We start from the raw sequence: 72,089 nt of genomic DNA, 5'->3' as shown, positions 1-72,089 counted from the left end.
ATGTACCCTCCTCTCTATTTATTGTAGCAATTCCACATGGTTGAAGTAGAATTCTACTTGAACTTCAATTCCTTGATCAAATTTGAATGGGCTTTAGCCAACTTGGTTCATATAGGATTCTGAACCTAGCTTTATTATCACTTAGATTCAACCCTTGATTCTTGGCATCTTTTCCTATTTGGAGCATAACTAGCCTTTGAGGATTCCTTATTATACTAGGACTTGGCCACTCACCCTTAACCAAATGAAACCATTTCCTAATAGGACTCGGCCTAATCTTATTGGGTCGGGCCCTTGGTGAGAATACTCTGAAATACCTGACACCTTTTTTATTGGACCGAGTGTGATTATGCGCTCGGCCCAAAAATGTTATTTTGGGTCCAAAGAATAATGAATAGTCGTATTCAAGTTAATCCTCTATATCAAACAAGGCCTAAATCTCTTAAGGCAAATGAGGTTGCACTGCCCGACCAAAATGTTACATTGGGTAAGCTTTATAAATAAAAATAAAAAATAAAAAATATAAACAGCTTACCCATAACATCTTTTGTGGAGCAAAAGTTATTTAATATTAAAAACATAATAATGTAATTTGTTTTAAATTATGTTTAATTTTAATCAATTAACTTTTATCATTTTAATCCCACAAGATATCACAATAATTTGTTTTTATTGTTAAAACCAAAATGTTCTTGCAATTATATTAAAACTGAAAAAAAAAATTATTCACTTTCACTCCAACCATTTCACTCGTAAAGACGTCCATCTCTAGGAATTATAAACTCTAAAAATAATCGTAGAGCCAGTGCCACTCGTCCATTCTATGCTCAAAACTATATGGAGTGGGTATGAGCTTCATAATGAGTTTCTAAAGTCCTATAGTGGCTACACAGCTCATACTTCCACTTTCTTAAGGAATTGGCATGTGTAAACCTTTTAAGTTGTAACGTTGTTAGTTCTCTTTGGAATTATATGAAACTCATGGGATTTTGTGGAAGTATACTCACTTGATCTTAATGTACTCTTTGGGTTAAAGTTGGAAGGACCATTGCTACAATTGGTTAAAGTTGGAAGGACCATTGCTACAATTGGTTAAAGTTGAGGGACCACTACTCCAATTGTGTTAAAGTTGAGGGACCCTTTCTCTAATTGGGTTAAAGTTGAGGGAACATTGCTACAATTCTTTTCATTTGGTTTTCTATATTTGCCCTTGATTCACTCTCACGTGCGTGACATGTAACTCTTTTTGGCAGAAGTTTTAACGGAGTTGACGAAAATGACCATAGTTATATGTTTTGATAAGTTAAGGGACCAATAGTCATGGATTTTTAGTTGAGGGACCATTGCTCCAATTGAGTTAAAGTTGAGGGGCCATTGCTACAATTTCCTCTTTCCTATTGGTGACACATCATTTGGTTTGCAAATTTGGTTTAAAAATTTGGTTTTCCTAGCATTATCCTTATTTATCTCCTTGCACATATGATCTAAAAGTTTTAGGGTTAATTATAATTTGCATCCTTAAGGTTGGGTGCAATTGCAAACTCATGCCTCATATTCAAAAGGGAAATGCAAGGGAAACCAATATTTTAAACTAAATGATGTGGTTGTTGATGATTGGATTTTTAATTGGATTATTAATTTAGTTTGCAAATTTGGTTTAAAAATTGGGAAACCCTAGAGAGGCCAAAATTTTAAACTAAACATGTGTTACCGATGAGAAACAAGCATGTTAATTGACACTTAATTAATAATCAATTAACAACCACATCATTTGGTTAAAAAAATTGGTCTCTTAGCATTACCCTTAAAAATTTGATCTCCCTAACATTATCTTATTTAAAATATGAAGAATGCTAGCTATTTTCTATCTTGCCTTTTCCACTTGCCTTTCCCACTTGCCATTCCTATTCATTTCTTGCCATGTAAACTCCACTATTACTTTAAACTCTATATTTAATGTGTTGAAATTTTAGATATTTAACTTCCTCATATACCCTTGATTTTTTTTTAATTCCCGCCGTTTTTATTGATCAAATACTTTTTATTATTATTTTACTTTTATTGTCACATCCCAGCCCAAAGCGGACAATATTGTGCTATGGTGGTGGAGTGAGCTCCGGAAGTGATCCACCCCGGGCAATTGTTGAGATATTTGAATTGATAATTGATGCATATATATGTGAATTGATGCGGTGGACGCACAGGTGAGTCTTTACATTATTCAGACGATTTATTTATGTGAATTGCATTGAAAGCTCATAACCTGCACCCCAGGTGTTAGTGCTTATATTATTCACCACACCGCACGCTCACCTTGGATCCAAGTAGGTGGATGTCGTACAGACCACTAGAGGTGGTTCCAACATGCCAGTCGTACAGACCATTAGAGGGGTTCCGACTGGTGGGTGACCTTAGATTATGTGCGCCGATGATTGATGAGAAGCACTAGAGCGTATTATTTCACCATCTTAGTCGTACAGACTACTATACGTAGTTCCGACTTATGTTCAGTGTAGTGCCGTACATGTCACAGTTGGTGACTCCGGCAGGGTCGTACAGGTCACAGTTGGTGACTCCGGCTGGATGGGATATTGAGCTATAGAATCAACCGTACAAGACCACTATAGGGTCTCCGGTTGATTTATTATTTCACCTGATTTATATCGATGCATTCATATTATATTTTGGCATATGACATGGCATGACATATTCTTTCTAAAAAGTGTTGAAGAATTGTGATTTGAGCTTTTGATGATATATATATATGTTTATATACTATTTTTCTGGGAAAGTATACAGGTTTTACGGTGAGGGGTTAGAAATGTTTTAATTGAAATGTTTTGGAAAATCTTTGGTTTTACTGACCCACTCAATTTTGTTTTGTGCCCCTCCAGGTTTTAGATAGCAGAGCTTTGGTGGCCACGAGGAATCCATCGGTGTTCTGATAGAATTCACAAAAGTAGGACTCACCCTCGGGTGTTTCATCTTAGTAATTGTATTTTTAAAGCTTCCGAACTGTGTAAATGGTTACGTCACTCTCACGTGACGGCCAGCATGCCCTCCTTCGGGACGGGGTGTGTCATTTATGTTTTTGTTTTGAAGTACTAAAAACCCACCACTAAGCACTACCACCCAGCCGTTTGGTACTACTCCATGTTCCTCTACCCATCTATGACCAACCAATTCATGGGATACGACGCCTCCAACCTCGTAGTCCCACCCTTGATCTTTCCTCTCCCCATCCCTTGATTTGCCCCCATCTACCCTTCCTTCCCTTCTGAATGGCAGATACATAGAGGAGACGAACTCTCAATGACGATCAGGCACACTTTTTTTTTATTTTTTATAACAAGTCTGAGTTTTTAGTGTGATTAGTGTGATTCGAGTGAGTAGATTGTTTGATTTTGAGAAGGAAAAAATGAGTTTCAAGATTGGTTTCATTTTTTGCAACTTTTTTTAACAATCCATCAGTGGAAGGACATGGACATGAGAAGAAGAAAAAAGAGAAGAGGAAGTGGAAGGACTAAAGTAACTAGGGTTGGGAAGAATGCTGGTAGATTAATTAGGGGTGTACTTGGAAATTAAATATGTAGAATTTCAACACATTAATTATATAGTTTAAAATGATAATGGACTCTGTTGATGCATAAAATTAGTGAGGACTTTGGTACAACAGAAAGTGTTAAGTTTGTGACCTTTGCTAGATTGCTCTAGTCACTAGTGTGGATAAGTAAGTAAATGGATAGGGACAGGGAAGCAAACACAAGATGGACGTGGTTCACAGATTGGCTACGTCCACGAAGTAGAGGAGTTATCATTAATGTGAAGGGTTTACATAAGTACATAGGTTCAAGCTCTCCTTCAGTGAGTACTAGTGAATGATTTAGTACAAATGACGTTAGGAAATATTGTGAGAGAATGATCTCTATTTATAGAAGAGAGTTTCTAGTTTCATTCTGACATTGACACGTGTTGTGCTATGATTGGCTTCTGATGTCGACACATGTCGCGCTATGATTGGCCTCCTAGTTGGAGGGAAACTCTTTTGGGTCCTTGACGGTGTAACGTTGACTGGTGCTCAGTAGTTTCGGGATTGGTCAAGTATGGTACAAATAGTGCTCCCCTAAGTTCCTGAGTGAATGAAGCTCCTCGGTTGGGGACTTGTAAGATCCAAACCGCTGAGTAATCACGAAACTTATAAGTACCGAAGTGTGGTATCGTCTTCACTTGCCTTATCTGTCTCATAGGTAGATGTGACATCTTCTCTGGAAGTACTTTTCCTCCATCCAGGGGTGGTATCTTTAACCGGTGGAGATGCATAAGGTAATGTATCAATTTGACTTGAAGCTTACTTGTAGTTTCAGGCTTGGTCAAGCACGATACAAACCATGTAGTAGGAGTCCCCTAAGTTACCAAGCTAGGAGATTTTCCAAAGGAGGTAATAGACAAGGTAAGCAATCAGACTTCCAAGCAAGCAACCTGGATCGGAGGTTCGACTTCGGCTTCAGGTTGATTGTTCTCCTTCTCCTTGTGTCGTAAATAGCAACAAGGATAAGGAAAAACAAATGGAGAAGAGATGATATGAGATACTTTTTCTTTTGAAGAAGTAAGTTTCCACAGGCTTATTCTTGAACTTGGCTGGAGGGTTTTCTGGTTTCCTCCAGATTATAAGGCCGACTCAAGAATTTGAGGGTCAAAACAAGTCCATCAAATCTAGAGTATGTTCGACCCTGATGATATGTGATACTTTTGTTGTTGACAAAGTAGTGGATGTATCAGCACGTGTTGTGTTACGATTATCTCCATATGCTTCCTTGTATCCTTCTCACTTGCCCTATATGTTCCTCAGGCAGATATGGTATCTTCTCTTGAAGCATAAGATGTCGAAGATGAGTACTTGATAGCAATGCCAGGTAGGTAATCAGGCAAAGGGTTCCAGGCAGTCAGTTCCTGACTGGAAGCTTGATTCCAAGTGCTGACTGATTGCTCTATTTCTCTTTGTCTTGCAGGTAAGAACAAGGCCAAAGGAAAAGACAGGGAAAAAACATGATATGGGATACTCTTGCTTTTAACCCTGATGATATGAGATACTCTTGCTCTGGTGTGGCTTGTTTGCAGAGGTATTATCGAGAGGAAAATAAGCTGAGTATTTCGAGAGACTCTGCTGAGAGTGCCCTCTCGGATGTGAAAAAAAGTTGAGCATTTTTATTTATTTGCAGGTCTGCCTGGCTGTGGAGGATGGAGGTCGACATATATAGGAGTCTCCCTAACAACAAGTAGTTGTGCTATTCATTTACCCTTCTTGGTCATAGCAATGTAGTGGGAGCTACAAGCTTCACGTGTTTTAACTTTGTCAGAGAATTTTGAAAAAGTGGTCTATGTTATCTGGAAAGCTGATGTTGCGTGTGAAGATTGCAGACAAGCTTTATCCAAGGAAATCTGGCTCTCGAAATTCGGAGAGCAGCGCCTCTTCAGTTTTCGAACAAACAATCCTGTCGGGGATTTGACTCTCGAGATTCAGAGAACGGTGTCTCTTTAATTTTTGAGAAAGCAATCCTGTTGGGAGTCTGACTCTTGAGATTTGGAGAGCAGTGTCACTTCGATTTTTGAGAAACTAATCTTGTTAGGAGTCTGGCTCTCGAGATTCAGAGGGCGGTGTCTCTTCGATTTTTGAGCATGTAATCCTGTTGGGAGTCTGGCTCTCGAGATTCATAAAGCGGTGCCTCTTCGATTTTTGAGAAAGCAATCCTGTTGGGAGTCTGACTCTTGAGATTCGGAGAGCAGTGTTTCTTCGATTTTCTAGAAAGTAATCCTGTTGGGAGTCTGGCTCTCGAGATTCGGAGGGCGGTGCCTCTTCAATTTTTGAGCAATCAATCTTGTTGGGAGTGTTTTCTCGAATGTGAGTAAAGATTGGGCATTTTTGCCAGTTTGCCTTGCCACGGAGCACGGAGGTTGACCCACATTGGGACTTTCTAGTTATCAAGCAATGGTGCTGTTCCTTTACCCTTGTGGGTAATAGTAGGGTAGTTGGACCTTCAAGATTTATGTGTGTAAACTTTGTCAGAGATTTTTGGCAAAGTTATCTGGGGTACCCGAGAAGCTGATGTTGCGTGTGGAAAGTGATGCCTCTTCGGAATCCGGAGAGTGGTGCCTCTTCGATTTTTGAACTAACGGCCTTGTTGCCCTTTCTTTTATAAGGGCACCAATTGTGTGCAAGAAGTACATTCAGAGAGTTATTGCTTGTAGGATTCCCCTTACTTCAGAGATTTATTGCACCTCATTTCTCCTTCATCATTTTTGAGAATGTTTGGCCCATTCGACCGTCATTTTGACTTGAACTTTGGTGAAAAGGTAGCCATGCCTTCTCAAGATAACATATGGCGCCCATCATTCTTATCCCCTACTGGTCATCTTACCGTTGAGGACTCTGTGATGAAGAATGATATGACTGCTACGGTGGTGGCTAGGAATCTTCTCACTCCCAAAGATAACATACTACTTTCCAAACGGTCTGATGAGTTGGCTGTTAAGGATTCTCTGGCTCTCTGTGTCTAATATGGCCCAACACCTATTTGCTCGAACCCGCCAAGTTGAATCATTGGCGGCTGAAGTGATAAGTCTGAAACAGGAGATCAGAGGGCTCAAGCATGAGAATAAACAGTTGTATAGGCTCGCACATGACTATGCTACAAACATGAAGAGGAAGCTCGACCAACTGCAGGAATCTGATGGTCAGATTTTACTTGATTATCAGAGGTTTGTGGGTTTGTTCCAAAGGCATTTATTGCCTTCGTCTTCTGGGGCTGTACCGCGTAATGAAGCTCCCAATGATCAACCTTTGGTGCCTTCTCCTTCTGGGGTTCTGCCTAGTACTGAGGCTCTGAATAATCACCCTCTGGTGCCTCATCTTTCTAGGGCTCTGCCAACTGCTGAGACTTCTCTTGAGCAACCTTTGTGAAAGCTCCCTCTTGTTTGTTTATTTTGATTCATGTATATGCACATATTTGTAACTTATCGGAGATATCAATAAACAAGCTTTACTTCATTTCAACGTATTGTGTTAAATACACCAAGGCCTTCTTCACTAAGTTCTTTGAATTTTTCCTTTTGTTGAATCTTGTATGTTGAAGCTTTGTGAGTGAAGCATGTAGGTTGAAGTAGTGCTCCTTTAATTTCCCGAGTGAGGAAAACTTCTCGGTTGGAGACTTGAAAAAATCCCCCAAGTCTTCGGCCGAGGGAGTTGATGAATGAGGTGTCTTGCTAGTAGCCAAGTTTCCAAAATAACAAAACTTCACCATTTTCCTTTCTAAGTGGTAGCCCAAAACTCCTCCTTCATATATATATTTGTTATGAAAGTTGTTAGGCCCAAAGAAGAGGAGACCTAGCCTTTTTTTTTTCGATTTTTATTTTATTTTATTTTATTTTTGAATTTTTGAATTTTTGAATTTTTGAATTTTTGAATTTTTGAATTTTTGAATTTTTGAATTTTCAAATTTCCGAATATATATATATATATATATTTTAAGCTTTATAGGTGAAACTTGAAGCTTTGTAGGTGAAGCTTTGAGGTTGAAGCTTTGTTGGGTACCATGAATTGATTTTGCTTCACACTATCTTGATCAAGATAGTGTGAAGCTTTTGTAGGTGAAACTTTTGTGTTGAAGCTTTGTAGGTGAAGCTTTTGTCATGGGTGAAGCTTTTGTGGGTGAAGCTATTGTTGGTGAAGCTTTTGTTGGTGAAGCTTTTGTTGTGGGTGAAGCTTTTGTAGGTGGGTGAAGCTTTTGTGGGTGAAGCTTTTGTAGGCGAAGCTTTTGTGGTGGGTGAAGCTTTTGTAGGTGAAGCTTTTGTGGTGGGTGAAGCTTTTATAGGTGAAGCTATTGTGGGTGAAGCTTTTGTGGGTGAAGCTTTTGTGGTGGGTGAAGCTTTTGTGGGTGAAGCTTTTGTTGGTGAAATTTTGGAGTTGAAGCTTTGAAGTTGAAGCTTTGGAGTTGAAGCTTTTGTGGTGGGGGAAGTTTTTGTGGGTAAAGCTTTTATGGGTGAAGCTTTGGGGTTGAAGCTTTTGTGGTGGGGGAAGCTTTTGTGGTGGGGGAAGCTTTTGTGGGTGAAGCTTTTGTGGTGGGGGAAGCTTTTGTGGGTGAAGCTATTGTTGGTAAGCTTTTATGGGTGAAGCTTTTTAGGTGAAACTTTTGTGGTTGGTGAAGCTTTTTTGGTGGGTGAAACTTTTGTTGGTGAAGCTTTATGGGTAAAGCTTTTGTAGGTGAAGCTATTGGGTGAAGCTTTTGTAGGTGGGTGAAGCTTTTGTGGGTGAAGCTTTTATGGTGGGTGAAGCTTTTGTGGGTGAAGCTTTTGTTGGTGAAGTTTTGGAGTTGAAGCTTTGTAGGTGAAGCTTTGAAGTTGAGGCTTTGTAGGTGAAGCTTTGGAGTTGAAGCTTTTGTGGTGGGGGAAGCTTTTGTGGGTGTAGCTTTTGTGGTAGGGGAAGCTTTTGTTGGTGAAGCTTTTGTGGTGGGGGAAACTTTTGTGGGTGAAGCTATTGTGGGGGAAGCTTTTGTGGGGGAAGCTTTTGTGGTGGGGGAAGCTTTTGTGGGTGAAGCTATTGTTGGTGAAGCTTTTATGGGTGAAGCTTTTGTAGGTGAAGCTATTGTGGGTAAAGCTTTTGTAGGTGGGTGAAGCTTTTGTTGGTGAAGCTTTTGTAGGTGAAGCTTTTGTGGTGGGTGAAGCTTTTACCGGTGAAGCTTTTATAGGTGAAGCTTTTATAGGTGAAGCTATTGTGGGTGAAGCTTTTGTAGGTGGGTGAAGCTTTTGTAGGTGGGTGAAGCTTTTGTTGGTGAAGCTTTGGAGTTGAAGCTTTGTAGGTGAAGCTTTGAAGTTGAAGCTTTGTAGGTGAAGCTTTGGAGTTGAAGCTTTTGTTGGTGAAGCTTTTGTGGGTGAAGCTTTTGTGGTGGGGGAAGCTTTTGTGGGGGAAGCTTTTGTGGGTGAAGCTTTTGTGGTGGGGGAAGCTTTTGTGGGTGAAGCTATTGTTGGTGAAGCTTTTATGGGTGAAGCTTTTGTAGGTGAAGCTTTTGTTGGTGAAGCTTATATGGGTAAAGCTTTTGTAGGTAAAGCTATTGTGGGTGAAACTTTTGTGGTGGGTGAAGCTTTTGTAGGTGAAGCTATTGTGGGTGAAGCTTTTGTAGGTGAAGCTTTGGAGTTGAAGCTTTGTAGGTGAAGCTTTGGAGTTGAAGCTTTTGTTGGGTACCATGAATTGATTTTGCTTCACACTATCTTGATCAAGATACTGTGAAGCTTTTGAGAATTTGTAGTTGTCCTCCATTGATGAAGCTATTTTGGGTACCACGAATTGATTTTGCTTCACACTATCTTGATCAAGATAGTGTGAAGCTTTTGAGAATTTGTAGTTGTCCTCCATTGATGAAGCTTTGTTGAATTTCCTTTTTTTTTTTGTTAGGAAAATAGAAATTTGAAAATGTGGGAGAGAAAACATATAAAAATTTTGCTTCCACACTGTTGAGCAAGAGATTGTGATGCAAGCCACACCTTATAGTAGTCGAAGAGAATTGTTGTTGCCCTCCATTGATGAAGCTCTTGTTGGCACCATAAATTGGTTTTGCTTCACACTGTCTTGATCAAGAATGTGTGAAGCTTTTGAGAATTGTGGTTGTCTTCCATTGATGAAGCTTTTGTTGGCACCATAAATTGGTTTTGCTTCACATTGTCTTGATCAAGAATGTGTAAAGCTTTTGAGAATTGTGGTTGCCCTCCATTGATGAAGCTCTTGTTGGCACTATAAATTGGTTTTGCTTCACACTATCTTGATCAAGAGTGTGTGAAGCTTTTAAAAATTATGGTTGAACTCCTTTGATGAAACTCTTGTTGGCACCATAAATTGGTTTTGCTTCACACTGTCTTGATCAAGAGTGTGTGAAGCTTTTGAGAATTATTGTTGCCCTCCATTGATGAAGCTCTTGTTGGCACCATAAATTGGTTTTGCTTCACACTGCCTTGATCAAGAGTGTATGAAGCTTTTAAGAATTGTGGTTGCCCTCCATTGATAAAGCTCTTGTTGGCACATTGATGAAGCTCTTGTTGGCACCATGAATTGGTTTTGCTTCACACTGTCTTGATCAAGAGTGTGTGAAGTTTTTAAGAATTGTGGTTGCCCTCCATTGATGAATCTCTTGTTAGCACTATAAATTGGTTTTACTTCACACTGTCTTGATCAAGAGTGTGTGAAGTTTTTAAGAATTGTGGTTGCCCTCCATTGATGAATCTCTTGTTGGCACTATAAATTGGTTTTACTTCACACTGTCTTGATCAAGAGTGTGTGAAGCTTTTGAGAATTGTGGTTGAACTTCTTTGATGAAGCTCTTGTTGGCAACATAAATTGGTTTTGCTTCATACTGTTTTGATCAAGAGTGTGAAGCTTTCTACGAGTTGTAGTGTTTACATTGTTACAGAGAGGAAATGTCTGAAGCAGATGCAAGAGGGCTGAATAGCTTGATCTTTGTATGCCATGCACTAAAGTTGTTGTCGGCTTGCAAGACTTTATTGGTGACTATAACTCTTGTTGGGCATAAGTGCTCCCCTAGTTGAGTTGTCAAGCTTGAGGGTTTTTGATTATTTGTGAATGCTAGGAGTTCACATGTACAAGTTCTACCACTCGTCTTTTGGTAGGTGGAGTGAATGGTGAGTTGCTTTCATCACTTGGTTGGTGGTACGAAGGTGAGTTCCTTCATCACCTTTCATCACATTTCATCACTTGGTTGGTGGAACGAGGAGGAGTTCTTTCTTCACCTGGTTGGTGGCATGAAGGAGAGTACGGGTTGTACATTTCATCACCTGGTTGGTGGCATGAAGATGAGTTCTTTCTTCACATTTCATCACCTGGTTGGTGAGAATAAGGGCAAGGTGTCGAGGCACATTGTAGCAAGTGTCGAAGAAACAAAGTATGTTGAACCCTTTCGAAGCACAGTTGGCTTATGTATGGATGTGTTGGAATGTATGATGTTTATGTATGGATGTGTTGGAATGTATGATGTTTATGTATGAATGTGTTGGAATGTATGTTGTTTATGTATGAATGTTTTGGAATGTATAATGTTTATGTTGATTGATATGAGTGATGCTTATGAATGTTTTGCTATGCATGAAGGGATCTATGCTTTTGATATGTGAACCATGTTGGTTGTAACACTTAGTATCACATACTTTGTGTCAAAGTACACATGTTGAAGCTCTGAGTTGGAGTATAAGGGTAGGTTAGCGTAGACCAAGTGTTCCAGTGCTAGGAACGCTAAAGACTCAGAAGAAATTGTCTTTATTCCATATTCTTTACATATTTGCCGAATGGCTTGTGTGACTAAAGATCTCAAGTGGTTGAGAGTCAAAACATTTGTAATGTGTATGCCTTCTTATAATAGCATTTCCTTCAGTACCTAGTCCTCCACTTTGAAGAGTGAGGCTTGGCCTTATAGTCATAATAATCGATAGGGGTTAACCATATGGGGGTTCCTTTGGTATGTCCTTGCTTCGGTGAATGCGTGGTTGTAAGCCTATGCCATCACCTCAGAGTAAGTCTTCCAAGTGCTGACATTGATCATGTACTTGAAGAAACAATCACGTAGGCCTGCCGTGAAGGCCTTGAGGGTGGTCTTGTCATCTGCCTCAGCGCAGCGAGAATACTTATGGTTGAAGCGACCGGCATACTCTCGTAGCGACTTGTCCGGCTTCTGGCGAATAGTGTATAAGTTATCTGTAGAATGCAAGTGATCGGTCTGAAAGATGTGTTGAGAGAGAAACAGTTTCCTCAATTCCTCAAATGAGTTTACTGTCTCAGGTGGAAGACGGCAATACCAGTTTAGAGTTTCGCCTGAGAGGGTGAAGGGGAAGAGAAGACATCGCTATTCGTCGGTGTGTATCTGATATGCCATGGTGGACTCAAAGAGGTTAATGTCTTCAATTGGGTCCTCCCTTCCAGTATAGAGTTGTAAACCAAGCTTTTGTTTTCTCTTCACTTGAAGGGGGCGTCGATGATCCTTCTTATGAGAGGGCCAGGCCTGGGTTGGTTCCAGTCAGGTATCTCGGCCTGACGTTTGGCCTTCAACTTGTTTACTTCCTCAAGGAGCTGTAAGACAAGGGGGTCCTGAGTGGAGTTATGTACCACTGGAATTTTCTTTCTTAAGTCTCCATCGCCTCTTGGAAGTAGGAAAGTTTGAGCAAGGGCGTGTGGTTTTTTCTTGGACTCGCCGTACTGACTTCTAGGGTGAGTTTGTCGGAATACCTTAGAGTCCCCCGTACCTTCATGTTCCTTTGGGACCTGTCGTTCCTTCCCTAGATTGGTAGCTGGCCTGGGTCGTGGGAGGGGATCGAGTCTTTCAGAAACCCTTGGGTCATTGATCTTTGAGCATATATGGAGGGGATTCTCTGGACGTTGCTTTTGGAAATCTCGGCAGTCACGATAAACGACTTTCGATCCTTCCAACCCTTCTGTAAGGAGGTGTCTTCTTCCACTTCTTCTACTTCGGGTCGAAGCATCTGGGTTGAGAGAAGTCTCATGTTGATATGTTTTGATGATTAGCTTGTTCCTCATCAGGGATACCTATGTCGAAGGGAGGTGACCCTCCATGTTGGGGGGCACACAGATGATGGTTGATGTCCACAGGGGAAACGAGCTCGCGTGTTTGAGTACGCCTAGTTTCGTGGAGCGCCTCAAAGAGCTTCTCATATTGCTCATGGAGGACCTCATTCTTCATTGCTATCTTGTTGTTCTGAGCTTCTAGCTCATTGACTTTAGCTTGAAGAGCAACCTTTTTTCCTTCCTTCTTTCGTTGCTTCGCACTAGGTGCAAGAAGGGTGTCATTCTGTGTGTTGTGGCTTCCTTCGCTCCCCATGTTGGAGATGGATGCCTGGTCAAAAGAGAGTGTACGAATGGTGGAAACCAGCTTGGCAAAGATGAAGAGACTGAGAATAAGTGTCGTTCCCACAGACGGCGCCAAATGTTGATGCACAAAATCAGTGAGGACTTTGGTACAACAGAAAGTGTTAAGTTTGTGACCTTCGCTAGATTGCTCCAGTCACTAGTGTGGATAAGTAAGTAAATGGATAGGGACAGGGAAGCAACCACAAGATGTACGTGGTTCACCCAGATTGGCTACGTCCACGGAGTAGAAAAGTTCTCATTATGTGAAGGGTTTACACAAGTACATAGGTTCAAGCTCTCCTTTAGCGAGTACTAGTGAATGATTTAGTACAATTAGGAAATATTGTGAGAGAATGATCTCTATTTATAGAAGAGAGTTTCTAGTTTCATTCTGACATTGACATGTGTCGCACTATGATTGGCTTCTGATGTCGACACGTGTCGCGCTATGATTGGCCTCTTAGTTGGAGGGAAACTCTTCTGGGTCCTTGACGGTATAACGTTGATTGGTGCTCAGTAGTTTCGGGATTGGTCAAGTATGGTACAAACAGACTCCACATGACAAGAAATGAATAAGAAAAGGCAAGTAGGGAAAGGTAAGAAGGAAAGGTAGCTAGCATCCCTCTTAAAATATTGCAATGTCATACATTACTTACATAATCTGTTAAATTGACCGTTAAGTGATGGTGTGATAATTGTGGGTTCTAGATTTTATCTATCCACTTGTCATACTCTAATTGATTCTTAGTTATGAAATTCTTTGGTGTTACAAAGTAAGTGAGGTTTTTCACTAAAGTACTAAGTTTGTGTTGTGAAATTGGGGACATGAGCACAATAGAATATAAAGTAAATACGTCCTCAAGGCAACAATAGTACCTTTTTTTTTTTTTTTTTTTTTTTTTAAAATTTGAAATGATAGGAGTAAAAAGATATCTCTCACTATTGTTTTTTTTTTTTCTAGCCTTAGAGCATTTCCACCCCTAAAAAGCACCTTGGGCAATAGGCAGTTCAATCCCCCCAAGTGAATAGTAATTGCCTTTAGTGAATAGTCATTGGCTAAGTACATCTTCACCCCTACACTGAATAGCTTAGGTAATTTGTACTAACATATTATTAATTTTTTTAATAAAATAATAAAAGATAATTCTATTTTTATAATAAAAGATAAATTTACTTTTAATTTCGAATGATAATAAAAGATTGGTTGAAAATATTTGAAAATATTGAAATGTAGTGTAAGGTGGAAGAACATGGTTAGGTATTTATAGAGAAAAATTATTATTTTTTATATTTTTGTATTTTTAACTATTTTTTATAATTGTTTTATAATTTTTTGTATTTTGAACTAATTTTTTATAATTTTATAATTAATTTTTAATTATAGCTGACGTTAGTCCTGCGGCACATGGCCTAGGGGCTAGGATAGTCGATTTTAACCTAGATGAGCAACTAGGCTCCCCCAGAGCCTAGTGGATTGGAATGGGATGAAGGAGTTTTGGTAGGAGGCAGGTGATTTAATGCACTGTCCCTTAAGGGATTTGAGAGGAGTGGAAGTGCCCTTATAGCTTAAAGATATATTTCTCTTCTACATCTTCTGCTACTTCTTCTCCTCTTGGTTTTATAGGTAGATGGTCAACCATATTTTCTTCATTCCACCTCGCTGTTTCATTAGTCAATCATATTGAATACAAAAGTTAGGTGATGAGCCTACCAACCACAACTTGATGTCCAAAGTCTTCAAGTGGGTATTGCTTTTATAGAGTTCACATTGTTTTTACAACACTCCCCCTTAGATGCTCATACGTCAATATTGGTTGCCACATTAAAACTTTGCAAACAAAAACTTCGTGGGAAACATCCTAGTTTGAGGAAAAAGAGTACAACACAGATATGTCTTGGATGCTCCCCATGATGAGTAGCTTCATCTGGTGAGCATCTTCTCCTGATTCTGCATTCTTCAATCTAACTGATTACTAAATCGATGTAATCCGATATTATGTACCAACTTCTGGAATGTACACTTTGGTAGAGATCTGGTGAAGAGGTCTGCCAGATTATCATTGGAACAGATATGTCTAACTTCAATAACTTTAGCCTTCTGAAGCTCATGTGTATTAGAAAACTTTGAAGATATGTATTTCTTAGAGATATGAATATGTAGTAACAAATGTTTGCTTCGTTGAGTGTTGTAGGATTAATTTATTTCCATATGAAAATACAAATCCTTTCTATAAACGATATGTACGCAAGCTAGAGAGATATTTAGATTTTGCTTGCCTAACAAGACCATGACTATTCAATTCCCAAAGTGAATGGTATTTGCCTTTAGTGAACAGTTACTGCCCAAGTGCATCTCAACCTCTAAACTGAATAGCCTAGACAATTCGTATTAAAATACTAGTAATTTTTGTAATATAAAATAATAGAAGATAATTTTATTTTTAATTTCGGATGGTAATAAAAGATTAGGTGAAAATATTTGAAAATATTGAAATGTGGTGCAAGGTGGAAGAACATGGTTAGGTATTTATAGAAAAAGAAAATTATTATTTTTCATATTTTTAATTAATTTTTATATATTTTTATAATTTTTGTATTTTAGTTGATTTTCAATTATTTTTTCAATTGTAGCTGACATTAGCCTTGCATCACATAGCTTAGGGCCTAGACTAGTCGATTTTAGCCTAAGTGAGCAACTAGGCTCCCCCAAAGCCCATTGGATTGGAGTGGTGTGGAGGAGTTTTGGGGGGAGGGAGGGGATTTAATCCACTATCCCCTTGGGAATTTAAGACGAGTGGAAATGCTCTTATAGCTTACTGATATATTTCTCTTCTACGTCCTCTGCTACTTCTTATTCTCTTGGTTTTATTGACAGCTGGTCAACCATCTTTTCTTCATTCCACCTCACATTTCCATTAGTCATCATATTGAATACAAAAGTTAGGTGATAAACCTACCAACCATGACTTGACGGTCCAAAGTCTTCAAGCAGTTATTACTGTTATAGAGGGCATTACACTGCTTTTACAACACTCTTTTTGGATGCCCATACATCAATATCAATTGCCAGATTAAAACTTTGTTAGGAAAAACTTAGTAGGAAAAATCGTAGTTGGAGGCTTATACGCCAATATCAGTTGCCACGCATGTGTCTTGGATGCTCCCCATAGTGAGTATGTCTTCCTGATTTTGCATTCTTCAATCTAATTGATTACTAAATCGATGTAAAATAGATATTATGTACCAACTTTTGGAATGTACACTTTGGTAGAGAATTGGTGAAAAGGTCTGCCAGATTATCGTTGGAATGAATTCGTCTGACTTTAATAACTTTAGCCTTCTGATGCTCATGTGTATTGAAAACTTTGAAGATATGTATTTATGAGAGATATGAAGATGTAGCAACAAATGTTTGCTTCATTGAGCATTGTAGGATTAATCTATTTCCATATGAAAAGACAAACCCTTTTTGTAAGCGATCTGTATGGAGGCTAGAAAGATATTTAGATTTTGCTTACCCAATAAGACCATGACAATTAGTGAGTTTTTTTTTGGAATAGAATAAGCACATGTATAGAATTTCTCGAAAATATCAATAGATAAGTTTCACTTCATTCCAATACCCATATGTTGGTATTGTGCCTCACATGAAATGCTTCATCTGATTCAGTGTATTATGCTAAAAATAAGGTACATACTTAACTAAGATATGGTACTTCTAAACCTTAATTCATCATTTGCCTCACAAGGATGAATGATCTTTCTTAGTGTCTAAATATTGGTTAATCATTTGAGTGTTCAACTCATAATCTTCAATTCATATGGTTCTTTAATACCATAATTGATGGATAAAAATTGCGTTGGTTTATTGTTCGATCTATAGCGTGAGACAATATTTCTTTCAACACTTTATATTTTTTCTAGACTCTTCAGGAGTCCCAATCTATTATCAACTTTTGCAACAGAGTTAGCATGTTACAACAATATCATAATGAAAGTTCTCACTAAGGCAATTGATACCATCCATTGGTATTGAGTACATAATTTGTGCTTTATTCTTCCAAGGCTAGAGGTTTTCTACACTTTATAACACATTATCCTTTGGAATTTATACGGAGCAATTTTCTTTTATGTATATTTGGGGGATTTACTTATGGAGATATGCTTCGAGCATTTCCTAAGCCTTCGTATAATATAATTCTCCACTAAAATGAACAAACTTAACAATGTGAAATTACGTTTATAGGAGTATATCACAATTTTAGGTTTCAATTAGGAACCATGTGCCATATCATGTGAGTGTATTTTACTGTATTACAAATGCCCATATGTAACTTTCTAGGTTCAACATCATTCAGCGATTTGTACTATAGGTCCATTTTCCATGTTCTTAATAAATTGTAATAGAATTGCTATCTCCATTTTGACCAATAATTTTCTTTTTGTCAATGAACAAAAGAACATGGCTCAATATGAACATAGATCATTGATGAATCTACTAGCTACTGTAAAACCAAAATTAACGTTGGTTATCATCAATTCATGATCCCATAATTCTCATATGCATGGGGATGCATAGTTTATAAGCATTTCATTACTTTGGATATACTTGCCTCTTAAGGTACTTTACATTATCTCTTCTAGGACAGTCATCTCTTACTAGATGAATTGTTTAGAGAACTTGGATCATAACCTCCTTTAGAGCATTATAGAGCTTGGACTTTTAATCTCCACTTCTGGAGAGTTAAATCATTGAAATCTATACGTTTATCATGCTTCAGACATGATGTATATTAAAATTACCTTGTTCATGGATTGTCTTTGGGACTTGGATCCATGCGGTGATTGTCATGCTTCAAGCATGCAACAATTTAGTAGTGCCAAGTCCATGGATAGTCATATTGAGACTTCAAATCATGTGGCATCTTTGTAACTTGTTAATGCATTTGGTAGTTTATTAGTAATCGTGATGATTGTGTTACCTTTTATACAACTGTAGACATCAAAATTTCGGTGAAATAAATGTTAACAAATGCATTAAAATTTCAACGTTCACGTGTCACATAAATTTTACACGTGTCGTATGACTCAACAAAAAATCGAAAAAAATCAGAAAAGTCATCAAATGGGACACATGTCAACACCTGGCAATAATGATTTATTTTATTTGAATATTATATTAAAAAATTAGGCCTTGAAAAATTCTATAAATACAAGGCCATTTCATCCATTTCAAAGGACCAATTCACATATACATTTCTCTACTCCTAAATTGGAAGAGAAATCCCCAAACCCTTGAAGTTATGATACTCTAAAGCTTTCAAGCATCCAACCTCCCAAATTCCCAAGAATCCCGAAGGATCAAGAAAGCTCTCTTTATTCTTCATCAAATCCTTGAAGAAATCCACACAACTATTCATCAAGATCAAGCCCCGAAGGCCCTTGAAGATCCGTTCACCCTCGTTCATCAAGATCAAGTCCAAAGGCCCTTGAAGATCTGTTCATCAAGATCAAGCCCAAAGGCCCTTGAAGATTGATCCATCCTCGTTCATCAAGATCAAGCCCAATGGCCCTTGAAGAAATTCACACATCTTTCATCAAGATCAAGCCCCGAAGGCCCTTGAAGATCTGTTCATATTCGTTCATCAAGATCAAGCCCAATGACCTTTGAAGAAATCCACATAACTGTTCATCAAGATAAAGCCCTGAAGGCCCTTGAAGATCCGTTCATCCCAAGATTAAGCCCCGACGACCCTTTGGATCAACAGCTCATTCACAGATCTAACACCTTACGAAGATAGAATCAGAGGATCAAATTGTAAAAGAGATTGTAACCCCAAAATTAATACAAAATATTATTTTGTTCACGTGTTCTTATCTCATTCTTCGTAGGAATATTCGTGTTTACAAATTTGGCACACCCAGTGGGACCATCTCTACTTTTCATCTCTTTCTTCATTCAAGAAATCCAAAGCACACCTCAAAGTTAATGGCATCAAAGAAGGGACAAGCCGTCCTTGCAACCAAGGGAAAGAGCCTAAACACTCCTGCTTTAAGTGGAGAATTCATTGGTGTCACAACCCGGAGCAAAGCAAAGGCGATCGCCACTGTTCAACATGCCATTCCAAAGTTGGTGCCGCTAAAGGAGCAAGGGGAGCATCAAAAGCACGAGCCCGTGATCACCCTAGCCTCGCTACTTGCACCAAGGGAAGAAAGTTCGAAGAAGTACTCCGAGTCCCTGCTTTCCGATGTTGACTCAAGCAGCAACTTAGCTATGCAAGTCATGACCACATGAGTGACTTCAATCGAGGAGCAGCTAGCTCAAATGAATGAAGCGATTAGAAAACTCACACGAACTATGGATGAGAAAGACTTGCAAATTGCTGCACTCGCCAACCAATTGGAGGCACAACAAGATGTGAATGTCAACCTAAAGGTTGATCCACTAAAAAAAGGAGCCAACGAAGAAGATGAGCCTCCGGTGGAGAAAGTAAATGAGAAGCTGGAGCTAGACCAAGCAGCGACGCTCATGGGATCTCTCTCTATCCAACAGCTACAGGAGATGATCACAAACACTATCAAGGTGCAGTATGAAGAGAGCTCACATACCTCGGTGTTGTATTCAAAGCCATACTCCAAGAAGATCGATGCCCTGAAGATGCCGATGGGTTATCAACCACCAAAATTCATGCAGTTTGATGGAAAGGGAAACCCAAAGTAGCACTTCGCCCATTTCGTTGAAACTTGCAACAATGTAGGGGCACAATGAGACTACCTCGTGAAGCAGTTTATCCTTTATCTGAAGAGGAATGCATTTGACTGGTACACAGACCTAGAGCCTAAATCCATCAACAGCTGGGACCAATTGGAGCGAGAGTTCCTCAACCGTTTCTATAGTACATGCTACACTATGAGCATGTTAGAGCTGAAAACCATGAAGTAGTGGAAGGACGAGCTTGTCGTGGACTACATCAATAGATGGCGCATTTTAAGCCTCGACTGCAAAGACAGGCTCTCAGAGATCTCCTCGATCGAGGTGTGCGTCCAAGGCATACAATGGGGGTTACACTACATGCTTCAAGTCATCAAACCATGGACCTTCGAAGAGTTAGCCACTTGCGCCCACGACATGGAGTTGAGCATCGCCTATCATGGAAAAAATGAGCCAATCTCTGACTTCAAGAAGGATAAGGTATTTGCTTTGAAAGTAGACAATCATGGGAGGAAGCCCGCCAATGAAGCTTTTACTATTAACATTACCCTCATTAAAATGCACTTGTTAAGATCTCCTCCAAGAACAAAGCAAAGGAGATAAAGAGAGATAAGCCTTCTCGCACCCAAGACAGGTACAAAAACACCTTGAGGGAGCTAGACCAAAAGACGTACCCTTTTCCTGACTCAGATATGGCTGAAATGTTAGATGACTTGTTGGAAAAGAAGGTGATCGAGTTACTGGAATGCAAGCACCCCGAAGAGATGAATCGATTTAACGATCCCAGGTACTACAAGTATCATTGTATCGTAAGTTATCTCGTTGGTAAGTGTTTCACCCTCAAAGAGCTCATTATGAAGCTGTCATAACAAGGGCGAATCGAACTTGACCTAGAAGACATGGCCGCAACACACACCACTAAGATCGTGTTTGGATCATTTGATCCCCGTTCCTTTCCAAATGATGCATGACCATTCCCGTCAATGCTCAAGCTACACGACACCTTCTGCACAACCATCACTGGGGGTAAGTGACCAAAAGGTACTTACCAACGACGAAGAAGGATGGACATTGGCGACCTATAAAATGATAAGGAAGCCAAAACCACAAGTTACATAGCCAAAGGGGAAATAAGGAAGAAATTACCGCCGCCACAACAACATCAAGCCTAAAGGAAATTTAAGAGTTGCTAAGCCAACATACAGTGGGGAACCTATGGAGTAAAAGCCAAGCATTCCTGTCTCCTTGCAAATGTATTTCCCGAAGAACTTCTTCCAACAGTGCATTACCGTCTCTTGTCACATGGTTAAAGTAGAGATGGTAGAGCCCTCAAAAGGCAAAGCTATTGCCACTAAGGAAGAAAAGACTCTCACACCCAAAGAAGGTTTGCCAACACACTTTAGCATTGAGGAAGCGCTACGATTGCCAAGGAAGATGCAAAGAGCACTAGCAGCAGTCTTGGCAAGTCCCAACGACCACGAAGTGCAAGAAAGCAAGGACGAAAGCTTGAAACTTCGACCGCATGAGTATGCCACATGTTGTGCTGTCCAGGACGTAATCCATTTCACCAACAAAGATTTGCTGCTAGGATCCAAGCCTCACAACTGTCCTCTCTTTGTCTCTAGGTAGGTAAGGGAGCACAAAGTCAACCAGATGCTTGTGGATGGTGGATCGGCCATAAACATCATGCCAAAGTCAACAATGACCACAATCGGCATCAAGGTGGATGAACTATCCCTAAGCCGTCTACTAATCCAAGGTTTTAATCAAGGAGGAGAAAGAGCAATGGGCATGATCCGAGTGGAGATGACCATTGGTGAACTCAAATAAATCACAATATTCCACGTGATGGATGCAAGAACTTCCTATAGCTTGCTCTTAGGAAAGCCTTGGATCCACGAGAATGGAGTAATGCCATCCACCTTCCACCAATGCTTAAAATTCTACCGATGGGGAGTGAAGGTGATCTAAGGCGATATCAAGCCATTCACCGAAGCCAAATCACACTTTGCAGATGCCAAGTTCTACATGGAGGAAAACACGGTGCCCTAAGCTCTTTAAAAAGAAATTAAATCCACGGGCAAAGCAACACCTAAAAATCGGGACTGGCAAGCCCTGCCCAAGAAGCAAGAAGGAGAAGCCGTGCCATTTTCAAGCAAAAATGATGATGAACCTGTTAAACCTGTAACAACCAAAGGGAATAAGACGCCCTCAAAAGGATTGAACACACCCGTCTGTTGATACATCCCGATGTTGAGAAGAAAGAATGGTCAATCCCCGTTTGAAACTGGAGCAAGCAAAGCCGACATACAGTGGCATAAGGATAATGTGAAGTTGCTTAAGACGAATGTAGTTTTGCCTCTGACACAGCTAGGCGACGTTAAGGTTGCAAGACTACCACAAGGCTTCATAAAAGCTCTGCCAAAGGGGGTGGAACCAAGCTGTCTTTCAACCAAAAGGACCGAAGAAGGTTTTGATCCAAACGCCTACAAACTCATGTCAAGGCTGAGTATAACTTCGCTTCCTCTTCCAATCTTGCAAAGAAGGATTCAAACACCATGAACGACAAAGAACGTGACCTTACAAGGACTCAAAAGAAGTTGAAAGACCATTTGAGTTGACAACAACAAAGCTGGAGTTAGCTTTACACCAAATGCACCCGTGATGATTTTAAGCAAAGTAAAAAACGCTAGCGCTCAACACATTAGTGTGAGTATTGAACAAGATTAAGAGAGGCTTAAACCCGCCCCTCGAAGGTCAGTTTTCAATAGGATGAATTGTTCAAGACCCAGAATTTCAGCGCTTAATCACATTGGTGGTCAAGATCGAACTTCCATCTTCAAGAGGCTTAACGTGCCAACATTCCAAAGCTCTGTTTTCGAAAGGTTGTCAAAACCTAAGAAACAAAGCAACATGGCTAGCTCTCCTTCATGACGGTCAGCTTTGGAAAGACTTGAAGACAATGAAAAGCCTTCTAGAAAAGACGGTGACAACACCAAAGGAAGAAAAGCTCGACAGGTTAGCAGAAAAAGGCCACGTTCGAAGCTTGAATCCTTCGAGGATGAAGCACCAATCAATCTTGGAGGTTGACACAAATGTACCACTGAAAGTAAGAAGGCGCACCATTATCCATATTGAACAATCTTCATGCCAACAAGCTCGAAAGGACAACACTGAAGAAGAGGTCCAAGATGTCTTCTACATCATGATTTAAGAAGGCAAAGAAGACGAAATCCTCGAGGAAGATGTTACTGCTGCACCACCACAACTTGAAGATAGGGGGCAAGCCACAGTTGATGATCTCAAGGAACTCAACTTAGGCACAAACGAGGAATCAAAGTCTATCTTCGTAAGTGCACTGTTAAATGCGGACGAGATAGATGAGTATCACCAGCTGCTATTATTGTATAAAGACGTCTTTGCTTGGACCTACAAAGAAATACTCGGCCTTGACCCTATCATCGATGTGCATCATCTTGCAGTCAAGCCTGGAAGGCGACCGATAAAGCAAACTTAAAGACGCTATCAATCTGAGCTCATCCCACAAATTAAGGCTGAGATTGACAAGCTAATCGAAGCAGGCTTCATTCGAGAAATGCAATACCCCAAATGGATCTCCAACATCGCCATTGTCCTTAAGAAATTTAGACAAATATGTGTTTGCATAGACTTTTGGGACCTTAACGATGCTTGCCTAAAGGACGACTTCCCTTTGCTAATCATCGAAATCATGGTGGACACAACCACTGGCCACGAGGCATTGTCATTCATGGACGACTCTTCTAGATACAATCAAATTCTCATGGTTCTCAAAGACGAGAAACTAACAACCTTTCACACTCTAAAAGTTATCTACTGCTACAAGGTGATGCCCTTTGGTCTGAAGAACGCTGGAGCTACATATCAACGTGCAATGCAAAAAGTCTTCAATGACATGCTACACAAAAACTTAGAATGTTACGTAGATGATGTGGTGGTCAAGACAAAGAAAATATCAGATCACTTGAAGGATTTACGAATAGTGTTCGAAAGGCTGCGAAAATACAACCTCAAGATGAACCCGTTAAAGTGTGCATTTGGCGTCATCTTAGGAAACTTCCTTGGTTTCATTGTTAAGCACCGTGGCATTGAAGTGGACCAATCAAAGATCAAGGCCATTCAAAGCATGCCTGAGCCAAGAAACTTGTACAAGCTGAAAAGTCTACAATGATGACTAGCTTTCATCAGACGCTTCATCTCTAACCTTGCATGGCGTTGTCAACTGTTTAGCCAACCCATGAAGAAAGATGTTTCGTTCATATAGGATGAAGCATGGTACAATGCTTTTGAAAGCATAAAAAAGTATTTATCAAGTCCACCTATCCTCGGGGCACCTATGCCCGGGAAGCCGCTCATATTGTACATTGCCGCTAAGGAAAGTTCAGTTGGAGCACTCTTGGCATAAGAAAATGAATCCCAAAAAGAATGAGCGCTTTACTAGCTCAGTCGAACTCTCATCGGCGTTGAGTTGAACTACTCCCCAATAGAAAAGATGTGCCTTGCCTTGGTGTTCGCCATCTAGAAGCTCAAGCATTACATGCATACTTACACCATCTACCTGGTTGCTAAAGTTGAACTGGTCAAATACATCATGTCCAAACTAGTCTTGATAGGGTAACTCGCTAAATGGGCGCTGCTTCTTAATCAGTATGAGATCATCTACGTCCCAGCTAAAGCCATCAAGGGACAAGCGCTAGCAGACTTCTTTGCCGATCATCCAATCCTAGCTGATTGGAAAATCTTAGACAACTTACCTGCTGATGAGGTGTTCTACATCGACATTTTCCCAACATGGATGATGTTCTTTACCGGATCTGCACGAGCAGACGGAGCGGGGGCAAAAGTAGTATTCATGTTGCCATAAAGGCAAATACTACCTTATTCCTTCCAACTAAGTTAATTGTGCTCCAACAACGTCGTTGAGTACCAAGCACTGATCATCGGGCTCCAAATGGCGATCAACATGGAAATCACAACCTTTGAGGTCTATGGCGACTCCAAGCTCATAATCAATCAACTCTTAACTGAATATGAGGTGAAGAAAGATGATATCATCCCATACTTTAGGCTGGCAACTCAATTGTTGCAAAAGTTTCTAGGCCGTGACACTAGAGCATGTGCCTAGAAAAGAAAATCAAATGGTAGACGCACTTGCCAACCTAGCCTCACGTATGACACTAGGAGAAGACGAAGCTGCAGACGTGCGAGTTTGCCAAAGATGGGTAATCCTGCTTGTCACCAAAATGCTACCAGATGATGCAAACGTCATCTCAGTACTCCCGGTCGACGCTGAAGAGTGGAGACGACCGCTGATCGACTACTTGGAGCATGGAAGGCTTCAAGATGATCCTAGACACCGCTCTGAAATACATCGATGAACACCTCGCTTTCTCTACTACAAAGGAACACTCTACCGATGCTCTTTTGAAGGAGTACTTCTGAGATGCTTAGGTGAGGAAGAAGCTAATCAAGCTATGAAAGAAGCACACTCAGGTGTATGCGGGGCCATCAGTCCTGACCAAAGCTACATTTCTAGCTTAAAAGAATGGGTTACTATTAGCCAAGCATGGTGAAAGACTGTCTGGAACATGCCAAAAGGTGCCAGCCTGCCAATTCCACGCTAACTTCATACATTAACTGCCTGAACCATTACACTCTACAACTGCTTCATGGTCGTTCGATGCATGGGGATTGGACGTCGTATGACCAATTATGCCAAAGTCATTTGTTGGAGAAGCTTACATCCTAGTTGCAACAGATTACTTCTCTAAGTGGGCTAAATCCATACCCCTAAAGGACGTCAAGAAGGAAACTGTTATCCATTTCATCAAGGAGCATATCATCCACCGATATGGTGTGCCTCTATTACACTTCTTAGATTTCTATTTATCCTATGATTTCCTTTTCTTTCATCATTTCCAAAAATGGCTTGCCTATTTGACCGTTGTTTTGATTTGAATATTGTAAAAGATGAAGACATGCCTCTTGAAGACAATATCTAGCATCTATCTTTCCTATCCTCTAATGGTCATTTTACGGCTGTGATGAAGGATGATATGACTGCTGCAGTAGTAGCTAAGAACCTTTTCACTCCCAAAGGTAGAAGAGTATTTTCAAAAAGGTACGATGAACTGGTTGTTCAAGACTCTTTGGCTTTCAGTGTTAAATGTGCAAATTCTGTATCCAATATGGGCCAACGCCTACTTACATGAACTCGCCAAGTTGAATAATTAATGGCTGAGGTGGAAAATCTTAAACAAGAAATTAGAGGTCTTAAACACAAGAATAAAGAGTTGCAAAAAATTGCAAAAAATTACTCAACGAGCATGAAGAGAAAGCTCGACCAGCTGTAGGACTCCGAAAGTTGGATTCAATATTACCACCAGAGGTTTGTGACTTTATTTGGAAGGCACCAATTGCCTCCACCGTCTGGTAATTTACTAATTACTGAGGGTTCAAATGATCAACTTCTGGTGCCTCGTCCTTCTGGGGTTTTGCCAAGTACTGAAGGTTAATATCTTTGTGAAAGCTCATCTTTTTTTTTTTTTCGGTTATATATATAGAAAAATTCTATCTATTTTGGTTTTATACATGCCCGAAACTTCTGGTTCAGTTTGTTAGATATAGGAATCTATGGAAACTTTTGGTTCCATGAATAAGAATCATGAGTTTTTAAGCAAAGATGTTTCCTAATATTATATACTTCCATATGAGTTCTCAGGAACCATGGATTCATGCAAGTTTTCTTTACTGAGATGTCGATGGTAACAAAATCGAGTTTTGCTAAGTTCACCATTTTCTTGTTACAGAAAGGAAGAAATTTAGGTGTGACAGAACTTGCGATAATTAATTCATACCATATAAACACATGTCTACAAAAAAATGTTAGAACTCAAGTTCTTAACATTATTTATTCTTGATATTGACATTATTAGAACCTTTAGGTTCATATTTTTTAGAATTCATGTTTATACTTACTCTGTACATGGATTAAGGAACTTATGGTCCTTATTTACATGAATCAAGGAACTTCTAGTCCTATCATTTTATATGATGGAATTTTAGTTCCAATCTTTTTATATGATGAGGATCACAGAACTTTAGGTTCGATCTTTTTATATGATGGAACTTCAGATTCAATCTTTTTATATGATGAGAATAAAAAAACTTCATGTTCTAAATTTGATCAAGGAACTTTAGGTCCTGTATATACTCATCATAACAAAATGTAGTACAATAAGTAAATTAAAGCAGAAGGCGGTAATTCTAGCCACTATAAATAAATTACTTTAAATATATAAAGATTGTGACAAGGGCTTTAATTCAGCGCCATTCACATAAATATCAAAACATAAAAATAATAATTGTTATTATAAGAAGGGCGACAGTGCCGCACCAATCACATGAATAACAAAGTTAATAATAATAAGGAAAAAGTAAATCTTAACTTACTATACTTCCCTTTTCCTTTCTAACCGTGGTCATGTATCAACGGTAGTGTATGAGAATTATAGGACAACCAAACCATTTGGATCTGACCCAAATTTTAGTATGGCATGGATAAGAGAATAATGAACAACTTCAATGAAGAAAGCATTTGCATCCGAGGTCAATAAGTTGAATTCTAAAAGCCGTTAACATGGCTGCTGGTTGTTCAGTGCATTTCGGGTCTATTGTAGTATTTCTAAGATCTGGAATGAATTAACCGTTGATCTTTCTAGAATTTTGATATGTTATGGAAGAGAAGATAAGAAACAACTTCTATGAACGAAAAACTTCTGTTTGAGCACATGAAGTCAGAGTTTCAAAACTCGTATCAAGACTGTTGATTTTTTTTTTGCGAATTTCAAGTTTGTACCTTTTCTATGAGATTCCAATCGACAGAGGTGGGAGGTAGGTAGTGTTGGAAATGTGCCCTAAAACCAATCATATGATGATACTTTATGGACATTTTGCATGTTAAACTAATCTAGTTTAATCCAAAGGGCAAAGATTATTGTTTTAAGCCGTCTTATATAAATGTTATATGCTTAAACAATAAGTCCAAGGAATATGCAATTGGGAGAATGTGATCTAAAGAAGTTAGATTCATGAGACCATTCTCTTTCGTATACATATCCTAAACGTTCCTGATCATAGGATTTCCAATTGGGCATTAACAATCCGTTAAGATCAGTACGTGCTATGTCTTCTCTTAGGGAGAGTGATTGGTCTCAAGTCATTGGTGTGACTGACACCAAGATAAGCATGTAGGTGCTCGATAAAGAATGAGTCAACTGAACACGATCAACAAGGAGTTCTCATACTCATGGCACATGAGAACTCATGGTTGGGATAATGCAAAGTAGTCATTTGACCTGAGGCATCATAGTTGTCTTGTGGTTAGGTCATTGATCTTTGACTATATCAAAGTCACTTCGTCAGAGGGTGTCCATGACATAGTTGGGGTTAAGCAACTTAGCCATGGAGGCAAGTGAATGCACAATAAGGGATCTTTAACCTTTAAACCGTTTAAGGGAGAATACTCTATAACATGATTAAGAATCTCTGGTCAGAGTATGAATGAGATTTAGGAAGTCGTTCCAAATCACATTCAAGGTAATCGTATAAGTAAAAGAATCACATTGGATAGTGGACATGAATAAACTATCAAACCAAACAATGTGGTCAAGAGTATTGTATTAGAGAAAGACCATATTGCATTGTGATCCTAAACTGAATAGGTTCCCTACCTCTTCTGATTAGCTTAGGTAGCCATGACATACTGCTAGGCACTCATGGTTTTTGGAAGCCCCGGTGATCTTCATCAAAGGGAGAATTGAAATGTTGTTTCAATTCACAATCGATCGTTAAGAGTAACAATCGCCCACTGCCTCGCTAAAAGGAACCTAATGGATCGTACACCATGTAAGGTAGAGATTAAAGAAACAACGGAGTTCAGTAAGAACAATTAAATGGTTTAATTGTTTATGGATAGGATTAATTAATATGTTAATTAATCAAACGGATAAGTTCGTTTTAGACCTCGGGTTAGTTTTAGGCCTGAAGGCCCAATGGGCTTCGAATGTTAAGCCCATTGACTTAAGTTGTATGACAACTTAATGAATAAAGATTCAAGAGGGCCCAAACAGCCCAAAGACCATAGAAGGTCGGCCATATTGATGAAATAGGGTTTTGGTTCTTTTTGTGACTTAAGTGAAGTGACTATATAAAGAACTTTATAGCCAAAATTCATAAAGGGTTTCTTTTGGATAAAAGATGAGAACACAAGGCTCTCTTTTCTCTCTAAGTTGCCGGCCACCCTAGAGGAAATTAGCTAGCAATCTTACTTCCTCTAGGTCACTCATCTCTTCATCAATGATCTCCTTGGTGTGGAGACTTAGAGGTTCTCTATTTTGGGAACTTGGAGAATCCATTCTACCATCCTCATCCAAGAAATCCATGAAGCTAAGAAGTAAGGAATGAAGGCCCTATCTCTTGGGTGATTAACCTTTGCTTATGCAAAGAGGAATCAACAAAGGTATAATATTTCTCAACTCACTTTGTTCTTGAGTTGAGTCTTGATTCACCACATTCACTAGGCCTTGAATTTCATGGGTAAAGTTTTGTTTTTGAGTGTATACAAGCATGATTCCGCCTTTTAATTGTTAATTGCATGCATAGATGTTGCTCAAATGAACTAGTTTTCACAAATATTTCCTTCAGGTAGTGCTTCACCAGATTTATGGCATTGTGTTTTCCACTGACATGAGAGATTCTCGTGCTAATAACATGTTATGAAATTGAGGATATGCAGACAATGGAATATAAAGTAAATAAGATACAATATTTACAAGGTTCGGCAAGTGTGCCTACGTCCTCGGGGCAGTAGTAGTACTTTCTTTTTTTCATTTGAAATAATAGGAGTACAAATATATCTCTCATTAATTTTCTTTCTCTCTAGCCTTATAGCTTACTGATATATTTCTCTTCTACATCCTCTGCTACTTCTTCTCTTGGTTTTATCGTCAGATAGCCAACCATATTTTCTTCATTCCACCTCACATTTCATTAGTCAAAAATATTGAAAACAAAAGTTAGGTGATGAACCTCCAACCATGACTTAATGTCCAGAGTCTTCAAATGGGTATTGCTTTTATAAAGGACATTCACACTTCTTTTACAATACTTTGATCAACTTTAAAGTGCTTTTGTTTAAAGTGTGTCAAACTTATATGTGAAAAACTGCTTTTTTTTTTTTTTTTTCACTCTTTGAGGGGCAGTAATTGTTCAAAATTTGACTTAATTGCGAGGTGAAATTGGATATACAGGAAATGAAATTTGGGTGGAAAATTGTGGTGGGTACAAAAATTGGATTCCTAGGGTCTGCTTTTCGGTTGGGATTGTAGGTGGAGTTGGTGGGGGTGGAATTTTTGTTCCAGTGCTCACTTTGATCACTGGATTTGATCAGAAATCGTCAACAGCAATACCAAAGTGTAAGTTCTTGCTTCTTCCTCACCATTTTCCTGTACTCTTCAGCTTTCACCTGCAACATAATCCTCAAACTTTTGCACCATTTATAATTAATTAAGTTAGGCACACACGATCATGCCAGTATCTTAGAAATTTACTTTTATACTAATACAATGTTCATGCAGGAACCAAATCTATTATCCCTCAAGTTAAGTTGCTTGGAAATCAGTCAATCAACAATGTATATGAAGTTAAAACCCTCTCTGATGTGCACACCATCTTGCATGTGAGAGTCGATGACAAATGGAAACATGTTGGTTCTCTAATATGATGGTAGCAACAACTATTAAACACCAAAAGCTTCAGATGTCAACACCAATCTAAGATTTCAATTAGATTCATTGTATCATTTTACCAAATGATGTGTGTGGAATATCCTTATGCACTTCTAATCCCTAGACTTTGTGGATATGACAGTTTTCTACCTCTTTCACCTTTCTAATGTAACTGAATGAAATTTTGAGTGCTTGTTGGTTTGGTCAAGTATGATCACAGATACTGCAATTGCATCTGTGTTTACAATCTAAGGCTAAGGCATCCAACACTTAACCTCCCCTTCATCGACTACGACTTGGCGATTCTTTCCCAACCAATGCTTGTGCTTGGGATCAGTATCAGAGTTGCTTTCAATGTCATATATGCTAACTGGATGATCACAATGTTAGTAATCATTACTTTCTTAGGTAAGAATTATAGAAAATTATGAAATTAAGAATTCATTATTTTCATCAATTCGACACTCCTCAGTTACGTCGAATCCTTATGAAAATGAATCCAAAACGAAATCACGCTAAAGCTAGGGTGTCACCCGTAAGTGGCACGCTGTGTGGCCCGAGCACAGTGATAAGTGAGCAATGGTCGCTGTATCTCTATCGGCACCCGGATGCAGTGTTAAATGAGCAAGGGGGCCATAGAAACTTCTTTTCGAACGACTCCACTCAAAATTGTTTGGGAGCATATGCTCCTATCAACTTTACACAAGACAAAAAAAAAAGTACTTTGATCCTATTGGATGGGGGAGGGTGAAGAAGCTAGGACAGAAGGGTAGAGTTCAAGAGAGTAGAATGCGTTTAGGAACGTGGAATATAGGAACCTTAACGGGAAAATCTATGGAAGTAGTGGAAGTTATGGTGAGGAGAAGGATAAATATTATGTGCCTACAAGAAACTAAGTGGGTTGGTCTTAAGGCAAAGGATCTAGAAAACTCAGGGTTTAAACTTTGGTATTCGAGCACAAATAGAACGAGAAACGGTGTTGGCATCATCGTGGACAAAACCTTGACACAAGATGTTGTAGATGTCAAGAGGGTAGGAGATAGAATCATGGCAATCAAGATTGTAATAGGACAAGAACTCATCAATGTGATTAGTGCGTATGCACCTCAAGTAGGGTTGGATACGAGTTCGAAGGAGAAATTTTGGGAAGACCTTGGAAACTTAGTGCAAGGAATTGCCCAGACAGATAAGTTATTTATAGGAGGAGATTTAAATGGACACGTGGGCAGGGAGACAGGCAACTATGGAGGTTTTCATGATGGCCATGGTTTTGGGGAAAGAAATGAGGATGGGGAAGCTATCTTGGATTTTGCAATGGCATATGATCTCTTCTTAGCCAACACCTTCTTTAAAAAAAGAGTAGAACATGTGATCACCTACAAGAATGGGTCGTCAAAAACACAAATAGATTTTCTTCTAATGAGGAAAGGGGATCGTATAACTTGTAAGGATTGCAAAGTTATACCGGGAGAGAGCTTGGCTAATCAACATCGCTTGTTGGTGATGGATGTACATATCAAAAGAGTGAGAAAAAAGAACAAGCCTTGGAAGTGCCCAAGGACTAGATGGTGGAATCTAAAAGGAGAAAAACAAGCCATAAAGTAATCACCCAGTGTGTGTGGGATAGAAAGGGGGAAGCTAGCCAAAGGTGGGATTCCATGGCTAGTTGTATCCGAAAAGTAGCAAAAGAGGTATTAGGAGAGTCCAAGGGCTTTGCTCCATACCAAAGGGAATCTTGGTGGTGGAATGAGGAGGTACAAACAAAGGTGAAGGCTAAGAAGGAATGTTGTAAAGCCTTATACAAGGACATGACCGATGAAAATGGTGAAAGGTATAGAAGAGCGAAGCAAGAGGCGAAGAAAGCTGTGAGAGAAGCTAAGTTAGCGGCTTATGACGATATGTATAAGCGACTAGATACCAAAGAGGGAGAGTTGGATATCTATAAACTAGCTAGAGCAAGGGAAAAGAAGACAAGGGACTTAAACCAAGTGAGGTGAATCAAGGATGAGGATGGAAAGGTTCTTGCTACAGAGAACGCGGTCAAAGACAGATGGAGAAGTTATTTTCATAATCTTTTCAATGAAGGACATGAAATGAGTACTTCTTTAGGGGAGTTGAGTAACTCAGAAGAGTGTAGAAACTACTCATTTTATCGTCGAATTAGGAAGGAAGAAGTGGTTGGAGCTTTGAAGAAGATGAAGCATAGAAAAACAGTAGGCCAAGACGATATACCGATCGAAGTGTGGAAAGTCTTGGGAGAGACAGGTATAGCATGGCTCACTGACCTTTTCAATAGGATTTTGAAAATGAAGAAGATGCCAAATGAGTGGCGAAAGAGCACTTTGGTGTCTATCTACAAGAATAAGGGCGACGTACAAAATTGCATGAACTATAGGGGTATTAAGCTAATGAGTCATACAATGAAGCTCTGGGAGAGAGTCATTGAGCATAGATTGAGGCAAGAAACACGGGTTTCGGACAACCAATTCGGGTTCATGCCAGGGCGCTCAACCATGGAGGCAATCTATCTCTTACGAAGATTGATGGAAATATATAGAGATGGGAAAAATGATTTACACATGGTCTTTATAGATTTGGAAAAAGCGTATGATAGGGTCCCAAGGAGGATTGTAGAGAAGAAATGAGTACGAGTAGCATATATCCAAGCTATAAAGGATATGTATGAAGGAGCAAAGACTGCTGTAAGAACTCATGAACGACAAACCGAAAGCTTCCCCATAACTATAGGATTACATCAAGGCTCATCCTTAAGTCCTTACCTTTTTGCGTTGGTAATGGATGAGTTAACATGACATATTCAAGATGATATTCCTTGGTGTATGCTTTTCGCAGACGATATAGTGTTGATAGATGAAACTCAGGAAGGGGTAAATGCGAAGCTTAACCTTTGGAGAAAAGTGTTGGAATCTAAAGGTCTTCGCCTAAGTCGATCAAAGACAGAATATATGGAGTGCAAGTTCAGTGCAAATGGAGGCCAAAATGAGTTAGGGGTGAGGATCGGAGATCAGGAAATACCAAAGAGCGATCGTTTTTGCTACTTAGGATCTATCTTGCAAAAGAACGGAGAATTAGATGGAGATCTTAACCATATAATACAAGCTGGATGGATGAAATGGAAGAGTGCATCCGGCGTATTGTGTGACCGCCGTATGCCACTGAAGCTCAAGGGAAAATTTTATAGACGGCAATAAGGTCGGCGATGCTGTATGGCACAGAATGTTGAGCGGTGAAGCATTAACACGTACACAAAATGGGTGTAGCGGAGATGAGGATGCTTCGTTGGATGTGTGGGCACACGAGAAAGGATAAGATTAGGAATGAGGATATCCGAGGTAAAGTAGGAGTAGCCGAAATTGTAGGAAAGCTGAGAGAAAATCGGTTACGGTGGTTTGGACATGTGCAAAGAAGGCCTACTGACATTCCGGTTAGAAGATGCGACTACGGGACAGAGGTTCAAGGCTGAAGGGGTAGAGGAAGACCTAGGAAAACTTTGGAAGTGACTCTAAAAAAAGACTTAGAGTACTTGGATCTAACGGAGGACATGACACAGGACTGAGCACAATGGCGTTCTAAGATTCATATAGCCGACCCCACTCAGTGAAGAAGGCTTTGGTATTTAACACAATACGTTGAAATGAAGCAAAGCTTATTTATTGATATCTCCAATAAGTTACAAATATGTACATATACATGAGTCAAAATAAACAAACAAGAGGGAGCCTTCACAAAGGTTGCTTAGGAGAAGTCTCAGCAATCGGTAGAGCCCCAGAAAGAGAAGGCACCGGAGGGGGATCATTCGAAGCCTCAGTACTGGACAAAACCCTAGAAGGAGGAGGCATCAGAGGTTGATCATTTGGAGCTTCATTACGCGGTACAGCCCTAGAAGACGAAGGTAATAAATGCCTTTGGAACAAACCCACAAACCGCTGATGATCAAGTAAAACCTGACCATCAGATTCCTTCATCTGGTCAAGCTTCCTCTTCATGTTTGTAGCATAGTCATGTGCGAGCCGGTGCAACTGTTTATTCTCATGCTTGAGCCCTCTAATCTCCTGTTTGAGACTCATCACTTTAGCCGCCAATGATTCAACGTGGCGGGTTCGAGCAAATAGGCGTTGGGCCATATTAGACACAAAACCTGCACACTGAACACTCAGAGCCAGAGAATCCTTAACAGCCAACTCATCAAACCATTTGGAAAGTAGTCTGTTATCTTTGAGAGTGAGAAGGTTCCTGGCCACCACAGCGGTCATATCATTCTTTATCACGGAATCCCCAATGGTAAGAGGACCAGTAGGGGATAAGAAGGATGGGCGCCATATGTTGTCTGGAGAAGGCGTGGCTGCCTCTTGAACAAGGTTCAAGTCAAAACGACAGTTGGAGGAGCCAAACATTTTCAAAGGTGTTGAAGAGAGAAGAGGTCGGACAAATCAAGATCTTAGAAGTGCAAGAAGGGAGCTTCTACTGGTGGAGATTCAAGTGTGCTTTGGAACTTAATGCCAACCTCTATAAAAATCTGCACTCGATGGAGCTTCAGAAATCGAAGAGGCGCCTGCCCAGAAATCGAAGAAGAGTTTGCTTTCTCAAAAGCTGGGCTGCTTAGAGACCACGAGGGCCGATCTCAGAAATCGAAGAGGCGTTTGCTTTCTTAAAAGCTGGGCTGCAAAGACCACGAAGGCCAATCTCAGAAATCGAATAGGCGCTTGCTTTCTCAAAAGCTGGGCTGTTCAGAAACCACGAGGGCCGATCTCAGAAATTGAAGAGGCACCTGCTCTTTTCAGCCTTGTCAACACCTGTCACATGCACACTCAGCTTTGCTGAAATTATGGGCATTCTGTTGAAGATTTCTGGTGAAGTAGAAAGCACGTGAATCTTACTGTTCAATCATCCACTTTCCACACGCACCATCAGCTCATGGGTACCACATATAACTTTGCCAAAGATCTCTGATAAAGTTTAGACACGTAAAGCTTGCAGCTCTCACTACATCGCTATGACCAAGAAGGGTAAAAGAATAGCAAAGAAACAGCACTAACAAAGTTTAGACACATAAATTTTGAAGGTCTAGCTACCATATTATTACCCACAAGGGTAAAGGAATAGCACCACTGCTGGATAATTGGAAAGTCCCTATGAGTCAACCTCTGTGCTCTGTGGCAAGGTAGACTAGTAAACATGCCCAACCTTTACTCACATTCGAGAAAACACTCCCAACAAGATTGCTTACTCCAAAATCTAAGAGGCACCGCCCTTCGAATCTCGAGAGCCAGACTCCCAACATGATTACTTTCTCAAAATTCAAAGAGACACCGCTCTCTGAATCTCGAGAGCCAGACTCCCAGCAGGATTGCTTTCTCAAAAATCAAAGAGGCATCGTTCTCCGAATCTCGAGAGCCAGATCCTTGACAGGATTGCTTGTTCGAAAACCGAAGAGGCACCGCTTTCCCAACTTCGAGAGCCAGATCTCCTTGGATAAAGCTTGTCTGTAATCTTCACACGCAGCATCAGCTTTCCAGATACCACATACCACTTTTTCAAAGTGCTCTGACACACGTGAAGCTGGCAACTCCTACTACCGTGCTATGACCAAGCAGGGTAAATGAATAGCATTACTACTTGTTATTAGGGAGACTCCTATATATGTCGACCTCCATCCTCAACGGATAGGCAGACCTGCAAAAATGCTCAACCCTTCCTCATATCTGAGAGGGCACTCCTAACGAAGCCTCTCGAAATACTCAGCTTTCTTTCCCCCCGATAATACCTCTGCAAACAAGTTACACCAGAGCAAGAATATCTCATATCATCAGGGTTAAAATCAAGAGTATCCCATATCATGCTTTTTCTCTGTCTTTTCCTTTGGCCTTGTTCTTACCTGCAAGACAAGGAGAAAGAGAGCAATCAGTCAGCACTTGGAATCAAGCTTCCAGTCAGGAACTGACTGCGTGGAACCCCTTACCTGATTACTTACCTGGCATTGCTCTCGAGTACTCATCTTCAACATCTTATGCTTCCAGAGAAGATACCACATCTGCCTGAGGAACAGATAGGGAAAGTGAGAAAGATACAAGGAAGCATGTGGAGGCAAGCGTAACAGAACACGTACCGATACATCCACTATTTTGTCAACAGCAAAAGTATCCCATATCAGCAGGGTCGAACGTACTCTAGATTTGATGGACTTGTTTTGACCCTCAAATTCTTCAGTCGACCTTATACTCTGGAGGAAACCAGAAAACCTTCCAGCCCAGTTCAAGAATAAGCTTGTGGAAAGTTACTTCTTCAAAAGCAAAAGTATCTCATATCATCTATTCTCCTTTTTCTTCTCTTTATCCTTCATGCTGCCTGCAAGATAGGGAGAATGAGAACAATCAGCCGAAACTCGAAATCAAACTTCTGATCTGGGACTGATTGCTTGGAGCTCTGATTGCTTACCTTGTCTGTCACCTCTTTCAGCAGATCTTCTAGCTCGGCGACTTGGGGGACTCCTACTACATGGTTTGTATCGCGCTTGACCAAACGTGAAACTACAAGTAAGCTTCAAGTGAAATTGATACATTACCTTGTGCATCTCCACCAGTTAACGATACCACCCCTGGATGGAGGAAGAGTACTTCCAGAGAAGATGCCACATCTACCTATGAGATAGATAAGGCAAGTGAAGACGATACCACACTTTGGTACTTAAAAGTTTCGTGATTACGAGATCATTCTCCCACACTATTTCCTAATGTCATTTGTACTAAATCATTCACTTGTACTCACTAAAGGAGAGCTTGAACCTATGTATTGTGAAAACCCTTCACAATTAATGAGAACTCCTCTACTCCGTGGACGTAGCCAATCTGGGTGAACCACGTACATCTTGTGTTTTGCTTTCCTATCTCTATCCGTTTACATACTTAACCACACTAATGACCAGAGCAATCTAGCAAAGATCACAAACTTATTACTTTCTGTTGTACCAAAGTCCTCACTGATTTTGTGCATCAACAATCCTTAAGTCCTTACCTTTTTGCGTTGGTAATGGATGAGTTAACAGGACATATTCAAAATGATATTCCTTGGTGTATGCTTTTCGCAAACGATATAGTGTTGATAGATGAAACTCAAGAGGGGTAAATGCGAAGCTTAACCTTTGGAGAGAAGTGTTGGAATCTAAAGGTCTTCGCCTAAGCCGATCAAAGACAGAATATATGGAGTGCAAGTTCAGTGCAAATGGAGGCCAAAATGAGTTTGGGGTGAGGATCGGAGATCAGGAAATACCAAAGAGCGACCGTTTTCGCTACCTAGGATCTATCTTGTAAAAGAACGGAGAATTAGATGGAGATCTCAACCATAGAAAACAAGCTGGATGGATGAAGTGGAAGAGTGCATCCGGCGTGTTGTGTGACCGTCATAGGCCATTGAAGCTCAAGGGAAAATTTTATAGGACGGCAATAAGGTCGGCGATGCTGTATGGCACAGAATGTTGGGCGGTGAAGCATCAACACGTACACAAAATGGGTTTGGACATGTGCAAAGAAGGCCTCCTGACGTTCCGGTTCGAAGATGTGACTACGGGATAGAGGTTCAGGGCCGAAAGGGTAGAGGAAGACCTAGAAAAACTTGGGAAGAAACCGTAAGAAAAGACTTAGAGTACTTGGATCTAATGAAGGACATGACACAAAACCGAGCGCAATGGCGTTCTAGGATTCATATAGCTGACCCCACTTAGTGGGAAAAGGCTTTGTTGTTGTTGTTGTTGTGGACAACTTCTTTGATTCGTATAGTGATCGCATTTTGATGACATGCAAGTACATCGAGTAGGGCATTCTTCAAGGGCACTGAGACATGGAAAGAAGAAACTACAATAAAAAGGGTCATCTTAAATTTTGTTAGTTTAATTTGTACATATGGCATAACTCTGGTTTGGTATTGCTATGTTTGAAAAAAAAGCTGTTGTGAGAATAAGCGGCTATGAAATAAATCAGCAGTGTTTGATAAACTTTTTTGTAAAAGTGTTTTAGGAAAAAAAAGCAGTCTGATAATGGGTCTTTTCATTAAAGGAGCACTGTAGCTCCGTGTGCTTTGAAAAAAAGCCAGTTTTCCAAAGCTGCAAATAGCAGCTTCAACTTTTTCCTTTGATTTCAGCTTATTCTCACAGCAGCTTCCAAAATAAGCCCCTTTTTTTTTTTCAGTTTACCAAACACCTAAAACCCTCACAGCTTTTTTTCATGGGTGCTTTTTTTTTAAGCACCTCACTCCCAAACCACCCCTTAATTCATATTGGCTCAACTAGTTTTCCATTTTTTCAGGAGGCTGCTAGACGAACGCAGTCAAATGGTGAGTTGATCTATCATTATTAATTCTTTGGTGGCAATGACCTTTTACCTACTCAAATTTAGATGCCTAATTTTTTTTTATGCAGGTGATGATTCTAGTGCAGAAGCTGAATACAAGCCTCAACCTGGTGGCCCAAACAACGGTACTCCAACAGAAACCAGGGAATCCAAAAGAACAGACGTAGGGTTCTTTGTAGCCTGAGCTTTCCTTGATGCATGGTTTTAGAGACTGACATTCTTTAACCTTCTCGGGTTTCTATCTTTGAGAATCTTTGCTAGAAGGAACTACTGATTCTTTTAGCTGTCTGGATTATAATACTTGCATTGCAGACCGCTAAGGTAATACCTACAATGTGGATGATTTTTGTTATTATTAATACTTTCCTTTGCTTTTATTTATTCGTTGATTCAATTTTTAAGAAACTTTTCTGTTGGCACAGGATTATACCACAACTTGTTCAGCTGCATATTGGGCATGTAATCTCTTGCAGCTATCTGCCTTTCATGTCCCTTAGAATTGGAAGAAAACATAAGCCTTCATCTTCTATTTTTCACGCTTCAAATACAACCCTCATTTGAGCTTTATTTTTTGTTTGAAACCATCATGGCACCATATATGTTTGGCCTTCAATCTCCTCAAATGAATTCTTAGATCCCCATGGCTTTCGGAGTAACTATATTAGAGGCAGTTAAACTATACAAAGGACACAGTGTGATTGCGTCTCGGGCAGAATCAAACACAAATTGGAAAGTGCACCAGCTTGTTTTTTGTAGTGCTTGTGGCATCATACTGATTATAGCTGGTATATTTGGTGGATTGCTTGGTCTTGGTGGAGGCTTCATTTTAGGTCCAGTTATTCTGGAGCTAGGAATCCCACCTCAGGTGAGTTTTATATTTGTGAAGTAGTTGATTTCGTATTTACTGAATTTACTGATTATGGTTCAATCCAAAAACTTGAAATTATTATAGAGGGTGGAGTCAGTTTTTACGGTAAAACACAACAGGAAGTGCGAAAACTTTCACTTAAAACAGCTCAAAATATTTTATACACAGAAACACATTTTTCACTCAAAACCGACACACTATTTGAGAACTTTGATGCAGGTCTCAAGTGCCACAGCCACATTTGCCATGACATTTTCTGCCTCCATGTCTGTTGTAAAGTACTACCTTCTCAATTCCTTACGGAAATCGTCTTAGCCATCCAAGTTGCTGCCAGTTAAAAAAAAAATGAAATGGCAGGGAGAGGAAATTTATTTTTCAATAATTTGATGTTTGCTCAAAAATTTCTCTTGCAGCTCTCCACTTTACTGCTGTGGCCACATTTTCAGCCGTAGCAGGGCAATATGTGGTGAGAAAGGTAGTCAGTATTTTAGGGAGAGCATCTATAATTATCTTCATTCTTGCCTTCACAATCTCTGTGTTGAATTTTTCAGGTCCACACATCAAGGGTTCCAGTCCAACAAACTAGACCTGGCATTCGTGTCGTGTTTTCTGTGTTCGTGTCGTTTTCGTGTCATACCCGATATCTTAACGGGTCGTGTCGTGTAACACCCGTTAAAATAAACGGGTAAAATGACCCGACCCGATAATATTAACAGGTAATATGACCCGACCCGTTACCCGTTAAGGAAAATATATTTTAAACCAATAAATAATCAAATGAAAAACATAATACTAAATAAGTATATACATTCCATATTATCACATCCAAAACATAAAAACGCAATTTTGTTTTAAGTATATTTTCGCTTACCTAAAGTCTTTAATAGTTTTTTAATTAATGTAGAAGTGTAAAAAAATATAGAAACAATATATAAACACTCGTAATGACAAGCTTTTTTCAACGATCCAACCGTCAAACTTATTTGTACACATTCCAAGATTGCATACGTAAAAAATTGTAAAAAAAAAAACATTCAAATATTACGTAACGGAACAAAAGTTATCGACGGTTCTAAACGAAAAATCACAATTTAACGGTTATTTTAGCTCCGATTTTGATGATTTTTTTACAGATACACTCCTCGACCCTATAAGAATGTAATGAATAAATTTGATCTTTAATTTAAAGTATTTACACTAGCAGATACCACAAAAACTTATTTTATACTTAATAGAAGTATAATATTAACTTTAAGTGTTTGTTTAATCTATTGTTTTGACGCAATATGCATTCTACGAAACTTTTTTCAATGATCCAACCATCAAACTTATTTGTACACATTCCAAGATCGCATACATAAAAAATCGTAAAAAAAAAACATTCAAAGATTACGTAACGGAACAAAAGTTTTCGACGGTTATAAACGAAAAATCACAATTTAACGGTTATTTTAGCTCCGATTTTGATGATTTTTTACAGATACACTCCTCGACCCTATTATATTTATGAAGAATGTGGACTAAAAACTGGAGAGGATAGAATCTGAACCACCACGGCAAGATGTTAGGTTCCTATGAAAAATAACCGGTTACGTGGATGTTTCCCACCATATTGGTAAAGTAGACCCAATTCTATACAAATATCGGCCCGAAGTTAGCTTCCTGTGGTAAAAGCCGTTCCTATGGACAACAAGTTTTCCTTGTATCAAGTTTGTTACATCCACACATGGACAAAACAGCTTCCCTTCATTATTTGCTTTCTTTTTCTCCATCACATAAAGCAAATATGAACATGTTCAATTTTTCTTGGTACTTTTTAATTGATTTGACCTGTCTCTTGATCATAGTAATGTTACAGATCATGATATTAGGAGACGGTGTATGTGGGATGTCTTTTCATGAATGAGACACCGAAGGATTAAGCTGTTTGTTGGACCACATTTTTAACCGGAATATGACAAAAATGGTAATAATGATAATGATGTTGATAATAACACATGACATTGATAATAATACACGATGTATGAAAAACGATTAGAATGTGAGGATTCATAGGATTTTCACAAATTTGGATTCGGATGTGATCCAAATCCCTTAATTTTGAGCAGGAAAAGAAAACTCTAGCCAATTTGAAACAAAGACGAGGCCTGATTTAGTGCCTAGTATTATATTTTATTAAATTTAAGATATGCTAAATGAAGAAATGAAGGTAATATGTCTAAATTTTGTAAAAAGTTGAAGGTAAAAGATTTCGTCATGAAGGAAACTTATTGTTTTATGTTGTCATAAAAAGATAGTATTGGAAGGGGTAAGTTTTCTTCATGACCACTAGCTTTCTACACTCGTTAAGCATGTGATGGTGGAAGTCATGCAAGAGTATTTATAATAGAAATAAAATAGGAGGTGGGTAAGAGATGGTAAAAATTACATGTATCATTCTTTGTTGTTTAAGCTATTATTCAATTTATTAAATTTAAAAAAGAATTGATTTTAGCACTCCTATTTTCATCTTATACACTTCTCTTTTATGTTTCTATTCTCTTTTTAATACTTTTTCCCCGTACCAAAGAATGCAAAATTATGTTATTTCTCGATTTTTAGTTGACAACGAGAGTTCTCTTGAATATAGTATATAAGTATAGATAAATCCATATCTAATTGCTTCAACTTAGATAATATTTGGAAGTTTCCTTTATTTCTTACTTCAATGTCCTTTGAATCTGGAGAATCATCCAAAGCGTTTGACATTACTCAGGCTCAGTAACCTAACCTAATCATAAATCCATATCTAATTGCTTCAACTTAGATAATATTTGGAAGTTGCCTTTATTTCTTACTTCAATGTCCTTTGAATCTGGAGAATCATCCAAAGCGTTTGACATTACTCAGGCTCAGTAACCTAACCTAATCAACGACTGATTTGGGGTCATACATTATTGAAGGGTTTACATAATCGTTTATTGGATAATCTAATTTGTATTGTAGGCCTATTTAACTGAAGAATTATGAAGGGAGAGGAGAGAGAAAGTTGGTGAATTCTGAGGTGTGTATTATTTCACTCTATTGTGCCTTTATTTATAGTAACAAGGAAGAGAGAACTTTACACAATCACATCAAGATTTCCCATCAAGACATTAGAAAAAAAAAGATATTATAAAATCCCATCAAGATTTGCACAATCACATTACTAACTAAATTAGGACTACAACACTCATTCTTGAGTATGTAAATACTCAAACAAAATGTCACATTAGGTCTTTAGCGATGAAGTAAGAACAGTTGATGAAGTCGTCGGTACAATGAGCGAACGTGAGTTTCAAAACAAATGGAAGAATGCATAAGTAGTAGAACTCATAAAACCTCACAACGGTAAAATCCAGGATAGGATAAAAACCCATAGCCTAAAGAGAAAAATGAGAACTTGCATTAAGTCAATACTAAATTCCTTCAGGACGCAAGTAGAACGCACACCAAGGTATGACTAACCTAGGATGAGTGCCTCTTTTGTGGAGCAAAAAATAATCAAGAAAATTATAAAGGTGATACATGAATTTTTGGGTTAAAATGATAAAATTACCCTCGAGGCACAACCGGATTCCCACGCGCATGCAACAGACAATAACGGCTCAATCAAGGAAGAGTCAAAGGTGATTAAAATTGTATTTATTCAAATTTCTCTCATCACTCCTCATCAAAGCCTTATTCAAAAGGTAACTCTCAAATTTCCTATTTAATTTAAGATTAATAGCCATGTTAATTGCAAGATATTATTTCACATAATATCTTGCAATTATTCACCCAATTACACCATATATGGTTGGCCACTATTCTCCAAATAGGGTCGGCCACTCCCCTATAAATAGTCATATTATCCCACTAAAAAGCCAAGCCATATGTTACCCATAAACTCCTAAACACATTCTTTTCAGAATTCTAACTTTGGTATCGGATAATCTTCGACCAAAGCCTCCCAATTTATCATGGGCGCATGAGGCTTTTGGCCTTAATCTTAGGTGTTATTATTTTGCAGGTACATTTTCGTCAAAGGAGAAGACGGCGAAAATTTGTATCCACAAATTGGTGCTTTCATTGAGAGCTTGATTCAAATGCTTGAAGAAGACTCTCGCATTCAAAGTTTTTCATTTTTCGTTCGTTCGTAAATTTTTCATACTTTCTTATTCCTAATTTTTTTTAATTCTTTGAATAGAGGTAAGGGAAAAATATAATGACAGGAAATTCGGAAACCATAATGAACGGAACTCTCTACGTTCAAGGATTTGGACCAAGTGATGAAGATCGAGGCATAGCCCCACCACGACTATCCACAAGACTCAACACAATGGCAATAAGAGCAATTTTGCCACCACGGAGCACCACCACCATGGCAGCCATGGGGACCACCGTGGTAGTGGGGAGTTGGCCAACTCGATGGCAGCAAGACCACGAAGAGTAGATAACAACTGTGCTAGCAGCCTAGAAGGTGGCCCAAGCAGCCCATGCCGCAAGGCAACCTAACCTAGCCAGGCCTATTATGAGTCGGCCCAAGCTGCTACCTTAGCAGCGCAAGCCCAAGCCTTGCATGCCTCAACTCAGAGCACGGCCCAAGCTGTCCAAGCCTAAGCAGATGTGGCAGATTGAGCAGCCTAGCACTAGTGGCCCAAGGCTAACGCGTTCCAAAGCAAAGCCTTGGCCAAGCGCCCATGCTCACCACACATGAGGTCCCACACACGTGGCCCAACTCACTAATGTGGCTTACCTCCCAAGACCAGTTCAACTGTCCCTGCTTCAAATTTTTGGATGGGTAATTGAACCAGGGGTATTTTCACCTTTTTCTGCAAATTTGAAATTTCTCAACTCAAATCTTGTGCCTGGAGTCCATTACACTTCCACTACACACGGAGAGACATATTGTCCAAGCTCTTCCAACCTAAATGGCGAACGACACTTGTCTCAACAAGTCGTAGAGTTGACAAACGCCCTCGCGCAACAGACAACCATGGTGAATCAACTCTTGCAGTGTACCCCAAACGAGGTGTCTTGAAGTAGGACAAAGGCAGATGACAAACCTCTCCACCAACGACTCAGAAAGTAGCCTCTCAATTAGTCACGAACCAAGTGTTCTGCCAGTGTACACTCTCGACTGGGCCCCCGAGATAGCGTATACTTTCATCTTAGTACGCAGAGGAGTGTGCAGATTTGACATTTCCCAACTCAAATCTCGCGTTTGGAGTCCATTACACTTCCACTACACAAGAAGACGCATACTGTCTAAGCTCTTCTAACCTAAATGGTGAACAACACTTGTCATGACAAGTCGTAGAGTTGACAAGCGACTTCTTGCAACAGACAACCTTGGTGGATCAGCTTTTGCAGCGTGCCCCAGAAAGGTGTCTCGAAGTAGGATAAGGGCAAACGATGAACCTCTCCAGCAGTGTCCCTGGAAAGCAGCCCATCAACTAGCCACAAATAGAGCGTTCTGGCAATGTACACTCCCGACTGGGCCCCTGAGGTATCGTATATTCTTGTTTTAGCGCGTGAATGAGCGTGCACTCTTGGTTAGGCCCAAGGATGAGCACACATTCACGGTTGAGGCCACAATCTGATAATCGACATGAACAACCTTCCATACGAAGTGTTCATTTACGGTTAGGCTTGTAAAGAGCATTCTCCACATCACATCGGAGTAGGCGGCAAGGTGAATAGAGAGAAGCAGTCACTCAATCCAGCTCAAGTTTAACCGGCACTCTACGAGTAATTCGTTCGCTTGCTAGGAACGTACCACATGTACTGCAGTCACGACATAAACGAGCCGAGCACATGGAATAACTGCCTATACCAGCAGGTCACGACCAGGGATAGCTGAAAGCTTCGCTACCCCAGCAAAGGAAAATTCAAGAAGAAGTAAAGAAACTCATGACCGAGTGATTGCACGATTTATCAGCGCAATGAAGTCACTGATAAGGCGTTATGACGAGACATGACTAATATAAGTAAGTCACCCTTCACAGACAAGATCGAGCAGGCCAAGCCTCCATGCAAGTTCAACACACCATATTTCACATCTTTCAAATGAGATGGAGACCCGGAGATGCACATAAAGCATTACCACAGTCCAGTGATCCTTTATCAGAACATGCCTTTATGTGCAAGGTGAGGCGCAAGATTGGTTCCACACCTTGTCACCACAATTCATCCAGAGTTTCAATGAGCTTTCTTTAGTTTTCACAAAGGAATATTCATCTTATTGCTCGATTAAGAAGAAGTTCGACTATTTGTTCAACGTCAAAAAGAACCTAAATGAGTCGCTCTACGATTATGTGAAGAGGTTTAAAGTAAAGAAGGTGAAGATAGTCGGATGCAACAACTCAATAGCTAGTGTAGCCTTCCAAAAATGACTCATAGCTATTTGGAGAATTAATTATGAAAGAAGATCTAACTCTAGCAGACTCGTTTGCTCTGGCAGAGAAGCATGCACTTTGGGACGAGACTCGACGAGCAGATAAGGCGCCTGAGTAGCCTCGAAAAAAATCGACAGTAGCTCAAAAGAAGATGTAAAGTAGTACAATAGCAAAAGCAGGCAAGATGCCAAGCGCAGAGACTGATCCCCGACTAAAAGAGGCATGATGCCTAAGAACTATTCTAAGTTCTTGATCTTGATCCACCAAATCCTTTGCGACATCAAGAGTGAACTATAGTTCAAGTTGCCGAAACCATCAAAGGGAGATACCTCCAAGTTGGACCACACCAAGTACTGTGCATTCTATCGAGGTCTCGGTCACACATCCGACGACTACCACACTTGGAAGAACTACCTAAAGAAGATGGTGAAAGAAGGCAAGGTCGACAGATAATTGGACAAACCAGTTGCACATCCTAGAAGAAACGCAGATGCCGACGAATAGTCGCTGACCAAGAAAATTTGGATCAATGATATCTTCATTGAATCTGAGCACTTGGGGGCCACCAACAACTCTAAGAAGAGGAAGATCCAGCAAACTCTATTAGTCTCGTAGGTCCAAGCATCTAACACCCAACCTGGACCAATCGTTGGTTTCAATGAGTAGGATGCCGAATGCGTTGACTTCCCACACGATGACGCACTAGTGATATCTATTCAACTAGCCCACGTTATAGTCGATAGAATGATGGCTGACAATAGAAGTGCAGTTAACCTACTTCAGCTTCTGGTAATTCATAAGATAGGCCTAGAAAGCACAATCATACGCTGAGTGAAGGTACTCACTAGATTCAATGGGCACACTTTGACTGCCATTGGCAACATTACACTTGACATGAGAACACTGCCTGTTATCTCAGAACAGATGTTCATGATAGTAAACGACCTGTCTCCCTATAATAAGATTCTAGGGTGACCTTGGCTGATAAAGCTAGATGTTGTAACATCCGTCAAGTATAAAAAAATCTGATTTTGCATCCTGGGAAGAGGAGTCGGAGATATCAAGTTTGACCAGGCCACATCTCGACGATGCATTGTGCAAATACTAAAGAAGTCAAAGAAGAAGATCTTTACCCCCGTAGAGGTTATTGAGGTCTAAAGGGATAACGAAGCTACCAAATAACAATTACAGCAGACAGATTGAGAAAATGGTGTCCAAATCAACACACCAGCAGATGAGATGGGATGAAAGCCTAAAGATGACGTCGAACAGATCATTCTTGATCCCCACTAGTCGGAGAAAACTGTTAGAATTAACTTACGTCTATGCCCGAAAGAAAAAGAAGAATTCATGGCTTTCCTTAGGGAAAATCATGACATGCCCAACATTAACCCCGAGATAGCTTGGCACAAGCTGCACGCCGACCCTATTATCAAACCAGTGCCTAAAAGAGAAGGGATTTTGTACCTAAACGAGTAGCATTCATTGAAGATGAAATCAATAAGCTACTGGAGGCTGGGTTCATAGAAGAGGTGGCACACTCAACATGGGTTACCAACGTCGTGCTAGTAATCAAGAAAGAGAGGCACAAATAGAGAGTTTACGTGGATTACATCGACCCAACAAGGATAAAACTACGTTCGTGATCGAGCGAGGCACATACTGCTAAAAAGTCATGCCTTTTGGCCTCAAGAACGCGGAAGATACTTACCAATGATCACGTAACATAATGATCAAGAAGCAAATTGGAATAATCATAGAGGTCTACGTCGATGACATCATGGTGAAGGGCAAGTAGCAATCAGACCACATCACCAACTTGGTGGAAACTTTCAACATCCTTAAAAAGTTCAAGATGAAGCTCAATTCCACCAAATGCACGTTTGGAGTATCTTCAAGCAAATTCTTAGGGTACCTTATTACCCAACGAGGAATCGAAGCACATCCCAAGCAAATTCGAGCGATCATAGAGATGAAGTCTCTAACCACCTTGGAGAATATCCAAAACTTGACCATATGAGCAGTTGCACTCAACCACTTCCTCTAGCGATCCTCCAATCAATGCAAGCCTTTTTTTCAAAGCAATCAAGATGGCACATCGAGATAAATAGGATGACGAATGTGAAAGAGCTTTCCAAGACCTGAAAAATCATCTTATATCATCGTCTTTAATATCTAAGCCAGAAACAACAGAGGATTTTTACATTTACATGGCAGTTTCAGAAGTAGTAGTAAGCTCTGCCCTCTTACGAAAAGAGCTGGGGGCTCAATTGCCAGTATTCTACATTTCTAAAGCTCTTCTTGATGCGAAAATTAGATATATGAAGATCGAGAAATTGATTTTGGCGCTAGTTGTTGCGGCTTGGAAGCTTAGACCATATTTTCAAGCTCATACAGTTATCATTATAGCTCAGTATCATGTACGGTTAATCCTACATGGTCCAGACACTTCTTAACAAGTAATGAAATAGGCGTTGGAATTTGGCCAATACGACTTAGTTTATCGACCCTGCACGACAATAAAGGCCCAAGCCTTGGCGGACTTCGTAGCAGAATTCACATTTAACCTAGGTGACACAATAGCGCTACCCAACGACGCCACGAAGGTAACCAAGCATGCCATAGCTACACCTACCTCACCCAATGGAGACTTCTGGCATTTGCACGTTGATGGTGCATCCAACTACAAGGGCTCAAGAGTAGGCGTTGTCCTTGTCACCCAGACGATTTAATGCTCGAGTAGGCAATCACCCTAACCTTCAAAGCATCAAACAGCGAAGCAGAGTACGAAGCCCTACTAGCAAGCCTCTGAATGGCAAAAGACTTGGCGAAGAAAAAGCTTGCAATTCATTTTGATTTCCAGCTAATCACCAGCCAAACTACCGGAGAGTACACGACAAAGCATTCGAAGATGGCTCAATACCTAGAGAAGGTACGAAAGTAGCTTGAGGCATTTCAGACCTACAGCCTCACTTAAGTTCTTCGGGCAGACAACACCCACGCAGACACACTTGCCGACCTAGGCTCCGCCCTCGACCATCAACTCAAACGATGTATTTCGATGGAGTATCTGGACAAACCAAGCATAAAGGCGGAGCTAGTAGTCGAGTAGTCACATGTTAGTACATCTCCAAACTAGCAAGATTTCATTATAGACTACCTGGTTAATGGCACACTCCCCACAGAAAGATTGGAATTTAAAAAGCTCCAAACGAATGCAGCACGCTGCCTAGCACCTCCTAACGACCTGAAGGTTCTAATTTTAATCCACGAAGATGTTTATGGAAATTATTCCGAAGGCAGATCCTTAGCACTGAAGGCTTTAAACGCAGGCTACTACTAGCCTACTATGCATAAAGAAGCTAAGGAGTTAGTACAAAAGTGTGACAGTTGCCAACACTACAAGCTGGTACAACACTGCTTACCAGCGAACTACACCTACATATGGGTTCTTGGCCATTCATACAGTGGGTTATCGACCTGGTAAGGCCAATGCCGCTCGGTATTAGGGGCAGAGGCATGATGATCATGGCAACAAACTACTTTACCAAGTGAGTGGAAGCAAAGCCCATGACAACCACAACTCAGACGGACGTAGAGTGTTTCATATGGAGGAAAATCATCTGCCAATTTGGCATCTCTCAATCCATCGTCATGGACAACGACCCACAATTTGTAGGTAAAGATTTGGTGAAGTTATTCAAAAAATATGGCATTAAGCATCACATGTCCCTGTCGAGGTATCCTCAAGGTAATGGGCATGTCGAAACATCAAACAAGGTATCCTCAACTACCTCAAGAAATCCATCTCCGACAAGAAGAGAAAATTGCCAAACGAACTTCCCAGATGTCTATGGGCGTATCGCACAACCAAATGATGAGAAACTGGTGAGACTTATTTCACATTGGCATTTGGTTTAGAAGCAATCATTCCTCCCAATGTCATTGTGCCAAGTATCAGCACCTAACTGCCAAGAATCGAGTAGAACAGAAAGGACATGGCCACAAATCTAGATTTGGCAGAGGAGGACCGCGAGAATGTCATCACCCGCATCACAGCTTACCAGCAGTAGCTCTTCTCCAGCTACAACAAAAAGGCAAAAATCTGGTAGTTCCAGCTCGGAGGTTTAGTCCAAAGAAAATCCTTCATCACTATCTGCATGGAAGGCTATAAATAGATGAATCTCATCTGGGAAGGTCTGCATAAAATCAGTAGAGTAGGCGGCAAGGGTATCTACACCCTCCTTACCATGAACAACAAAGAGATTGAAAAGTAGTGGAACGCCTACAATCTGAGAAAGTACCATGTGTGACCTCCCGTTACATCAAAGCCCGAAGACTTAAATAGCTTTATGGGCACCATCTCGCAAGCCAAGAACTATCCAGTTGTTATGCAGTTTCCACTTTACAACTAAGTTTTTTTGTTCGTTTCACTCGTTTTTCATTAAAGAATTCAGAAGTTATTCACAACTTGGCTTGGCTGCATGCTTACGACAACTGATCACTCTTGCACTTCAAATGAAGATCGCACCTTTTCTAGGACTTACCATAGGACTTGCACCTCCTCGGGGACCAACCATGCTCTCCAGTGCAAGAGGGTAAACCAATTCCCTGACACCCATATGGATCTGCTCTCTGATACGAAAGGATAAACTATACACTCTAAATATCCAGACGTGGATGAGTCGGGTTGTCTGGTGTAACTAAATGCATAATGGCTTATGCCGAGATTCCTAGAAGTAACCACAATGGTTTTTTTCAAGGCTTAGCTAACTAAAGGATTTTTGGTCTTTGGCTTAATCCTTGGGGACTTGGGCCTCAAAAACGAAGGAAGCATATTACGCAGTACACCCTATGGATGGTTGCCTTGGAAGCTGCTACCGAGTGTACTAAGGTAGCATACGATTTCCAGAAGATTGCTTATGGCCTGTCCTTCGAGCAATAAGTCGTGCTAAACTTATACAACCGCATGGTTTTGTGAAAGGTTAAATAGTTAGTGTGCATATACGAAGTTCTATCCACTGCCGACATGTTACGCAATCGATAAGCTTCATCTCAGCCATGCGCGGAATAATCATTTAGATCTACATTAATTCCTAAAGTATTGTGATACTTGTTATGTAACCCATGGAATTGGTTACATAAAAAGCAAGGAGTTCTCTCAAACCTTTGCCTACGAAATTCCATATAACCATGTACTTTTGATATGAAAGGTTAGTGAATTTCATGCCTCATAAATCTTTAGTGTGTTGTGATGCAGGCCACACAACTCAAAGGATTGAAGAAAGCCATAGTTAACAACCAAGTGGAAGCGCGGACTCGTTTGCTTCTGTAAGTAAGGTGTCCGGCTGCCGACCTTATGCCTACAACTTTGCAAAAAGTTCTACACCAAAACCTATGGCTGCATAGGCTGGGCTTGTTTGTTTATAAAAAAGTAGCACGTCTGCCGCTGGTCTAAAAGTCAAAGGTTAGGCATAAACAAAAGAAAAAAAGATGAAGAAAAGCGAATGAAGCAAGTTTATTAAATTTTCTAGCAAAATTGATAAGCAAATAGCAAGGGCCGATGGAGCTCAAGCAAAGCAAAAAAGCAACAAGGAAAACAAAGAAAATTCTAAAGGCTACTTAGAAGACTACCTTCAGTAACTTAGACATCCCACGACTACTCAGCCGCTACACCTTCAGCAGCGACATCATCAAATACTTCACCCCCAGTTGCCCCAGCTCGGGCATCAACTTATCCGACTACTTCACCAATGGAAGCCTCAAAAGTAAAGGCAAGCAAGTCTTCCAGAGAAATAGAGAAGGTCTTGAAGCCTTTTTCGACAAACTCAAAGTCAGACAGCCTACTGAAAAAGTGATCTACATAGCCCAACTTGTAAAAATCAGCCTAACACTGGACAAGCGAAGCGTCTAGCCCAACCTTCTCACCTTTCAATTACTCGTTCTCCTTGAGCAGGCCAACACGGATGCGCTGCAGCTCATCCATTTCCTTCTTCAGATTTTCATTGATCTTTAACGCACCTTGGAGTTCCAATACTTAGGGTTCAAGCTTATTGACGATCTTCTGTAAGTGGATCACTTGATTATAAGCAACAATTAACTCTTCATCCTTTGCATTAGCAACAAAACGAAGCTTAGAAACAGCACATTCAAGATCTTGAATCTAAGGTATATAACGACCAATCTCTTTCTCTACACTTTCATACTTAACTTAGATCACGTCAAGCCTAGTCTTCAAGTCAACGATCTCCTAGCGAGTGATCTTAAGTTGCAGAGAAGTTGGGGCAGAGATATTGGACCCTTTTAGGGCTGGTTTGGTATTCATGTGCTTTAAAAAAAAACTGCTTATGTTATGCTGTGAGAATATGCTCATTTTTGCTGCTTCACGTTTTCAGCTTTTTTTCTCCTAAAACTATGAAAATAAGCTATTTTTAAGTGTTTACCAAACATTTTTTTAGCTCAGTTTTTTTTTTATTCCCACTTTACAAACCAATACTTAAAGCGACGAGCTCAAACTCCAACTTTTTTATCTTCTCGGCAGAAGATAAGCCTCATTTGCCATAGTCATGGCCACCTCCTTGGCAGCCTTGGTATCGCCTTGGTCAACGAGCATAAACTTGGCAGCCAAAATCATCGTTTTTTGCATCATGGCAAGTAGAGCAATAACAATCCTTATATATTGAGTTGTATGCTTCGCAAAGGAACTTGGGCAAACAAACCCTCTGATGTCATCAACAAGCTTAGTGCATGTGTCTATGTCTTCAAGCAGATTGGGCTTTAAAAGCGCACATATCTCAACAGACTCTCCAGAAACAGGCTTTGCAGATTTCTCACAACTGCCCACGTGAGCATTTTTCTCTTTCTCAGCAAGTGAACCAGTCCTAACAGCAAGATGAGTAGGCCTTGGCACCACTTTAGCATCAAAGTCCACCTTATCGCTCTTCATAGTAACAAGCCTCTCCCAAGGTGAATCGAACTTAGCTCCCAACAGACGTCTTGGTACAGACTTCGGCACTAGGGGCATGATGGAACCTCTGCGCTGAACAATCCTATTAGCAATCATACTAGCCATTTTCAGCATGGCAAGCTTCACGGCCTCAGATCTAGCAGCCTCATTTTTTCTTACCTTTGGAAGAAGTCAAGTCAATCAGAAGCCTCTCAACAATAAGAGGACCTTCATGAGCAGCAGTGGAAGTCTTTGGTTTTTTCTCAACTAACATCTTTTGCGCAGGCAAGGAAGATCTCTTCCTTTCACCTTCAGTCACAGCAGGCTCCACGACAGGGATTGGACGAGCCAATGCATCTGCCTTGATCTGCTTTATCTCCTCTTTCGAGGGCAGCCCACCTTTCCCCCAGCGAAAAGGATTAAGCAGGCAATGCCATTCACGATACACAACAAGGATACCTAAAGCAACGTGCACCTTCTTCATATTTGGAAAAGTCTTGAGAGTTAAGCCAAATTCTAAATCTACATAGACAGAGGAAGACAATCAACAAATCAGAAAGTGGCTTAGGAAAAGCATAAAGCAGTTTAAAGTTTAAGCAGTCTACTTACCAATGATGAAAATCAGACTTATACTCTCTACTTATCTCCAAAGTCTCCTTGGCCCAATCATGATCTCCCTTGCTCAAATGATCGAAGAGCCTATGGCGAGATCGCAGTTGCCCAACTCCATCAATATGGCCTATGTTAAAGAAGTACCAGAATTAGTTGATAGTTAAATCTAAGTCAAAGAATTGGCTCGTTGGAGAACACTGGGCGGAGGCACACTTCATGGAGCAAAGCACTTCTTTGAAGAAAAGCGGCCTGGGAAAAGTAAATCCCAACAGAAGTAGTAAGGGTGAAACTTGATAGCTATTTGAGCCCTACTACATGGCTCACGATTAATCCTCTCCTTGACAAGCTTCACATGCACCCCATACAGAATGGCATGCCTATATACTTCAAGGAAATCTCTGAATGAATTATCATAATAATTTTGAAATGAGTGGCCTTGAAGTAGCCCACTTTACTCAAAGGTCCGCCTTGATGATACAATGGCGGCACACGATCATCACTCTTATGTCTTGAAGAAGACATGCTCGAAGAAACTCTACAAAGATGCTAAGGAAGAATCATTAGTCGATTGCACAAAAAAAAAAACAACAGCGCACTTGCCCCACGGCCTAAGGACACTGCAGAAAGCTCAGCAAGCACGCCAACCCCTCAGCTTGGTCCCTTTCTCTCTCGACCCAATTAAACTAGAAAAGGGACAAATGCCCCGTGCCTCCTACACTTTCTCTGCATACGGGCTCGAGCCCAGCAAACCAGGAGGCCCACACCTCCTTAACACCACCTCAATAGACTAGGCCTAAAGCCCAGCCTACTGCTTGTACGCCTAGCCCGTGACAGTCCCAACCCAACATCCCAGCACTCCAATCAGCTCAGCCCAAGCTGAGTCATACCTGGCCCAACCAATTGTCGTTGCACTGAGCTGATAGCAGCAAGCCATCCACGACAACAATGTCGTGGCCTCGCCAAGCCCCTTTTTGACACATCCTTGACCCCCATCAAGCTAAATTTCAAGCCTCAAGGCTCCCAAAAAATTAAGAAGACAAGGAAAATTAATTTTTTTCTTACCTTGGTGCGACATGAAGACAAAGAAAGCAACGAAAGACGGTCATTTGCACGGGCAAATGAAGAAGATTGCTAAGGGAAGGGGAACAAATATCATCTAGCTTTCTCTCTCTTGTAGGGTAGAATAAATTGCTATTTGAAGTTGATTTAATCATCCACTTAAGGTAGACTTAAATAGACTTTGGAAGTGAGTTACTTCCCTGCCTAGAATGATCTAATTTCCAATTAAAATGGGAATCTACATCAAAATAGGAAACATTCTTATGTTTCCTAAAGCAAGGAAAGATCTCTACATTTGTTGCCCTTTCCTGTGAGTAACCTAACAGGTGTGGGGGTATTTGTAAAGCAAAAAATAATCAAGAAAATTATGGAGGTGACACGTGGACATTTGGATGAAAAAGACAAAATTACCCTCGAGGCACACCAGGATTCCCACGTGCATACAATGTATAATAACGGCTCAATCAAGAAAGAGGCAAAGATGATAAAAATAGTAACTCCCAAATTTCCTATTCAATTTAGTATTAATTGCCATGTTAATTGCAAGATATTATTTCACATGATATCTTGCAATTATTCACTCAATTACACCATTTATGGTCGGCCACTATTCTCCAAATAGGGCCGGCCACTCCCCTATAAATAGCCTTATTAACCCACTAAAAATCCAAGCCATTTGCTACCCACAAACTCCTAAATACATTCTTTTTAGAATTGTAACTTTGGCATCAGAGATTCTTTGGCCAAAGTCCCCCCTCCTATTCATCGTGGACACGTGACGTTTTTGGCCTTAATCTTAGGTGTTATTGTTTTGCAGGTGCATTTTCATCAAATTAGAAGACGGCGGAAATTTGCATCCACAATTAAAACCTTGTAAGGTAGCAAAAACTCAATTAGAAAAATACTCCTAATTGTATGGAAAAATAGCACAGTAAGATCAAGTGAGCATACTTCTAGAAACTTCGCCTGATTTTGACAAAATTTTCAAATGAAAACTACAAGCAATTCAAATAAGACAATTTACGCATACCAATTCCTTGAACAAGCTTCTAAAAAGTAAACTTCGGCAATGACTTTGTAAAAGGTCGGCTAAGTTGTTTTGGGAACAGATTTGCTTGACTTCAATTTTCTGATGTTCTTGTTGCTGATGTGAAAAAAAAAAAAAAAATTCGGGCAATATGATGGGTGTTGTCTCCTTTAATGTATCCTTTCTTAATTTAGTCGATGCATGCATCATTATCTTCATATATCGTTGTAAGGACGTCAATGGCGAATATGCTCCATAACAACTTTTAGACATAAGCATTTCATGCATAGCTTTATGCATGGTAAGAATTTCAGCATGGTTCGAAGAAGTCACAACTAAGGTATGCTTTCTTGACCTCCAAGATATTGCTCCAATGGTAAAAGCATAATCCATTTGGGAACGTGCTTTATGCGGTCAAATAAGTAACCTGCATTAACATAACCAACAAGGCGAGAATCAACTCGAGAACCGAGTGGGGCGACGACACTCAAAGAAGCTTAAGGGTAGAACAAGCACAAACCTATAGTACCTTTGAGGTAACGAAATATGTCTTTAACACTAGTCCAGTGTTTGCATGTAGGCACATTGCTATATTTGGTCAAAAGATTAACAGTGAAAGAGATATCCAGTCTAGTAACACACATGGGCATAGTTCATTTTTCACGTAACTTTGAATAATCAAATACTCACTGAAACGGTTGTACCACATCCTCCCATATTGTTTCAATCCATAGAGTGTTCGCCTCATCTAATTGAAAGGGTGTTTCATAGTCTAGAACTATTTGATCTAGTCAATGTAAGTCCTTCAGAAACTCTCATGTAGATTTACATATCAAGATCCTCAAAAAGATAGCGGTTACCACATTCATCAGTTGTATATTTAGTTTTTCGAAAACTAGCAAACTAATAAGGTAGAAAAACATTATAATGTTCACTATAGAAGAATACGTCTCCTTGTAATCAATCACAAGGCGTTGAGAGAAACCTTGTGTCACAAGGTGTGCCTTACATCGCACTATCTCATTCTTCTCATAACGTTACCTTACAAAAAAATATTTGTTGCCAACGAAGAATTACATCCCTAAACACCTTGCATTTGCAAGTGAATCTATTTCTATATGGATTGCTTGTTTCCAATTTGACCAATTTGTTCTACGTGAACATTCATCAACGAACTCAGTTCAATGTCATCGCTCAACATGATATCAGTAGCTATTGTGTATACAAATGTATCATCAACTATCATCTTATTTCAATTTCAACCTCATCCAAGCTAGCATAATGGACCGAAATCTTTTGATTTTCAGAAGGCAGATTTTTCTCATCTAAGACTCTTTCATAATTTAGAATAACCTTATGCATCGAAATGGTTCAGTAGGCGATGGTTAGATTTAAACTAGTTTCACTAGTTGATGCTTTGAGTTTCTTATTATGAGGTTGTGAATCCTTTAAACTAACAAGTCTATCACGCTTCCGGGTAGGAGCAAATGATTGGCTAATCACCAGTGGACCAGGTCGTGCGGCCAACCGTCTTTCAAAGGGTACTCGTCCTTCAGAAGCGATGTTTTGACATATATGAGGTATACGTGATCTCATCACCTATATCTTTGCAGGTGTGTTTGCAGCGGGTATATGTGTGCTATTTCATTGAAAGGTTTATATATTCGTTTATTGGAAACAAGCAATCCATATCTTTACAGGCGTGTTTGCAGCATGTATATGTGATCTCGTCACCTTCGCTTAGTAAAAGCATCGGGCATGCTTTGAGCAATGCTCCGTAAATCTAGAATACAATGCACTTCAATTTTAGATGTGCAATGCGAAGATCTAAATGAGACATAGTGGGGATAATCTACGACAGTTCACAATGTTATTCAGGAACGTTAATATTTTTATTACCCCTAATGACAGGAAGACTATCTCATCGAAGTGACTAGTCCATAAAATGTGCAGTAAAGTGATCGTTTGTCAAGGGCTGTAAATAACAAATAATTGATAGGGAATCATAATCGACATAGATTTCTATTCTTCTCTGAAGACCCATTTCGGTATGTAGTTAAGGCACATAAACTGTGCACCCAAACACATGTAAGTATGAAAAGTCAGGCTCATACCCAGTAACCAACCGTAAAGGTGAAAAATATTAGATAGCGGTGGGCCTTAAGTGGACCAACATAGCTGCGTGAAGAATTGCAGAGACCGCAAGCTTGGTGCACATGGCCAAGGCCCGAGTGATGAATAGAAAGCACTTTTATGAACTGTTCTGCTAACCCCTTTTAGGTGTGAACATGGGGTACTAGATATTCAACTTCAATCCCAACTGACATGCACTAATCGTTGAAAGTCTGCGACGTAAACTCTCTAAATTATCCAATCAAATCAACTTAATCAAATAATCAGGATGGTGATCTTTAAGCTCAATAATTTATGTTAGAAGTTTCGCCAAATATACCCTTGAATATTCTAAAGAAACTTTGGATATTTTTTTTTATTGGCAGGGAGGGGGGAAAGGAGAGGGGGGTCATGAATAATCTTTGTATTTGATGGTTAAGTAATCAATTTCCCCATAAAGCAAGCTTGACATGACGTATGTCCAAGAATGGGTTTCAAATTTCTAGTATAAGGATGCTCGTACAATACATCGAGGATACGGCACATCATATCTCTTCCTGGATGTCCCATACGATCGTGCCAAAGTAGGGAAATGCTTTGAAACCCGAACCTCTGGCCGGCCACATGGTGTAGTATACAATCCAGTTGTGAGCTTTCCTTTGTCTCATGAATATGCTTCCAGCCATATTTGTATGAAGTGATACAAAGATATTCCAAACCATTATTTTCAGTGATTTCGGCATGATAATTATTCTCTCAAATATTCTTAAAGCTCAACAACATTCTTCCGGAATGGGTGAGTAAAAGGCATCTTTAATGGTTAATATAATACCCTTGGACAACATGATATGGGCGTGCCGTACCCCTCAATCAGATTGGATGGGCCTAAAAAAGCTGTCAGAGGTCAATTTTTAGGTACGAAGTTAGTAAAATAGTGACGTTCATAGAAGATAGTGTACGTTATTGCACTATCTGACAGACAACTAACTTTTCCACAAAACATACCTAGAAATAAATTAATTGAATTGATCATATACATAAAGTAAAATTTGAATTTCATTTATTCAGTTAATTATTCGAGAAATAATATCCATATGTAATTATCTAAACAATTTAAAACAAAGAACCAGACAAATTATTAGCCTTTGGGGTTCAGCCACTAAGGGAACATAACTAACATGTCTAAAAACTTAATCTAATCTTCCATCGAAGCAGATGTCTCCTGAAAATCAGAAATCTCTATGGTGGTATCTTCCACTTGTGCAAAGTTTGTCTCAAAGTTTTGACGACGTGAATGATACTTTGTAATAACATTAGGTAAAGCTTGGCAAAACAAGGCCAATGTCCTTTTGAACCACAACGGTAACACATATCAAGATCAGTTGAATCTAGATTGGTTTGAGCTTTGTCCTTTTTCTTGAAATTAGAAGCCTTGGAATCCAGGGAATCGCACTTCGAGGTCGGATTTCCTCCCTTAGATGGGCCTCTGCTTTGTGGACCTTGGGCCCGTGGTTGAGGGTTCAGCCCTTTGCCACTGCCCTAACTCCTCTTGCTCATTTGTGGCCTCGAGAAGTGGTAGCAAGTGCTTCAGGCGCATCATTCGAGCCAGTAGGTCTAACTCTATGATTCTTCATCAAAAGCTAGTTCTACTTTTCAGCAAGTAGTAAGACAGAGATCAAATCCAAAAAATTAGTGAATTTTTGTGCCATGTATTGTTGTTGGATGACAATATTGGTGGTATGGAAATTTAGGCCCCTAATACCACCAATGCCTTTATAAATTTAAATACAACCTATTAAAAAGCTTTTCAATATCGTTTCTCATATCTTCGATTAAAATATGTTGGAGAATATAGTTGCACATTAGGCCAAAAATATAATGCTATTTATATATGAGAATTTTCACCTTTAATATCACCGATGTGTTATATAACCTACATCTAGCGGTACATGGTTAAGTAGGGACAATATTGATGCTATTTTTGGTGGACCATATTGTGCCTCTAAAATTTATCATATATACATACAAAAACATAAATGGGTAGAAGTGGAATCCACGATACAAGTAAATTTAATTAGGAGGACATGCTGAGCTTTGTACCTCAAAACGAATACAAAAACATACAAGAAAAAACCAAAAATAAAAAACAAACATGCAATGCAAATACAACATAAATGACTAAAAGTCTAAAATCTTAATATTTTTATACAAGAATACCTCAAAGATACAAACAATCGACAAATATAACTCAACAAACACAAACGACCCAATAAAATTCTAAATCACATACATTTATTTAAAATCTCGAAATTAAGTGAAACACATAATGCACTTAAGCTTCTGCACGTTTACACAGGTAGGTTGAAATTCAATAAATCATGACAACATCTACTATTTATTTCCCTTTCAAGATCTCACAAAATCTCACTTAGGTTAGGCCAGAGGCGGATCTACAGAGGGACCAGGGAAGTCCCAGGACCCCTCGACGATCCTAAAATGCTGCTATAATTTTTCCGGGGGACCCCTCGACGAGAACAAGAGGTCTGTGCTGCAGCTTGCAGCTTGCAACAGAGAAGAAGACAGCGGAGTTGCGGGGGAGAAGAAAGAAAACAAGGTTTTTTTTTTAAGTTGGTCCAAAACGTAGTGTTTTGGCCTTTTTTTTTTTTTTGTTAAAAGCTAACGAGACAAACGGTGCCGTTTGTCAATTGTCCATGATTCCATATGCCTAACCCCACATGGGCCATCTTTCCAGAGAGTCCCTTTCGTTTCCCCATTCCGTTCCTCTACTTTTCCCTCCTAATCCCCATCTTTCTTATATTGACCCAAAACACTAAATTTCTAATCCCACCCAATCCCGTATTATAATTACATTACTTCAATATCATACCTCCACTTGTTTCAATTCTCCAAGCCACCACTATTTGGCTCAAAATTCAATTAAGTTTTTTGGTATTCTAATCTAATCTCAATTAAATTATATTAGATATTGGTGGAGATTTTTAGTCTATTATTGATATGATTGTTGATATGTTTTATGTTTGTATACTCATTTTATAATTGAAATTTAGATGGAATTTTTGTTTATTGGTTGATTGGTATTTGTTTTGTGTTTTTGGTTAAATGTGTAGTTTAGAAATAAGAAATATGAAAAGAATTTTCAAGCCAAAGCCAATAGCACCATTTACTTGTTCGGATAGTTCGAGCTCAAGACAAAATGAGTGTGACATTGATTTTAATAATCTTGAGAGAGACCCTGGAAAAAGAATTCGAATGAAGGACTATCCTTCTAATATTCAAGATGAGGTCCGAAGAAAATATATGCAAATGGGACCTTGTAGGCCTACAAAGTATGAGTTCCCATACACTTTGAATGAAATGTATTATATTTAACTTTTCAATGTTATTTTTATTTATAAATTTTTTTGACCTTTATTATTAGGACCCCCTGAGTTTAAAATCCTGGATCCGCCACTAGGTTAGGCTGCAGCTCATGACTACCCTATCCGTAATCAAAATATATCATATAATAACAAAAATACATGTGAAGACAGAAATACCGTTAGATTAGAAGGTTCATATTTATAGTTCTAAGATATCTCATTCAATGAATAAAAGGATTAAGTATATAAAGTTCTCCAACATTTTTGTATCATTTCAAGTTAGTCTCAATCTTTTTAAACATTCTAAATAAGTACCCAACCTATTAAAATTCTCATATCCGTTAAGCCCCAATTAAATTTATGTTCAATTAAATACGGCTTACTTTGTTTCCAACATCGATAAAAAGTCCTTTTCAAAAAAAAAAAATATATATATATATATATCAGTAGGTCATGGAACCATGACTTCCACCAAGTAACGGTCACTATCACCTCCTCATGCCATCACCTCCAAACCCAACGCATAACCACAAACTCCACCTTACAACTTGAGTCACCAATATCGAGAAGAAGGTCATGTCTGTTGCTGAAAGGATATAAACTGTCATGATGCGGCCACCACTATCTTCACCGCCCACAAAGAAGAACTAGACACTTTACTAGCCAAAAATCGGCGAATGAGGAAATCACATGAGCAGAAACAAGCTCCTTGAAACTCTATCTGAATTTTTAACTCTCTTCTTTGTTAGGAGATTTTCCGATCTTCACTTTTGTTAGGTTGGGTACTTGTTTGAAATGTTTTAAAAAGTTGAGACCAATTTAAAATGACACTAAAAGATTATGGGGTTTTAGGTACTTAATCTTAAATAAAATATACCTTAATTAAGGCTTAAGATGGCAAGAGAATATATATATATGTATGTATGTATATGTATGTATGTATGTATGTATATTAAGATCCACGAGAAACACATTTGATAAAACAAATTAGAGCCATCCGATCAAGCTACCCTTGAAACCAATATTGCGACACCACCCAAAATCCCAAAATAATATATAGAAAGCTCCACTACTTTCCTTCTTGAAGATGCCAAAACTAAAACAAAGACACCACTCACCAAAAGATTATACGCAAAAAAAAAAACAATTAAATATACACCACACGCATATATATGGTGGATGCTAAAGTGGAGTTCCAAACAAAGAAATTCAAGATTATGCGTTGAGTACTTTTTGACAAGAGAGATTTCATAAGGTTAGAGTAATTTCCTTCTTTTCTTTCATTTTGCATTAGGAAATGTTGTCATGTCATGCGAAGTAGAATGGCTAGTGGAAAATGGAAGGGATTCTGATGTGTAACTGCGGATATATCCCTTATGTCCCGCGAAACAGCGTTAATTAGCAGAGCTCAGAGAATTCAGCAGATTAATGCCAGCTGAGCTGACACATATCAGTTCAAGCTTTGCTCGTTTTTTCATATCTGGGTCGTGCAGTCAAGGACCCATTTATGCATACACAGCGTTTAATTTTATTTACATAATATCTGTATAGAATCGCATGCAATCACATGAATGTTAGGGCTCTTGACTGAGAGTTTTGAGAGTTCGGGCCAGAGGGATATTGAAAGCAAGGGGATTGGGGGATTTCGGGATTTTCTCTACTAAGGGTATAAGAGCTCACTTAACGTTGTTAATCGTGGATTCACTCACTCAGCCAGGCAAAATATTTGTTTTAGAAGGAGGAGTCACGCACCTAACGAAATCTGAGATTAAAAGGGGAGATCACACAATCCGAGAAGTGAAGAGAAACGATGAACTTTGATTCAGTCAAATATTATGAATGCAAAATATTTACTGCTATTATTAATTTTGGATTTGTAGAAATTAATAGCATATATACACGCATATCATAGATACATACATCTGTTGTAGTATACAAGTATCGATGTTACGCCAATATCGGAATATCTTAGGCAACCTATTTGGGTGAAATAAAACCACTTTAAAAAATGATAAGTCGCCAACAGTATCATAATTGTTGCCATGCTGTCACAAAGTGAATACATAAATAATGCACACACACACGCATTCATGAGCCCAGACTTCTAACTTTCTCCCAAGTCTAACAGTAATTTTTGCTTTCTGCAGAACTTTGTACACGAACCAGGTTTTCGGTTTGAACCATGAGTTTTTGTTAGAATGTTTGTTCTGTTTAATTCTTGGGTTTGAGGAGGAATTGTTGGAGTTCAGAAGCATCAGATGGATTGGAGAAAATCAAACTGGTGGAGGCTGAGGTTGATTGAAGTGGTTTTCCTTCTTGTGGCTGTAGTATTTGTCTCGGCACAAGAAAGTTTTCAGCAACAATCTTCAAGTCAGAATCATGGAGAAAAGGTTGAACCTAATTACTTAATCAGAGTGTCCAAATTGCCTTCACATCATGGTGGAGTGGTTTACAAGCATGACTGGCCTGTAAGTCCAATTTTCACTAAGCATGTTGGATATTTTGTCTTAATGTCGTGAATCTAGATCAATCGTATGGAAGTGAACTGTTTGGCTGGTGAGAAACTTTTTCTGAAGAATGATTGCAATGTGAAATTATGACCTTTACATATATGTTTACTTTTTACCTTCCTCTGTTTCTTCAATAAACACTCACCTTTCTTTTTATTATTAATAATAGATTTTAGAAAGTGTGGCTTTTAGTTATGTACTTCTTATGGAACAATTTTGTACTGCTAGTAGTAATTGAAATTTGGTGACAGGACATGCGATTTGGATGGAAAATTGTGGTTGGTACGTTTATTGGATTCCTTGGGGCAGCATTTGGGAGCGTGGGAGGTGTTGGAGGGGGTGGGTTTTTTGTTCCGATGCTCACCCTGATTATCGGCTTTGACCAGAAATCGTCAACAGCAATATCAAAATGTAAGTACTTTCTGTTTTTTTATGTTTACCTTCTAAGAAAGCCTAAACTTGTACACAAGTTTCATAAGATAAATACATGGAAATTTTGCCTTGTTATTTACCTTTCACCTGAATGCACTTTCACGTCTTTCTATTTGGTTCATCAGGTATGATCACAGGGGGAGCAGCAGCGACTGTCTTGTACAATTTAAGGCTAAGGCATCCCACACTTGAGTTGCCCCTCATTGACTATGATCTCGCAGTTCTGTTCCAACCAATGTTGGTGTTAGGGATCAGCATTGGAGTTTTTTTGAATGTTGTACTTTCCGAATGGATGATCACCATCTTACTAATTATTGTTCTCTTAGGTAAAACTTCTCTTAACTGCAACATATCTTCTCAATTCGTGAAATGTAAGTAGTTCCATCAACACCAATGCTCACCTTTTCAATTCTTTTTGCAGGCACATCAACTAAATCGTTCTTCAAGGGTGTTGAGACGTGGAAGAAAGAAACTGCATCGAAAAAGGTGGCGTTTAAGCTTTTCGTGTTTTCTATGTTGGTTGTGCATTCTGCATTGTATTAATCCATATCTAACACTGCACCTTATTTCATTTCCTTTAGAATTCACTGGAGGCTTCCATACGCTTGCAATCGAAAGGTAAGTTGATCAACTATTTCTTCACTTCCTGTTAGATCTTTCTTTTCTCCTGCCTAACATGCTCGTTAATTAGACATTGCCAGTGAAGACATCGAAGGCAGAAATATTCATGGAGGCACTGACAACGGCATACCAGAAATCAAGGAGACTAAAAGAAAAGTGGTTAGAATTTTAAAGCTAATAAACAGCCTAAACTTTTTTGCGTGGTTAATATTGGGAACTAACTTCTGTGACAATTTCCAGGTTTCTGTTCTTTGTAACGTTTACTGGAAGCAACTTGGAGTTATTTTTGCTGTCTGGATCATAATACTTGGGTTGCAGATCGGCAAGGTTTTTATCTAGTAGCTTTTGATTTGCACTTTCCCTTCACTTAATTATATGCATTAATTAAGAAATAAAATTGATGGGAAAATATTTTTTTGTCACAGAATTATGTGGCAAAATGTTCAGCGGCATATTGGATATTAGATTTCTTACAGGTACCTTCCATGCTCCTTGTAGTGAACAAACAGTATTCCTCCGATCTGATTGCAAAATAAGAACCTCACAGCGGGAACTTTTTTCTTCCTTTCTTTTGTTCAGATTCCTGTGACGGTTGGAGTGACTTCGTATGAGGCAGTTAAAGTGTACAAAGGGCAGAGGGTAATTGCATCCAGGGGAGAAGCAGGTGCAAAATGGAGAGTGCATAATCTTGTTTCTTATTGTTTCTTTGGCATAATAGCCGGATTGATTGGTGGATTGCTTGGTCTCGGTGGAGGTTTTATTATGGGTCCTCTCTTTCTGGAGATGGGAATTCCTCCTCAGGTACATTGCATACTTCATTTATTTTTAGCACTATGAACATAGCAAGTCGAAAAATCGACAGTATCGACAAAATATTGATACTTTATTTATGTCATATATCAAGACTATTTAGTACTGTTTGTTATCGATATAACGGAACCACTTGTTATTAGATACCTTACAATCATTATTTCATGTAAATGCAGGTAGCAAGTGCAACAAGCACCTTCATCATGTTATTCTCGTCATCCATGTCTGTTGTAGAATACTACCTCCTAAAGCGATTTCCAATTCCCTACGGTAAATTTCTGAGCCATTCCAGTTTATGTTCGTAAATTGATGGCTACAGATGTTTAGTTAGAAGGCAATTTCTATCTTCAAATAAATCATAAATGTCGGGTCCTTTCGTTACAATTCTTCAACTTTCAGCTCTCTATTTCGCTGCTGTGGCTATCGGTTCTGCGATCATAGGGCAACATGTGGTAGGGAAGGTGATTAAGGCAATAGGACGAGCATCCTTGATCATCTTCATTCTTGCTTTCACAATTTTTGTGAGCGCACTGACATTAGGTATGTTAATGCGCCCTTATATATTTTCCAAAGGATTCAGGACACCAAGATGGTGGTGTCCCAATAGAACACGTGATGACATGCAACCGGTTTGCGGCACCGCCACCTTGGAGCCCCAGTTTCATGTGCTCTCCACTTTCACATATGCAGCCACTTTTTCATGGATTTTTGTTAATCTTCGTATGGCTGATTTTTTATTCTAAACAGGTGGGGTTGGCATAGCAAATTTGGTCAAAAAGATTGAGCACAAGGAGTACTTGGGTTTTCAGAGGATGTGTACTCATAAATCCTAACCCCTAAAACTCTTCATTACCTTAACTTCCAGAGCATAAAAAATTCTTCACACTTCTAATCATATACAAGATAATAATATTACTGTTCTCCAAAGTGCATATACCAAATTCAAATTTCGATTTCCTGCTTTGTAATTGTATAATTGTTCTTTAATATGTTGAATACTTGGTATTTAAAGATGCATAAACTTGTATTGACACCATTCTATTGACCTGTGCGTTTTCATAATATGTAATGGGAAAATTTGATGGTATGCATTTGACAAGGATTTGAACCTCAGCCTCCACATCACGATCTAATTAATATGTGCGTAGCTTCTAATCAAAATCAGCCTCTTTATCATGACATAAATTAAGACAAAGCTTTTGAATATTAGACGGTGAAGATTTCTGATCATAAAGAAAATGGCGAATATATGTTTTAAGTTCACCTAGGGGTGTGGAAACAAATCGAAAACTCGAAAAACCAACCAAATCGAAAGAATCGGTTTACGTTTTGATTTTATAAATTGTGGTTTAACCAAACCAAACCGCTTATAATATTGTGGATGACCACCATAATGTCCATAACCTCTCATCTTAATGTTTTATAACCAATACTCTATTATTGTAAGTCTATAAATAGATGCTTTTGGAGAACGTCTTTCTATTGTCTTTTTCTACTCTACTTCTCATTTCTCTTTACTATTTTTCATTAGTTTTTGTTGGAGGACTTTTTGCTTCCCCTAGTTCGTTTGCGTATTAAGTTCCGAGATATCTCAAAAGAATTAGCATGTCTTAGAAAGCATCTCGGTTAAGATCAAAGACTCAAAGATAGCATGATTAAGCAAATAGTGACTTGCCTAAGCGATATATAGTAGGAAAGCTAGAAATTTATCAATTTAGCATGAGAAAGAACTTATGTGGTTGCATGGTTTTGAGGGATGGATAATCTGGTTTTCATAAGGGTCTAAGGATACCTAGGTCGGCTAAGGAAACTCTAAGGAAATCTAAAGGACCCTAAAAACCTAGAAAAGTGATTTCTCTAAGGATGTAAGACTGCCTACACTTACAGAAGGATTTCCCTGCTTGGTGTGATACATATAGAATTCTCCCTTGTCTCTCTCTTTATCCTACAGTCTGATGTGCTTTTGCGTTCAGTGCCTTGTATTGAGTTAATTCTTCCCTTTTACAGGTGGAGGGTAGCTTTCCTAGGTTTCACTAGGGAATCCATTGATTTTCCGGTTTCCTCTTGCTTTGGCTAAGTCTTCCTCTCTATTTTCCTCAACACAACTACAACTTTTCTTTTAGTGTAACATTGATGAATGTCGTTGCCCCCGTGATGGTTGCATCACACTTTCCGTTTAGATTGCCTTCTTCCCTAGTCAACCTTCCATAGGTGCCTCTTCTGGCAATGTGTCTTTTTGTTTTCTTTCATCGTTCTTCTGCATGAGCTAGGAAGAGAAATATCTCTTCTATTCATTAAGGGACACCCTGCACTAGGCTTTCACGTGAACTTGAGGATTTGGATTCTTGTTTCTTCCTATCAGGGTTAGTTGGTTTGTTACGGGAAAGGGAAACTTGGTTTGTTTTCTCCCAGAATTGCTTACGTGGGATTCAAATATTATGGGTATGGATCTTTGGTGCTCCCAAGCAGCCCAAAGACTTTCATAAGCTTGACTCCACATAGACCCAATAAACTTCCGTAACAATTCACACCACGATCCACTTGGCAAGCCCCACTATGTGGCTTGGATTTACGTGATCATGTATCATAGTTAGCGTGATTTGTACACGACAATGATGTCATGTTAAAGTTTGATGTGCTGAATATATAGATATATGGACTTTCGTGGGCTTGACGTGTATATACAAACACTTGCTTCATAATTTATTATTTTATTAATGTGGTGTGATTGTAAATATTCCCGATTACTCACCTTTGCATGTGTTGGTTGGGGTATTTTTCGGCCCCACTAGTTTTATAACCAATTATACAATATTTTTAAATATTTACTTCTCCATAATAAGAAAAATAAAAAATAAAAAGTTTCATTTGGTAGTAGATACACGTTAAACTGCAAAGATAACCAAACTAAACCACGACATTGGTAAACCAATTAGACCAGTTTTAAGCCATTTATGGCTTGGTTGTGATCTGAAATTTAATTACAACAAAGTGTGCAATTTGGTTCATGACTTTGACCTTTTGACTTTGACCTAACAATTTTTGTTCTATAATCTGGCACTACAAAAAAAAAACCCTTTTCTAGACAAAGAATTTTGTCATGGTATTGTCGCCTAATGTTTTGACCGAATGGACATTTATTGGGCAAATTTAGTAGGCCAAAAGTCATCGCTCAAACGTTTACCTGATGAATAATAAAATTTCACCGGGCAAATACTATTTGCCAGATGAAATAATCGATGACAATTTTGTCAAGCTAAGTGCATTGACCAACTTGACCTAACGAACCTAACTTTCCCGACGACAATATTTTGTTGCCCAAACCCATTGTTGAGCTGGAATAGGGACCAGGATCATCTCCTGAGCAATTCTCTAGGGATCCCGCAATCTTGTCCGTTCATCGTATATCGTGCGGTCAAAAATTATTTAAAATTTAAATTTTAAAATTCAAATATGAATAGTACCTAACGAAAACTGACCGCACGATATAAAATGAACGGACAAGATTGCGGGATCCCTAGGGAATTGCTCAGGAGAGGATCCTGGTTCCTGGAATAGTATCCTAAATGATGACAAACTTATAATTTTGCCTGATGAATATTCCACTATTTTGTCTGGCAAAATTATATCCTTCAAAAACAAAAAAAATATTTTACCTGACGAAACAGTCGTCAAGCAAGAAATTTAAAGAAAAGAAATTAAAAAATAGTACAAAATACATGTTCGACGAAATAATTCGTCCAGCAAACATTTTAATTAAAAAAATCATTTTTATACATTTTATTTAAATAAATAATGAATTTTAATTATATTAATCTCAAAAGAAATATCAATATAAAAATAAATTACTTAATTATATTAAAACTGAAATATTTGTACAAATATATGTAAAATATTCTAAATTAACTAACTACTCATTGGGTGGCTGGTGGGATGGCGGCAAAAGGTCGCTTGGAGGATTGGGGAAGCGAATGCCATAGGCTACCCTGCCTACACCATCTTTCACATGTACAGTCGAAAGTTATCCTCCTATTGGCGTGCCTCTTCTTCTCATTGTCGCATGGTCTCTAACTCCATCTTCAACTACTGTAGTCTGGAAAATGTCCCCCTTGCAGGCTGAGAGCTAGATGAAGAAGATTCCCTATGGTTCTGAATCTGACCTACTCCTAGGCCGCAGAACTCTTAACTTTCCCGTTGCCCAACCCCATCCTAGATCAGGTGTTAGCTGCTCTTTTGGCATGTCATGTTACTGCAAGGAGAGGTTGGTGAGGTACTCATCATTCTTCCATAATTAGCATGCATATCCCCCAGGCGTCGATTTCCTTCCTCGGCTCGGTAAGTGAGACGCCAAGTACCAGAGTGATGGATGTGCTTCTTCACTTCCCAATTATCCTTATTTGCCCGTTGATTTCCACTGTAAAACAAAATTTGATTAAATAAAAAAAAAAAGAGAATTGAAATGAAAGTTAAAAAAAGTTACCAAAAATTCCTGGCTTTGAGAATGACCTTAGAGCCAGTGCCACTTGTTCATCATTACCATAGACTCAGGGGTGGATCGTTAAGAGTTTTAGAACATAAGTCTCGAAGGATTTGTGCAGCTCGTATTTCCACTCCTTGAACTGATCGGTCCACACTCGGTTTATGTACTCGGACATACCCAGCTACTCCATGTCAATCTCGAAGTTGACTTGAAATAGACAAAAAAATAAGTGTTACTTTAAAAGATACACTAAACAAGTAAAATTAATAAATCAATAAATTTAAAAAAGCTCACATGCCGAGATCTCCTTCTTCATCTCCTTTTTCACCCTAGGGGCATGCTCATTCTATAAAGGGGCTTTCATGGGGCACTTGGTGCAAATGATGGCTCCCATGTCATGAGTCAACAGGTTGTTGACTTTGGCGTCCACCACCCATATCTTGGGTTATAAACGACAATGATCTTGCTTTGTGTTATGTGAATAATTCGATCAAGGACAAGCCTCCACAAATCCCTACACTTTCACCTTCTTCACATACTGGCTGGGAGTTCTTCGTCTCTCGCAGGGGCAAGGTAGCCAAATTGGCATCGTCCTGCCATGCGTCAACAATAGGGGTTGGGCTAGCACAACGCCATGTTGTTTCTGGCTACGTATGTAAGGCAGATCAGGGCTTCCAAACCAATGAAGCTGATGTAATAGGCCCAACCACTTACTTTACGATGGCTGTCTTGGTACCACTAATTCTTGCCAGTGAAATATTCACCATTTCTATCGGGTCATCCTAACCCCAACCAAATGAAGAGCGGCGGCCATGGTTGATCAACTAAGATGACATGTATAAAAAAAATCACAATAAATTCTAATAAATCATAGTAATTTCTATAAAAAAAAATTTAAAAAAAATTAAAAAAAAAACTATTAAATGACATTATTTCTTAAAATTCATAAAAATTATATATATAATAAAATAAAAAGTTTAAAAATTGCAAAGAAATTCTAAAATTCCTAAAAATTTTAAAAATCCTAAAATTTCCACCCTGCACCCCAACCTGTATTCCACCCCGAGCCCACTCGTACAACACTCCGTGTGACTTCCAGCTCATAATATACGTCTAGGATTGACAAAAAACATTAGACCATATCAGAACAACCACATAAAGTCAAGCTAGATTCAAAACTTGAATAAATACTTACACAAAGCACTTAATCAACAAGGCCAGTAGTCCCACAAAGTGAAGTACTAAAAACAACCAAATAATTCAACAACGTAACATTCTTTTGTTTCTTTTATGGTTGTATCTTAAGCTTTTTGTTAGACTGTCTACATACTCTAAGACAGGATAAAGTCATTCGTAATTCATCATTTTCTTAAACTCCGAAATTTATCATGGCATTAACTGGCAGAAATATAGAGTTCCAGACAACTCCCAATGCCAATATTTTTTTTTTTTATGCAAAGAAAATTCATTAAATCACAAAACATCTAGTACAATCGTTTCCAATGCAATCAAAATGAAAAGCAAGAAGAACCACATCAGGTAAACAGAAATCCCAAACTAAGGATTTGAATTGAAAATACCAAGATGAGCAAAGGCATCCGCCACAAAATTCGCCTCCCTGAAAATGTGCTTCAAATCAATATGAATGAAAGACCGAGCCAGGTAATGTAGAATTGACTCTCTAGGGAGCCTCCCAATGACCTTGCACAGTTTAAATAATGAGTTTAAAGTCACCCTCCACATACACTTTTTGAAAACCTTTACGCTTAGCAAACCAGAGACCTTCTTGTAAACCCTTTGCTTCAGCCACTGAAATAGTAGCACCATCCAAATTAAAGGCCCCCTCCCCAACTGCCTGGGAATTAGTATTACAGAGTAAAAAGGTAGTAGCAGCACGGTTATTAGAAACTAAACCATCAAAATTGAGCTTAATCTCGTTCTAATCAAGGGGATGCCATTTAATGGAAGTAGAGGAGGGGATTAACTTCTTGAACTCAAGCTTTCCATTAGCTTTGAA

At 39.3% G+C, this 72,089-nt stretch overlaps 1 protein-coding gene, 1 long non-coding RNA gene and 1 pseudogene across 4 annotated transcripts; 2 read left to right on the top strand and 1 right to left on the bottom strand.

The window, feature by feature from the left end:
* The first annotated feature begins 19,274 nt into the window (after positions 1-19,274).
* On the top strand, positions 19,275-40,564 carry LOC126633866 (sulfite exporter TauE/SafE family protein 3-like; annotated as a pseudogene).
* Positions 40,565-62,317: 21,753 nt separating this feature from the next.
* Positions 62,318-66,683, top strand: LOC126583869 (sulfite exporter TauE/SafE family protein 3-like). 3 transcript variants are annotated; one of them, XM_050248400.1, is made up of 13 exons: positions 62,318-62,474; positions 63,367-63,687; positions 63,981-64,140; positions 64,287-64,487; positions 64,583-64,647; positions 64,743-64,779; positions 64,853-64,941; positions 65,023-65,109; positions 65,208-65,258; positions 65,362-65,583; positions 65,769-65,862; positions 65,992-66,132; positions 66,340-66,683. In XM_050248400.1, the coding sequence occupies exons 2-13, from the start codon at positions 63,478-63,480 to the stop codon at positions 66,423-66,425; spliced, it is 1,443 nt and encodes a 480-aa protein (XP_050104357.1). In that variant the 5' UTR covers positions 62,318-62,474; positions 63,367-63,477; the 3' UTR covers positions 66,426-66,683. The 3 variants fall into 3 exon arrangements, with proteins under 3 accessions (XP_050104357.1, XP_050104358.1, XP_050104356.1); XM_050248401.1 differs by lacking the exon at positions 62,318-62,474 and adding an exon at positions 62,515-62,885; XM_050248399.1 differs by lacking the exon at positions 62,318-62,474 and having other exon boundaries at positions 62,920-63,687.
* Positions 66,684-69,385: 2,702 nt separating this feature from the next.
* Positions 69,386-70,273, bottom strand: LOC126634564 (uncharacterized). Its single transcript, XR_007627387.1, has 2 exons — positions 70,073-70,273; positions 69,386-70,006 (listed from the first exon to the last, which is right to left on the bottom strand). It is a non-coding gene; the product is annotated as an uncharacterized LOC126634564 (long non-coding RNA).
* Between the last annotated feature and the right edge of the window lie 1,816 nt (positions 70,274-72,089).

This window comes from Malus sylvestris, chromosome 9 (assembly GCF_916048215.2).
Source record: "Malus sylvestris chromosome 9, drMalSylv7.2, whole genome shotgun sequence".
Taxonomy (NCBI): domain Eukaryota; kingdom Viridiplantae; phylum Streptophyta; class Magnoliopsida; order Rosales; family Rosaceae; genus Malus; species Malus sylvestris.
Note: the sequence above shows the minus strand (reverse complement) of the source record. Positions and strands in the feature narration are given on the sequence as shown.

Excerpts from the sequence above, each read along its gene's own strand:
- LOC126583869 (XM_050248400.1), top strand. The coding sequence starts at position 63,478 with ATGGATTGGAGAAAATCAAACTGGTGGAGGCTGAGGTTGATTGAAGTG. Across the intron at positions 64,141-64,286 it reads GTCAACAGCAATATCAAAAT|GTATGATCACAGGGGGAGCA; the intron begins GTAAGTACTTTC and ends TTGGTTCATCAG. Across the intron at positions 64,488-64,582 it reads ACTAATTATTGTTCTCTTAG|GCACATCAACTAAATCGTTC; the intron begins GTAAAACTTCTC and ends TTCTTTTTGCAG.